At 45.5% G+C, this 72,089-nt stretch overlaps 1 protein-coding gene across 2 annotated transcripts; it reads right to left on the bottom strand.

Moving 5' to 3' along the window:
* Positions 1 to 14,066: 14,066 nt before the first annotated feature.
* NFRKB (nuclear factor related to kappaB binding protein) lies at positions 14,067 to 69,540 on the bottom strand. 2 transcript variants are annotated; one of them, XM_073603326.1, is made up of 26 exons: positions 69,397 to 69,540; positions 64,906 to 65,050; positions 61,969 to 62,173; positions 54,372 to 54,499; positions 52,550 to 52,724; positions 52,354 to 52,455; positions 50,653 to 50,726; positions 47,593 to 47,677; positions 44,123 to 44,300; positions 40,873 to 40,981; positions 37,006 to 37,132; positions 33,933 to 33,998; positions 33,749 to 33,831; positions 32,505 to 32,548; positions 31,278 to 31,335; positions 30,987 to 31,161; positions 29,677 to 29,783; positions 29,445 to 29,568; positions 29,280 to 29,359; positions 27,655 to 27,866; positions 27,307 to 27,574; positions 27,024 to 27,221; positions 25,815 to 26,468; positions 18,709 to 18,815; positions 15,385 to 15,520; positions 14,067 to 14,575 (listed from the first exon to the last, which is right to left on the bottom strand). In XM_073603326.1, exons 2-26 carry the CDS (start codon positions 65,038 to 65,040, stop codon positions 14,426 to 14,428), a joined length of 3,780 nt encoding a protein of 1,259 aa, XP_073459427.1. In that variant the 5' UTR covers positions 65,041 to 65,050; positions 69,397 to 69,540; the 3' UTR covers positions 14,067 to 14,425. The 2 variants fall into 2 exon arrangements, with proteins under 2 accessions (XP_073459427.1, XP_073459425.1); XM_073603324.1 differs by having other exon boundaries at positions 14,068 to 14,575; positions 31,278 to 31,338.
* Positions 69,541 to 72,089: the final 2,549 nt, after the last annotated feature.

Below are 72,089 nucleotides of genomic sequence, written 5' to 3'. Positions count from 1 at the left end.
ATAATCGCAAGCAAATCCAGTAGGCTTTTCATCTATTCATCCTTTGTTACCCAAGTGCCTTTCAGCTGTTGTGACTTGAACTTTGAAAAAATTAAATACATTTTAAATAGTTTCTTTCATCTGTCTGGAAAGGGAAAAAAATATTTTTTAAAGATGTCTGTCCAGAGGGGGCGTGGCCTAGTGCATGAAGAAGACAGACATGTGCTCCTGGAGCTTCCGCACACACCGGACTATCCACAGCTCTCAGCGCTCCTCGGAACCGCAACAAAGGTCAGTAATGGGAAGGAGAGGTTGGAGAGAGGGCCACCAGACCCCCGACCCGCACAAGGAAGGGTAAATCGGCCGTTTTTTCACCTGATTAGGGCCGAATCAGCACGGCCTCCCCTCATCCAAGATGTCGCCATCCCGATCCTCAGGCACACAAGCGGCCTCACAGGGAGCTGCTTCACAGCACTCCACACCACATATGAGAACCAGACAGCACGCCAGGTCCCCTGCAGACTCTGAAAACGGCTCTGTTTTGCCTGTCATTCCCCTGAATCACACCGGTCCTTTAGTAGCTGGGACATGGAGGCTTAGATTAAGGCCTTGCCAACCAGACATGATTTTGAAGCCTGTGTGCAGAGACTTGAACACTCATACAATCAAGAGATGTCAGAGCTGTGCAGAGATGTCACAAACAGGCTGGAAGAAGTGGAACACAGTGTAGAGGAAACTGTCTCCACATTACAATCACATGAAACCATTTTACATGAGCACACCCCTGCAGATTCAACAAATAACGTACCACCAAGATGACCAAGAAAATAGAGCCAGACGCAACAATATACAGATCCGCGGCCTCCCAGAGTCTGTGGAGACCAAAGACCTGGCCCCTGCAGTCATCGCCATGTTTAATGAACTGCTCCAAAAAGCCAAAAGATGCCCCTCTGGAACTCGATCATGTTCACAGGGCCCTAGGCCCTAAAAATCCAAACCTGGAGCACCCCAGAGACGTGATATGCAGAGTGCACTTCTATGTGATTAAGGCTGACATAATGTAAGCAGCACGGACACAAGAGGCCATATATTTCAATGGCGCCCAGGTTTCCCTTCTTCCAGATCTTTCCAAGCTGACCCTGGATATGCGTCATGCTCTGAAACCACTTACAGGAGCCCTGCAAGCAAAACAAATTAAATATCGTTGGGGTTTCCCGTTTAACCTTTTTCCATCTCACGATGGTTAGTCGGCGACATTCCGCACACTGGGTGATCTCCCAAACTTCCTCGGTACTTTTGAGCTTCCACAAATCCCTATACCTGATTGGCCACTGCATACAGCCACTCCTGGACTCCCTGTCGCCACAGGCTGGCAAAAGAAATCCAAGAAGAACAAATGTTCCAGATCCTCCAAGTCGACAGCCAGATGAACTTCCACTGCCTGCACTTTGACTAACTAATTTTCTCTTCACAGGCATCAAACCCGTGAAGCTGTCCCCGATTTCAGTTTTGTTGGGACATTACATTTCTAACTTACTTTTTATCTCCCACATACAGGTTTTGACTTTCTACTTTGTGGTTTTGACTTTGACTTTGTGAACTTCTCATAAATGAGACCTACCCTCCCCCCCCCACCTCATTATAATGTACTGTTATATCTAGAGCCAGTAAAAGGACCCTGTATGCTATCAGGTTTACACTGTATCCTCCTAGGACTTGTCCTCCAAGATACTTACTTACTGCTATAAAAAATGAACACAGCAATACAGGGCCATGAGCTGTTATGTTTACAAAAAAAAAAAGTTTAATGTTGTTGCCCGGTGTGTGTGGGCCCCTCTATGCACTGACCACGACCCCCCACTTAGGGTTTTCAGTGCTCATAGCAGTCTTAGCTGACATGTTGATTACAATGCTATTAGTGTGGCCGTTGAGGCCTTGGTTTTCTATCTTTCTATCTCTTTTTCTCTCCTTACTACTTCTCATACTTACCTTCTACCTGTTCACCACTAGATGCCGCTCTATCCCCACCTACCCCCTTCCCTGAGACAGCGAGCCTTACCTACACCAATATACACCTACTCCCCAAGCTATTCCCCCCATGGCAACACAAGCTTCCTTGAAAGTCTCCTCTCTAAATTGTAGAGGCCTCAATACTCCAGAGAAGAGAAGGCAAATATTTTATAATTTCCATAAACTGCGCACCCAAATCCTCCTCCTTCAGGAATTTCACTTGAGATCTGGCACGATTCCACACCTCCTCCTTATGCAGTACCTCACCTGGTTCCACAAAACCAACCCCTCTGCAAAATCCAAAGGGGTCTCCATTGCCTTCCACGTCTCATTCACACCAGATGTCCTTGATACCTATATCGATCCATAAGGGAGATATGTTTTTCTTAAATTGTCATATATGAATACTATCTATACAGTAATTAATGTATAGTCTCCAAATCAGGATCAACTGCAGTTCCTCTCCTCAATGACCTCTCACCTGAAACGATTTTGCACAACCAACATGATCCTGGGAGGTGACCTCAATGACACCTTGATACCAGTAGAGGAGTCTAGACGAGGTAAGTCCTCAATCTCCCCAGCCTCTCTGACCAAAATCCGATCAATCCTCTCTGACTTATCACTAGTGGACGTGTGGAGAATACTACATCCTACGACTAAAGACTACACTTACTACTCCCCTGCACGCTCCTCTTACGTTAGGCTAGACTACATTTTCATCTCTCAATCCTTATTGGATTACTCCCCCACCACCTCCATAAGCCTCACCCTCTGGTCTGACCATGCCCCCATACACATGATTTTAGGAAGTATCCCCACACATAAGAGATCCTCTTGGAGGTTGAATGACAACCTTTTACATGACTCAGTCTGCACTCAAGACATCATACAGACCATCAGAAACTTTGTAACAGACCATACACATGACGACACCGAACCGCTTACAAAATAGGAAGCACTTAAAATGTGTTCTCAGGGGTAAATTCATCCAACACGGCTCCTGACTTAAACGTGTACACCCGGCAGATATATCACACCCTCTTACCACTATAGCCTCTACTGGAAGAGTCGCATAACCGAACCCATGATCCCACTGTACAACTAGAACTGACCAACGCCAGGAGAGACCTCCTGCGAATCTTTGCAGAACGCTTTATGATGGCGAGAGATAAAGGGCGATTTGCCCACTATTCTCAAGCCAATAAGTGTGGCAAACACCTCGCAAACATAATCCAACCCCAACAAGCACGGAAACCTATCAGGTTTACCTAATCAGGTAAAGGTAAAATACTAACCAACGCGACTATAGCCAAAGAATTCCGCCAATACTATTCCACCCTATACAACCTCACCCCCCAGACACCACCGTCCTTGCCCCAAAACAAGTAAACCGACACAAGACTTGCTTTCATACATCCAGGAAACAGCACTTCCAACCATCCCCGCTTCTGACATGGCCGACTTAGAATCCACCCTGTTCGAAAGGGAATTTCAACTTGCCACAAAAAGTCTTAAAACCGGTAAGAGCCCTGGTCCAGACAAGTTCTCCTTATGCTTTTACAAAACGTTTGCACTCATACTAGCACCCCTCCTAGCAAAAGCATTTAATGCCATAGATGAGACCCTCACCCCCTCTCCAACACTACTCCAAGTCCAAATAGTAGTTATCCCAAAATCTGGTAAGGACCCCTCTTTATGCTCCAACTATAGACTGATATCCCTCCTAAACAGATTTAAAGCTATTCGCCAAAATATTAACAAATCGCCTTTCACCCTTATTACCTGAAACAATACATAGAGACCAGGTGGGTTTTGTCCCTGGATGCAAAGCCAGGGACAACACCACCAAGACCATACACCTTATAGCTTATGCCCAGCGCAATTACATATCGACCTGCCTTCTCTCCTGTGATGCAGAGAAGGCCTTTGACAGGGTAAGCTGGCCCTTTCTCCAAACCACCCTCTCCCAGATAGGATTAGGCCCAAACATGCTCTTGCGCATTATGTCCCTATACTCCAAACCCTCTGCCACAATTTTAGTAAACGGAACCCAATCAGAAAAGCTTAAGATCGCCAACGGCACCAGGCAGGGCTGCCCCCTCTCCTCACTCCTGTTCACCCTAGTAATTGAACACCTAGCCAAAGCCATCAGAGCAAACCCAAACATACCTGGTATACAACCCCCTCCTCTCAATGCAAACTCTCCCTCTCTATACGTGGATGACCTTCTCCTTTATGTGACTTAACCCCACATCAGCATTCCATCCATAATCGCAGAGATCCACCGGTTCGGCCGTTTCAGCAACTATAAGCTTAACATCTCCAAAACGGAAGCACTGAACCTCTCCTTAAAGTGGAGTTCCACCCAAAAATGGAACTCCCACTTTTTGGATTCCTCCCCCCCTCCGGTGTCACATTTGGCACCTTTCAGGGGGGAGGAGGGAGCAGATACCTGTCTAATAAAGGTATTTGCTCCCACTTCCTGGCATAGATCACCGCGGCTCTTGCGGTGACCTACGCCACTTCCGGCGCCTACACTGTCCTCCCCCGCTGTTTTCTGAGAGACACAGAACACAGCAGGAACCAGAGAGGGTGCGCAGCGCAACTCGAACATGCGCAGTAGGGAACCAGGAAGTGAATCCGCATGGCTTCACTTCCTTATTCCCTTACCGAGGATGGCAGCGGCAGCAGCTGAGAACTGACGGACAGATCGGCTTCGGCTGCCGACATTGCGGGCTTCCTGGACAGGCAAGTGTCCATATATTAAAAGTCAGCAGCTGCAGTATTTGTAGCTGCGGGCTTTTAATATTTTTTTTTCAGCGGACCTCTGCTTTAACACAACCTACCCTCTCCTCCCTTAAGGCCAATTTCTCCTTTTCAATGGCAAACAAAATCCACATCATACCTAGGGACAGCCATTCCAAAACGCACATCAGATATATATGCTCTAAACTTTAGCCCACTACTCACAAAACTCAGACGTCTCACTGAAGGCAGATTGGACCTACCAGTGTCATGGTTTGGTCGCATGAACACACTAAAAATGGACATACTCCCCAAACTACTGTATCTATTTCAAGCCCTACCGATTGCTCTCCCATCCGCTTTCTTCCGTACCCTTCGCTCCATGGCCATTCGATTTGTATGGAGGGGTAACCATCCAAGACTGAAACATAAGCTCTTATGCTCTCCCACCTCTAAAGGCGGGACAGGCCTACCAGATTTCAAGTTCTATCACACGTCAGCAGTGGTCTCCCGAGTCCTGGAGTGGTTCCCCCGTCCTCTGATAAAAGCCTCCACTCTGGTAGAACAAGACTTGTCGTCAGTTGACCTCCAAGCACATCTCTGGGGTCATGATCGGTCTTACAAATCTCTTCCAACACTGTCCCCTCTCACCAGAGATGCCTTGGTAATCTGGTACCGAAGAAAAGGAGAGATACTTGCTATCCACTGAACCAAGCCCACTCACTCCCCTATTTGATAACCCAGCCCTCCCAGAAGGCAGGTCAACCCAAACCATATATAATTACAACAGAACCTCCTGGCCCACAGCACAACAATTTGTCCACGACACCCAGGGTACCTTTGTGCGAACCACAGCACTACAGCCTCCAATATACTTACTCATCTACATATGTCCTCTTATTGTAAGAAACTTCACGACTCCAAACAGATCCATAGACCCCTGACCCATGACACACGAAAGCCTGGTCGGAGGCGCTTGGGAGAGACATATCAGAGGCAGAATGGAATAAAGCCTCTTTACCCATAAATCATCTCGAGCTACACTCAGGAAAAAAAGTACAAGCTGGTATCCAGGTGGTATCGTGTGCCAACCAAGCTCAAGATCATGTTCCCATCAGTCACCGACATCTGCTGGAGATGTAACTCGGTGAAAGGTACGTACAACCACATCTGGTGGGAATGCGATAAAATCCGCCCATTTTGAAATATATGACAAACCACTCACACCCTCTCCTTCCATCGCCCTCCTTTCCATACTACCTGGTACTTTTAAATCTCAAAAGCACAGCCTCCTAAAATTTTTCGTCAGTGCAGGTCGGCAACTAATTCCTAGACACTGGAAAAATACCTCCTCCCCATCCCTTCTAGAATGGGTGAGCGAGATAAACGACATTATGCTTATGGAGGAGATGCAAACCAAATCCCTAGATAAATATGCAAAATTCTCCTTTATCTGGAGTAATTACTCTACTTCAGATAAACTGAAGCGCAGACTCAACGGCGAGTACTCCTTGAGAGATTAACCAACCTCAAAATTATGATCACACGCCCTGGACTGGCCTCCTCAGTAGAATGAGGCTCGCTGTCTCCCCCCCCCCCTTCTACCCCTACAACCCTCCATTTCCTCAACTAGTTTTCCCCCTTTATCGCTTCTACCTCTCCCTAACATGTCTATTTCTGGCTATGTATAGCCATGCTACGAAATCATGTGTACTCTGGTTCCAATATGAACACTTAAATCATTTATGGGACTTGAATGTACACCTACACTTCTGTACAGATAAACCCCCAATGTTCAGTTCAGACACATTGATTTCCTCGGCTTCTGGGTGCAGCAGATTCCCACAGGGGCGCCCAGGCCGAAAGAAATTGCACTTATACGAATGTCAGTACAATGTTTGAAACCTTACCTCAATGATTCATCCTTAGGTTACCTATATAAATGACATAGAATGCACTATATTTTTTGTACAATTCAAATTTGTTATACCAGAACGCCTTTTGTCGGGCACCTGGTCCTGTTCTTGTTTCTGTCTGTTTAAACTTGTGTAGAAAACAATAAAAACTTATTGAACCTAACCTAAAGATGTCTGTCCAAACAGGACTTGCAAGCTATGGTGCTCATCTGTTAATATGTACCTAGAATTAGTCTTGGGAAAAGGTTTCCTATTTATAGCTGCAATCAACCTGCTCTCTCCCTCAGAAAAAACACCCCGTTCAAAAAGGATTACAAGCTTAACAATTAATCTGTCAAATTTTTCTGTGTAAAGCAGTGGTTCTCAACCCTGTCCTCAAGTTGCCCCACCAGGCCAGGTCTTCCTTTATCTTGCACAGGTGCATTAAATCAAAGTCAATGGCTTGGTATTTTGGACAGCCATTTTATCTAAGAGAAATTCCCAAAACATGGACTGTTAGTGGTACTTGAGGACTGGGTTGAGCACCACTGGTGTAAAGGTAGCCAAGTTTTGCTTGCGGGTGCTATTTGCAGAAATAAAAGCATGGTGTATTCATTTTTTTTTGTTTACATTTTTAATGGTTACTCAAGAACAACTTACTTGTTTGTTCCAGATGTAATAAAGCACACTCTTCACTCAGAAATTGTGGCCTGACCATAAATATATTTATATGGGTTTATATGTGTGGTGCAAACCTGTAACCTTTTTGCATCTTTAGTCCCTGAAATTGCACATAGAATTGAGAAAAAATAGTGTAATGTGCTTACTCTGTCCCTCAGAAATTATGGCCCACCCAATAAAGGATTCAAAATTTAATTCAAATCTGTGCAACATTTTCTTTTTTAAAGACACATAGTTTTTTTTGGTTTTATATGCATGTACCTGTTCTATCCCTAATTAAATGTGGCCTGCACATAAAGGCTTTGCAGCTGTGGTACAAAATGGTACCAACCCAATTCCAATAAAGTTGGGACGCTGTGTAAACAATACATAACAGAATGCAATGGATTTGCAAATCCTATAAACTCATATTTTATTACAATAGAAAACATATCAAATGTTTAAGCGCTTGCCTACTGGGCACTTTCACCCCCTTCCTACCCAGGTCAATTTTAAGATTTCATCACCGTCACACTTTGAATGGCAATTGCTCGGTCATGCAACACTGTACCCAAACAAAATTTTTATCATTTTTTTGATACTGAGAGATTTCTTTCGGTGGTATTCAATCACCACTGTTTTTTTTATTTTTTGCTAAACAAACAAAAAAAAAAAAGAAAATTTTGAGGAAAAAAAAAAAACACGTTTTAGTTTTGGATTATAAGACTGATGATCAGTGGCCAGATTATCAATGTAGATGTCACCTATGTGGATTTGCCGGTTATCGGCTCTCCTCAAGCACTGTCAGCATGAGGGGAGGATTGCCGATAACCAGTAAATCCGGTTTACACTATGACCAGCTGTAATTGGACACAGCTGGTCACATGCTAAACAGCCCCTGTGATTGGCTCTTTACCCCAATCAGCTGTGTCCAAAGGACACAGCGACCACAGATCCCTGCCGATGCACGCCGCAGGGGGCACTCGGGAAGGGCGATCACAGGACGAAATCCATAGACGCCCTCCCAGCAATGTCAGCCAGCGCTGTAGCCATCTTTCAGCTATAGCGAAAGGTTGAACTGAGAAAATGTACCATTTTAAGAACAAAAAAAAAAAAAAAAGGTAAACTTCGAAATTGATGGCAGCAACACGTCTCTAAAAAGTTGCCATGTTTACCACAGTGTAGAATCCCTTCTTTTAACAATACTCTGGAAATGTCTGGGAACTGAGGAAGACCAGTTTCTGGAGTTTTGGGAGAGGAATTTTGTCCCATTCTTGCCTGATATAGGATTCCAAGTGCTCAAAAGCCTTGGGTCTTCTTTGCTGTATCGTTTGTTTTAAAATGCGCCAAATATTTTCAGCTGGTGAAAGGTCTGGATTGCAAACAGGCCAGTTAAGCACCCAGACTCTTCTACTACGAAACCATGCTTTTGTCATAGATGCAATACGTGGTTTAGCATTGTCATGCTGAAATATGCAAGGCCTTCCCCGAAAAAGACGTAGTCTGGATGGGAGCATATGCTGCTCCAAAACCTGGAAATATCTTTCTGAGCGCTGATAACAAGCTAGAAGGCACCTCTCATCTTTAGTCCAGAGGACGCAGCAACCATGACTGCCAAAAAAAAAAAAAAAAAAATCAAATTTTGATTTGTCTGACCACAGAACAGTTTTCTACTTTGCAACAGACCATTTTAAATATGCTTTGGCCCAGATATGGCGTTTTCTTTGCATGGAGCTTTACCTTGCATTTTTGGATAGCACCGCGAACTGTGTTCACAGACAGTGATTTTTGGAAGTATTCCTGAGCCCATGCAGTGATGACCTAATTTTTTTTTTTAATGGTACATTTTCACATTTTAAACATTAAGTTTTCTGTTGTGAATAAAATATAGGTTTATGAGAATTGCAAATCATTGCATTCTGGGTTTTATGTAGATTTTACACAGCATCCCAACTTTTTTGGAACTTTTAAATAACTGGGTAATTTGGGTCATATAGTTTTGCATGACCAAAATGAAAAGCCTCAGCTGAAAAGATAAGGGAACCCAGTCAAACCTGAAATCCAAAACAAACTGATGAGGGAAAATACGCCAAAATCAGAGGTTAGCATGATTCCAGGCTACAAATATCACAACTATTTGGGCAGGCTACAAGCGGCCCCTAACACACTAGTAGAGAGTGTGCCAACGTCTCACTGCTCAGCATGGTTCTACACCTCAGAATCAGACATGTTGCGACCGCAGTGGGATAAGTTACTTACAAGGTCAAAACAAGAAGCAAAGCCTTGGGTACTCGTGGCAGGTGAAGTTTCACAACTGTAGGTTCGGGCAGACAAAGATGACTGAGAAAGAGAAATCGGCAGCACACCACCACAGAACTGATGCAAAATATTTCCTTAAATGTCTTTGCAGTCAGGAAAGCAAGACAGAACCAACTGTTGACGCGTTTCACTCTTAGATCACATGCTTAATCATAACCAATTTCACTTTATCTGTGATGTCTGCTGTGGCAGGGCAGGCACCCACACTAAACTGTAATCAAGCACTCACCTGAGCAGTATACACAGCTACTTGGAGACAAACATGACTAAAGTAGGTGGGCAGCACGTGGCTCTGTGCAGCAGGAAAATTTTTCCTCATTGCTGTACATCGGGAAAGAGCACAGAGTGCACCCATCACTCCCCTCAGTGGAATGCCATCAGTGCTTTAGCCCACAGCGTTAACCTATTTCACAGCAAAGCCAGTGGGAAATGGGGAATCATGGTGTCCAAAAACAAAAGCGAGGCAGTTGTGGGTGCCCAACAGAACAGAGCAAATGCAGAGGCAACGCCAGTGGCTTTGGACCTGGAGAGTTCTCTGTAGAGCCCAGTGACGCCACATTTGTCCAATCCACCTGCGTACGGTCCAAAGGCCAGACTGAGGACAACCACATAGGATAGGTGTGAGTCACTAGATAAAACCACCATCAGCAATGGATGAAGATAAATCTTGAATAAAAAAAAAAAAAAAAAAAGTAGCTACAAAAACCAAAAATAAAAGATTTTTACAACAAGCAGAACTGAAGAAAAACACATCTATCCTCCTAGGAGACTTGTAACACTGAGGAATGTTGGTAATAGTAGGAGCGTATATCCTGGGCTTCCGTAGTTTTTTTTATTGTTTGCCAGTATCCAATACTCTTGTAGGAGGCAGTGTAACTCTAAGGTTTAAGATTTCCAATATATTTCCATGGACAAGAAAGAAATACCCTTTTGTCATTAGTGAAACTGCTGCTTCCTGCACTCATCCTCCAGTGCTCCATGCAGGCATACAGTTGTGCTCATAAGTTTACATACCCTGGCAGAATTTATGATTTCTTGGCCATTTTTTCAGAGACTATGAATAACACAAAAACTTTTCTTTCACTCATGGTTTGTGTTTGGCTGAAGCCATTTATTATCAATCAACTGTGTTTACTCTTTAAATCATAATTACAACAGAAACTACCCAAATGACCCTGATCAAAAGTTTACATACCGCAGTTCTAAATACCGTGTATTGCCCGCTTTAACATCAATGACAGCTTGAAGTCTTTTGTGGTATTTGTGGATGAGGCTCTTTATCTTCTCAAATGGTAAAGCTGCCCATTCCTCTTGGCAAAAAACCTCCAGTTCCTGTAAATTCTTTGGCTGTCTTGCATGAACTGCACGTTTGAGATCTCCCCAGAGTGGCTCAATGATATTGAGGTCAGGAGACTGAGATGGCCACTCCAGAACCCTCACTTTATTCTGCTGTAGCCAATGACAGGTCCACTTGGCCTTGTGTTTTGGATCATTGTCATGTTGGAATGTCCAAGTACACCCCATGTGCAGCTTCCTGGCTGATTAATGCAAATGTTCCTCCAGTATTTTTTGATAACATACTGCATTCATCTCGCCATCAATTTTGACCAAATTTCCTGTGCCTTTGTAGCGCACACATCCCCAAAACATCAGTGATCCACCTCCATGTTTCACGGTAGGAATGGTGTACCTTTCATCATAGGCCTTGTTGACTCCTCTCCATAGTTACATAGTTAGGTTGAAAAAAGACACAAGTCCATCCAGCTCAACCATAAAAAAAAAAAAAAAAAAAAAAAAATCGTACAATCCAATATACCCAATACTATACCCACAGTTGATCCAGAGGAAGGCAAAAAACCCCAGCAGAGCATGCTCCAATTTGCTACAGCAGGGGAAAAAATTCCTTCCTGATCCCAGAGAGGCAATCAGATTTTCCCTGGATCAACTTTACCTATAAATGTCAGTACCCAGTTATATTATGTACATTTAGGAAAGTATCCAGGCCTTTCTTAAAGCAATCTACTGAGCTGACCAGAACCACCTCTGGAAGGAGTCTATTCCACATTTTCACAGCTCTTACTGTGAAGAAACCTTTCCGTATTTGGAGATTAAATCTCTTTTCCTCCAGTCGTAAAGAGTGCCCCCTTGTCCTCTGTGTTGACCGTAAAGTGAATAACTCAACACCAAGTTCACTATATGGACCCCTTATATATTTGAACATGTTGATCATATCCCCCCTTATTCTCCTCTTCTCAAGAGTGAACGAATTCAGTTCCTCTAATCTTTCCTCATAGCTGAGCTCCCCCATGCCTCTTATCAGTTTGGTTGCCCTTCTCTGCACTTTCTCCAGTTCCCCGATATCCTTTTTGAGAACTGGTGCCCAAAACTGAACTGCATATTCCAGATGAGGTCTTACTAATGATTTGAACAGGGGCAAAATGATATCTCTCTCTCTGGAGTCCATACCTCTCTTAATACAAGAAAGGACTTTGCTCGCTTTGGAAACTGCAGCTTGGCATTGCATGCTATTATTGAGCTTATGATCTACCAAAACCCCCAGATCCTTCTCCACTATGGATTCCCCCAGTTGTACTCCCCCTAGTATGTATGATGCATGCATATTCTTAGCCCCCAAGTGCATAACTTTACATTTCTCAACATTAAACCTCATCTGTCACATAGTCGCCCAATTAGACAGTGCATTGAGGTCGTCTTGTAAATTGGAGACATCCTGTAAGGACGTTATTCCACTGCATAGCTTGGTGTCATCTGCAAAGACAGAAATTTGTAACGCTTATGGTTGTGGCCAAAAAGCTCAATTTTGGTCTCATCACTCCAAATGACTTTGTGCCAGAAGGTTTGAGGCTGGTCTCTGTGCTGTTTGGTATATTGTAAGTGGGATACTTTGTAGCATTTACGTAGTAATGGCTTTCTTCTGGCGACTCGACCATGCAGCCCATCTTTCTGCCTCCTTATTGTGCATCTTGAAACAGCCACAACACATGTTTTCAGAGAGTCCTGTATTTCATCCGAAGTCATTTGTGGGTTTTTCTTTGCATCCTGAACAATTTTCCTGGCAGTTGTGGCTGAAATCTTAGTCTACCTGACCGTGGTTTGGTTTGAACAGAACCCCTAATTTTCCACTTCTTGATTAGAATTTGAACACTGCTGATTGGCATTCTCAATTCCTTGGATATCTTTTTATATCCCTTTCGTGTTTTGTACAGTTCAACTACCTTTTCCTGCAGATCCTTTGACAATTCTTTTGCTTTCCCCATGACTCAGAATCCAGAAACGTCAGTGCAGCACTGGATGAAAGATGCAAGGGTCTGTCAGGAGTCCAGAAACTCATTGACCTTTTATACACACACACTAATTACAAGCAAACAGATCACAGGTCAGGATGGTTACCTTTAAAAGCCATTCAAAACCCTTTGTGTCAACTTGTGTGCAGGTTAAAATCACCAGGGTATGTAAACTTTTGATCAGGGTCATTTGGGTAGTTTCTGTTGTGATTATGATTTAAAAAGAGTAAAACACAGTTGATTGATAATAAATGGCTTCAGCCAAACACTAACCATGAGTGAAAGAAAAGTTTGTGTTATCATTCATATTCTCTGTTAAATGGCCAAGAAATCATACATGCTGCCAGGGTATGTAAACTTATGAGCACAACTGCATATAGGAAGAGAGGAATGTGGCTGACCTGGTCTGTGAGGTTACAGAGACTACAGAGCAGTGTGGTCAGTCTATTGCCTATTGGACTGCAAAGCAAATTTAGAAACTGCTGTAAAAAGGAAAGTGGGGTCATGGATAGGTTTGCCTCGTGTTTGAATCACTGATGAGGGATTCACATACAAAAGAGCTTGAACAGCTGTTTATAATCTTTTACCAGTGGGGGCTGATGCTCAATTTTCTTAAGGGGGCGGCCCGCGGCCCCTACCCTAGTCGTTCGCTGCTTCCCCCACACTTACCCAATCCAGGGCGTGGCTTCGGCGGCTCACCCCCCGCGTCTCCTCCCGGCCAATCGGGTCTCAGAACTCGCTTCCTGGTTGGCCGGGCGGAGAAAACAGGAAGACATCAGGTATTATTAATTTGCAAATGACACAACTGGGTGGGCTTGGGGCACAGTGCTCTGTACCCAGAGCCCACCCTTTTTGAAGCCAATTAGAGCCTCAGGCTCTAATCATGGGCTTAAAAAAAAAAAAAAAAAACACATCGAAATCCATGCGTCCGGCGCCCTGCATGGAGATTAAGGACCAGGCGAATAGATTAGGGGGTCAACGCCCCTGCGACTCGTATGAGCGCCCACCATTGTCTTACAGCTGTTCAATTGGCAATACAGGGAAAATTAGGCCTGTTACAAGGAGTACAGACAGTTCTCCTTTCTATACCAAAGTTCCAAGAAGATATCATGCAATGCAGGTCTAATATCTACAATGAAACAGAAATGCAGCACTTTTTTTCTCAGTCTTAAATATATTTAACATTCAGAAGCAAAAGGCAAATACATATATATTAATTACTTTATCATTTGCCTTATCAGCATAAAAAATATTAAGGATCAGAACGCAAATTGTGTCCGTCTTCGAGAAATCAGTTGTGCGCATTAGCAACCATTTATAGACACTAGACAACATGTCAACTGGTGCACAACAAAAAGTACTGCTCCTCACTTCCATAGTTGCTTTGGCCAGCTTGGAAATCGTTCCCAGGATCGCCATTGGCTGGCATAGATGTGTCATAATTAACAGTTACTTGCAGAGGAAGTCCTTACAAGGAGCCCAAAATCTCACTTCATCACAATTAAAAACTTAGGAGTTCAAAGGTCGCTGAGGGTCCATTGCTGGTTTACTGGGAGGATTTGTTGTAACTACAACTGTGGACATGGTCTTGGAGGTTGCCGGGGAGGTGGAGGCTGTCGCAGCGTGTAAGTGGGAGGCTGGGACCGTCTGTATTCGCACCTGGTAAGGATAAAGGAAGTTTTTAATTACACTGATATAAAATACAGCAACCTGTGTCTTATACTGCTGGGACAGCCGACATCCCTAATAATCTGCTGGTCTTATCAATAGAAGCCACATCCTCCTTATCAACTGATGATGCCATTGGAAGTTAGGAGGTTGGCAGCTAGAAGGTTGTAACGGTGTACAATGCAATCCTGTGGCCTTGTGTAACTAAAGGGCAGGTTTCATCCACCCACCGGATTGTATACAATTTTGGGGCAATTTTTAGGTATTTTGCCAAAACACCCCTAAAGGAACCTCAAGGCACCCTGGTTGATAAATAAATGAAGCCCTAAACCTTTGTGCTAATATTGTGTAACATAAAAAAATTGTAACTACCAATATTTTATTCTCTAGGGTGTCTGCTTTCGGAAAATATTAAGGCTTTAGGGGTTTTATGCAATCTTCAGGGCTAAAATTATTTTCGAAATGTGCCCAAAAAAATGCAAAAACAGCTCTGGATGCAAAAGGGTAAAGTATTCCTGAAATGCTCCAGGTATCACAAAACCTGGTGACTACAAGACTGCTTAGCTATACTGTTCATTGCCTTGGAAGATCCAAATTGCAACTTGCACGGATATGCAAATTTCTACCAGTGCTGCTGACCAATAGCCTGGCCTCGTCCATTCTTGAGCTTACTATTTGCTGTAGTGATGGAAGCCGACAATCTTTGGACTGGCTGGTTGCCTGTGACCTGGCTCAGGAGCCCTCATCCTTTGTGAGTGACTCCTGACAGTAACCTGTCCTGTAGGCTCCTCCCCTCATACCTGTGTGGCCTGGCCCTGCTGCTGGAGCTGCTGCAGTTGCTGTGCGGTCAGGAAGCTGACGGGTTTGTTTCCTGCGATGAGTTTGGTCCCTGCTGGCACTGTTGTCAGAATAATATTACGTCCCAAACCGCTTATACTGAAAAGAGAGAAAGAGCCGTGTCAAGAAAAAACATTTCAGGGTTCTGTGGCACCATCCATGGGGTAGAATTATACATATTAGAATAGAAGTGAAACCATTCCCACACAACCAAACTGCTTGCTCAAAGTAAATCTAAAACCAACATTTTTCTTTGGATAGAATATAGAAGAGTTAAAAGTCCTGTAATGTATGTCTTTGCAGTTTGTGCCTCTGTAGGGAGATTTCCCTTCACTTCCTGTCCCTCAGAAACACAACAGGATAGAAGAGGACATTTTAGTTCTCACCAAAACAGATGCCCCAATGGAAGATTTTCCCCCACCAACTGCGAAAGTTTTGGATATTCCCATCATTTTCTCAGTGACAAAGGTGACCAGGATAAACAGAGGGTGAATTTCCCTGCCAGGGGACACCAACACAGTAAAAGGCTGGGTGTGCAAGGAAAAAAAGTGTAAGAATCAGAATGTAAAGTCCAGAATGACATTGTATTCCGACTCTTGTATCATAAAAAGTCAATGTGTTTCTGGGGTTCAATGCCCCCCCCCCCCCCTTAATCAGGGCTTGATGCTGTCAAATGAAGTGTATACTTGACTGATAATATTAGGGGGGGGATCTTGAGGGGTAATTAGTAAGATCACTCCAGATGCCAGTAAACCCTCTTAATATAAATAGAGCTGCAGACCCCAGCACTTACTATGTGTGCTTTCCAACTCTGCTTTAGCTAAAACACATAGATAGGTCCAAAACTCAGGACATTAAAAGGGGTTGTAAAGTCAGAAGGTTATCTTAAAGCATTCTATTCATTAATTTAAAAAGTCTTCTGTGTGCAACAGCCCCTCTCAGCCTCCCTAATACTTACCAGAGCCCCATCTCTGTCCAGCGATGTCTACAAGTGTCTCGGCTGTCCAAGACTCTCCCTCTTGATCGGCTGAGACACAGCAGCGGTGCCATTGGCTCCCGCTGCTGTCAAAGTCAGTCAGCCAATCAGGGGAGATAGAGGGGACGCAGCCCCATGTCTAAGTGGACACAGGGAGCTTTGACTCAGCTTGGATGCCCCCATAGCAAGCTGCTTGCTGTGGGGGCACTCAACAGGAGGGAGGGGCCAAGAGCACCAAAGAGGGACCCGAGAAGAGGATCTGGGCTGCTCTGTGCAAATCCATTACACAGAGGAGGAAAGTATAACATGTTTGTTATTTTTATAGAAAAAAAACATAAGACTTTACAATAACTTTAAGCCACTCCTACACTCCTCCCTCAACACAGTTGATTAGAGTCTTGGAAGCCGCTGTCAGTCACTATAAAGGACAGGGCCACATGTCTGTGCATTGTTTAAATGGCTCTAGGAAGGATAGGACATGTAATGCAGAAAGTCATGTGACCTGTGAGGCACTTACTTGTTCTCCAATCAGAAGTTTGAGGGAGCAGCAAAGTGATCCAGGAGGAGCAAGTTTTCATTGTACAAAATAAAACTGCTTGGTTTCAAAAGGGAATAAAATATATTGGGTAAAATTTCCTTTCTGGATTTGACTATAGTAAATCAAAAAAGTGGAAAGTTTAATACTACTTTAAGGCTGAATGCTGAGCAGACATCTAGAGCATTCACTCTCATTATTCCTAAGGATCCCTTTTATTTAATCAGTCCATAACACACTTGTTCAGCAGTACCAAATCCTGATGAAGGGACCATTTGAACCGCTAAAACAAGTTGAATTTTTTTAATAAAATGAAAACGATCTTTATACACATTTCGCTTGACACTTTCCTCCTTTCACACCCAGTCCGTACTTGAGCAAAGAGCTGATCTTGATTCACCTCTTCCGGAGAAGAATAATCCAAGAAGACAAAATGTGTGTAAAAACAGGACAGAGAGACTGTCTACCTCTATATAGGTACATTTTGGGGTTGTAAACAAGTACATAAATCATTTTAGCAGAAAAGGCATATTAGTCATGTTATTGGTTTTGGGTGTTTTTATAAAGGTAATTTTTTATTTTTAAACAACAAACATGTCTATACTTACCTGCTCCGTGCAATGGAGTTGCACAGAGCCGCCTGAACCTCCTCTTCTCAGCTCCCCTGCCAGCACTCCTAGCCCATTCTCTCTGTCCAGCGCCCCCCATGAGAAGTCAGTTCCCATGGGGGCACATGTGCGTACTCTCTCCCAAGCTCCACTGCTGCGTCCATTGACACAGACAGCGGGACTCAGCCCTGACCCCTCTTCACTGGCTTTGATTGAGAGCAGTGGGAGCCAATGGCTCCCAATGCACCAGCAAAGCCAGTGAGACCCAGAACTGAGAGGAGAGAAGAGCTGCAGATGTGCACAGCGCTGGATCAAATCAAGGGCTCAGATGAGGAAAAGGAGGGGGGGGGGGGGTTGAGGGAGGATGCTGATGCTCAAACATATTTAATCTTAATGCAAGGAATGCATTTTCGGACATTAGAGGGGGGGGGGGGGATATGTAAAAATCTACACAGAAAAAGCAGTATTCACATACATCTGAACACAAGAGGCAATTTCTGTGCAGTTGCCACTGATGTCTAGGTAAAAAGAAAAAACGCACCACAGTAAACTAGCACAGAACCCTTTATGTTACCGCATTGCATTCGCAGGGCATAGATGAGAACAACCGTCATTGAACACAATGGGGTTTATTTGCTAAAGGCAAATCCACTTTGCACTACAAGTGCAGAGGGACATGCAAGAAAAATAAAAAAAAAAAAACCTGCATTTTTTGCTTGTACATGATTGGATAATAGAAATCAGCAGAGCTTCCCCTCAGATCTACAGCGACTGTACTTCCAAGTGCACTTGCAGTGCAAAGTGGCTTTGCCTTTAGTAAATCAACCTCAATGTGTTTTTGGATGACATGCGAATCTAGGCTTTTTGTTTCGCATTAGTGTGAACCAGCACTCGCATACAATTTTTTAGGATAAGCTTTCGAGGGGGGGGAGCAGTACTGCTGGGACCTTGATGAAGGGGACACACCCCCAAAAGTTTATCCTGAAAAATTGTATGTTAGTGCAAATAAAAAAATAGTAGTATGTACAGTACACAATTGTTTGTCGCAAGTGCACTAATATGGCTACAATCACCTCAGGCAGGGGATGAGAGGATTTTGGTGGAATTCTAATTTAAGGACCACAGAGTTCAGAGTGGCTCCCAAAGAGGTAAAGGTGAAGGCACTTACTTGGCTCCCAGGTTTCCTTTGATGATGGGAGTCGCCATAACGCTCTTCCCCTTCACCTGCTGACCGAGGACTGACAGTGGCACGGTGATTCGAGCCGGAACTTTGCCCTGTGAAGGAGAAGTAGAGGAGTAAGGGCGGGCGGGAAGTGGTTAAAAAGGTTACAGAACATACTCCAACCCCCACTGAATTACTACTCCCATCATTGGCTACAGCTTAAAAAAAAAAAAAAAACACACAGGGATTATGTTTTTAGATTCCATAACAGAATTCTTTCCTGGTCCGGGCTAGACAGTTATGCAACTAAAATGTAATTAGAGATCTTGAGTTGCCCCCTTGCCTGTGATTGGACAGTGTAAAGGAAAAGCAGCATATTAGCTCCTCTCCTCTTAACAGGATGTTCCATGGTCACACAGGAATGCTGCAGCACAACTTATTGGTTCCTTGTGCAGCTTCCTCCACTTCCAATTTGAGCTCTGCTGTACAGGGACTGCAAGAAGCTGATAACCAAAACTCTAATTTGACTAGTTACAATGCTTGTATTTAAAAAAAAATACATTTATTGATGTATTAATGATTTCAGAGCTGTATTGATTTGTACATTTATGGGTTATCGTGTATATTTTATGGGTTATATGACATACTTTTTTTAAAAATGCTAATATAAGTGCATGAATATCACTTATTACCTCTGGTAATCTCATGTACAGTAGAACAAGTGTGTGTGTGTGTGTGGTTGGGGGGGGGATTAGTACCAAGTGCCAATCTGGCTCTGCTGCATGCCAACAAGGAAAATGCCAAATGGAGGAGAGAGCAGAGAAACTGCATAAATCTCGTACAACTGCCTCACAGGCTGGGGAAAGGTGACCAAGCTGTTCCACAAAACAGAAAGGAAAAAGTCAGTTCACAGAACAGTGACTACTATGCTGTTTTGCAGGCTGTGTATATCTCAGAGTTGGACAAAGTCAAATAGAAATCCTTTGCCATATTAAATAGTTACTGTATATTTTTATTTAGCAGTTTGCCTTGTGTTCAGCTTTAATGTATATCATTTGCTTTGATGAGGACAATAAAATGATCTAAGGAAGTCACCAGAATCTCCAGACCTTATTTATGATATTATCAGCTCCGGGCCCCATCAGAGGTCTCTGTTCATACACAAATACAGCTCCAGACACCATCAGAGGTCTCGGTTCATACAGCTCCAGGCCCCATCAGAGGTCTCGGTTCATACAGCTCCGGGCCCCATCAGAGGTCTCGGTTCATACAGCTCCGGGCCCCATCAGAGGTCTCGGTTCATACACATACAGCTCCGGGCCCCATCAGAGGTCTCGGTTCATACAGCTCCGGGCCCCATCAGAGGTCTCGGTTCATACATATACAGCTCCGGGCCCCATCAGAGGTCTCGGTTCATACAGCTCCGGGCCCCATCAGAGGTCTCGGTTCATACACACATACAGCTCCAGGCCCCATCAGAGGTCTCGGTTCATACAGCTCCGGGCCCCATCAGAGGTCTCGGTTCATACAGCTCCGGGCATCATCAGAGGTCTCGGTTCATACACATACAGCTCCGGGCCCCATCAGAGGTCTCTGTTCATACAGCTCCGGGCCCCATCAGAGGTCTCGGTTCATACAGGTCCGGGCCCCATCAGAGGTCTCGGTTCATACAGGTCCGGGCCCCATCAGAGATGGCGGTTCATACAGCTCCAGGCCCCATCAGAGGTCTCGGTTCATACAGCACCGGGCATCATCAGAGGTCTCGGTTCATACACATACAGCTCCGGGCCCCATCAGAGGTCTCCGTTCACACAGCTCCGGGCCCCATCAGAGGTCTCGGTTCATAGACACATACAGCTCCGGGTCCCATTAGAGGTCTCTGTTCATACACACATACAGGTTCGGGACCCATCAGAGGTCTCGGTTCATACAGGTCCGGGCCCCATCAGAGATGGCGGTTCATACAGCTCCAGGCCCCATCAGAGGTCTCCGTTCATACACACATACAGCTCCGGGCCCCATCAGAGGTCTCGGTTCATAGACACATACAGCTCCGGGTCCCATTAGAGGTCTCTGTTCATACACACATACAGGTCCGGGCCCCATCAGAGGTCTCGGTTCATACAGGTCCGGGCCCCATCAGAGATGGCGGTTCATACAGCTCCAGGCCCCATCAGAGGTCTCGGTTCATACAGCACCGGGCTCCATCAGAGGTCTCAGTTCATACACACATACAGCTCCAGGCCCCATCAGAGGTCTCGGTTCATACACACATACAGCTCCAGGCCCCATCAGAGGTCTCAGTTCATACACACATACAGCTCCAGGCCCCATCAGAGGTCTCAGTTCATACACACATACAGCTCCAGGCCCCATCAGAGGTCTCGGTTCATACAGCTCCGGGCCCCATCAGAGGTCTCGGTTCATACAGCTCCGGGCCCCATCAGAGGTCTCGGTTCATACACATACAGCTCCGGGGCCCCATCAGAGGTCTCCGTTCATACAGCTCCGGGCCCCTTCAGAGGTCTCGGTTCATACAGCTCCGGGCCCCATCAGAGGTCTCGGTTCATACACACATACAGCTCCAGACACCATCAGAGGTCTCGGTTCATACAGCTCCGGGCCCCATCAGAGGTCTCGGTTCATACACACATACAGCTCCAGGCCCCATCAGAGGTCTCGGTTCATACAGCTCCGGGCCCCATCAGAGGTCTCGGTTCATACAGCTCCGGGCCCCATCAGAGATGGCGGTTCATACAGCTCCAGGCCCCATCAGAGGTCTCGGTTCATACAGCACCGGGCTCCATCAGAGGTCTCAGTTCATACACACATACAGCTCCGGGCCCCATCAGAGGTCTCGGTTCATACAGCACCGGGCTCCATCAGAGGTCTCGGTTCATACACACATACAGCTCCAGGCCCCATCAGAGGTCTCGGTTCATACAGCTCCGGGCCCCATCAGAGGTCTCGGTTCACACAGCTCCGGGCATCATCAGAGGTCTCGGTTCATACACATACAGTTCCGGGCCCCATCAGAGGTCTCCGTTCATACAGCTCCGGGCCCCATCAGAGGTCTCCGTTCATACACACATACAGCTCCGGGCCCCATCAGAGGTCTCGGTTCATAGACACATACAGCTCCGGGTCCCATTAGAGGTCTCTGTTCATACACACATACAGGTCCGGGCCCCATCAGAGGTCTCGGTTCATACAGGTCCGGGCCCCATCAGAGGTCTCGGTTCATACAGGTCCGGGCCCCATCAGAGATGGCGGTTCATACAGCTCCGGGCCCCATCAGAGGTCTCGGTTCATACACATACAGCTCCGGGGCCCCATCAGAGGTCTCCGTTCATACAGCTCCGGGCCCCATCAGAGGTCTCGGTTCATACAGCTCCGGGCCCCATCAGAGGTCTCGGTTCATACACACATACAGCTCCGGGCCCCATTAGAGGTCTCGGTTCATAGACACATACAGCTCCGGGTCCCATTAGAGGTCTCTGTTCATACACAAATACAGCTCCAGACACCATCAGAGGTCTCGGTTCATACAGCTCCGGGCCCCATCAGAGGTCTCGGTTCATACACACATACAGCTCCAGGCCCCATCAGAGGTCTCGGTTCATACAGCTCCGGGCCCAATCAGAGGTCTCGGTTCATACAGCTCCGGGCCCCATCAGAGATGGCGGTTCATACAGCTCCAGGCCCCATCAGAGGTCTCGGTTCATACAGCACCGGGCTCCATCAGAGGTCTCAGTTCATACACACATACAGCTCCGGGCCCCATCAGAGGTCTCGGTTCATACAGCTCCGGGCCCCATCAGAGGTCTCGGTTCATACACACATACAGCTCCAGGCCCCATCAGAGGTCTCGTTTCATACAGCTCCGGGCCCCATCAGAGGTCTCGGTTCACACAGCTCCGGGCATCATCAGAGGTCTCGGTTCATACACATACAGTTCCGGGCCCCATCAGAGGTCTCCGTTCATACAGCTCCGGGCCCCATCAGAGGTCTCGGTTCATAGACACATACAGCTCCGGGTCCCATTAGAGGTCTCTGTTCATACACACATACAGGTCCGGGCCCCATCAGAGGTCTCGGTTCATACAGGTCCGGGCCCCATCAGAGGTCTCGGTTCATACAGGTCCGGGCCCCATCAGAGGTCTCGGTTCATACAGGTCCGGGCCCCATCAGAGATGGCGGTTCATACAGCTCCAGGCCCCATCAGAGGTCTCGGTTCATACAGCACCGGCCTCCATCAGAGGTCTCAGTTCATACACACATACAGCTCCAGGCCCCATCAGAGGTCTCGGTTCATACAGCTCCGGGCCCCATCAGAGGTCTCGGTTCATACACATACAGCTCCGGGCCCCATCAGAGGTCTCGGTTCATACACACATACAGCTCCAGGCCCCATCAGAGGTCTTGGTTCATACAGCTCCGGGCCCCATCAGAAGTCTCGGTTCATACAGCTCCGGGCATCATCAGAGGTCTCGGTTCATACACATACAGCTCCGGGTCCCATTAGAGGTCTCTGTTAATACACACATACAGGTCCGGGCCCCATCAGAGGTCTCGGTTCATACAGGTCCGGGCCCCATCAGAGGTCTCGGTTCATACAGGTCCGGGCCCCATCAGAGGTCTCGGTTCATACAGGTCCGGGCCCCATCAGAGATGGCGGTTCATACAGCTCCAGGCCCCATCAGAGGTCTCGGTTCATACAGCACCGGGCATCATCAGAGGTCTCGGTTCATACACATACAGCTCCGGGCCCCATCAGAGGTCTCCGTTCACACAGCTCCGGGCCCCATCAGAGGTCTCGGTTCATACACACATACAGCTCCAGGCCCCATCAGAGGTCTCGGTTCATACAGCTCCGGGCCCCATCAGAGGTCTCGGTTCATACAGTTCCGGGCCCCATCAGAGGTCTCGGTTCATACAGTTCCGGGCATCATCAGAGGTCTCGGTTCATACACATACAGCTCCGGGCCCCATCAGAGGTCTCTGTTCACACAGCTCCGGGCCCCATCAGAGGTCTCGGTTCATACACACATACAGCTCCGGGCCCCATCAGAGGTCTCGGTTCATAGACACATACAGCTCCTGGTCCCATTAGAGGTCTCTGTTCATACACACATACAGGTCCGGGCCCCATCAGAGGTCTCGGTTCGTACAGGTCCAGGCCCCATCAGAGATGGCGGTTCATACAGCTCCAGGCCCCATCAGAGGTCTCGGTTCATACAGCATCGGGCTCCATCAGAGGTCTCAGTTCATACACACATACAGCTCCGGGCCCCAACAGAGGTCTCTGTTCATACAGCTTCGGGCCCCATCAGAGGTCTCGGTTCATACACACATACAGCTCCGGGCCCCATCAGAGGTCTCGGTTCATACACACATACAGCTCCAGGCCCCATCAGAGGTCTCGGTTCATACAGCTCCGGGCCCCATCAGAGGTCTCGGTTCATACACATACAGCTCCGGGGCCCCATCAGAGGTCTCCATTCATACAGCTCCGGGCCCCATCAGAGGTCTCGGTTCATACACACATACAGCTCCAGGCCCCATCAGAGGTCTCGGTTCATAGACACATACAGCTCCAGGTCCCATTAGAGGTCTCTGTTCATACACACATACAGGTCCGGGCCCCATCAGAGGTCTCGGTTCATACAGGTCCGGGCCCCATCAGAGGTCTCGGTTCATACTGCTCCGGGCCCCATCAGAGGTCTCGGTTCATACAGCACCGGGCTCCATCAGAGGTCTCAGTTCATACACACATACAGCTCCGGGCCCCATCAGAGGTCTCGGTTCATACAGCTCCGGGCCCCATCAGAGGTCTCGGTTCATACACACATACAGCTCCGGGCCCCATCAGAGGTCTCGGTTCATACAGTTCTGGGCATCATCAGAGGTCTCGGTTCATACACATACAGCTCTGGGCCCCATCAGAGGTCTCCGTTCACACAGCTCCGGGCCCCATCAGAGGTCTCGTTTCATACACACATATAGCTCCAGGCCCCATCAGAGGTCTCGGTTCATACAGTTCCAGGCCCCATCAGAGATGGCGGTTCATACAGCTCCAGGCCCCATCAGAGGTCTCGGTACATACTGCTCCGGGCCCCATCAGAGGTCTCGGTTCATACAGCTCCGGGCCCCATCAGAGGTCTCGGTTCATACAGCTCCGGGCCCCATCAGAGGTCTCGGTTCATACAGCTCCGGGCCCCATCAGAGGTCTCGGTTCATACAGCTCCGGGCCCCATCAGAGGTCTCGGTTCATACAGCTCCGGGCCCCATCAGAGGGCTCGGGTCATACACACATACAGCTCCGGGCCCCTTCAGAGGTCTCGGTTCATACAGCTCCGGGCCCCATCAGAGGTCTCGGTTCATACAGCTCCGGGCCCCATCAGAGGTCTCGTTTCATACACACATATAGCTCCAGGCCCCATCAGAGGTCTCGGTTCATACAGTTCCAGGCCCCATCAGAGATGGCGGTTCATACAGCTCCAGGCCCCATCAGAGGTCTCGGTTCATACAGCACCGGGCTCCATCAGAGGTCTCAGTTCATACACACATACAGCTCCGGGCCCCATCAGAGGTCTCGGTTCATACAGCTCCGGGCCCCATCAGAGGTCTCGGTTCATACACACATACAGCTCCAGGCCCCATCAGAGGTCTCGGTTCATACAGCTCCGGGCCCCATCAGAGGTCTCGGTTCATACAGTTCTGGGCATCATCAGAGGTCTCGGTTCATACACATACAGCTCCGGGCCCCATCAGAGGTCTCCGTTCACACAGCTCCGGGCCCCATCAGAGGTCTCGTTTCATACACACATATAGCTCCAGGCCCCATCAGAGGTCTCGGTTCATACAGTTCCAGGCACCATCAGAGATGGCGGTTCATACAGCTCCAGGCCCCATCAGAGGTCTCGGTTCATACAGCACCGGGCTCCATCAGAGGTCTCGATTCATACACACATACACCTCAGGGCCCCATCAGAGGTCTTGGTTCATACACGCGGCTGTAGGCCCCATCGGAGAGGTCTGCTCATGGAATACTCACAACTCCAGGCCCCATTAGAGGTCTCTGTGCGTACACACACACACAAACATCTCACCTGCTGAGCTGCTGTCACTGGAATCTGCCGTACAGTGGCTGTTGCTGCTCCTACTGGTTTTGTGCCAGTGTTGGTGACGGGTGAAAGGCTGATGGTTGAGGCCGCATGAACAGGGCTGACCAGGGCAGAAGATGCCATGGCTACAGGTTTGGCAGTCACTGTAATACTCTGTGTAGTTGCCACCTTAGGCGGCACAACGCCCAATCCCTGCACAATCCGTATAGTTGTGGCTGGCTTTGTCTCTGCAGTAGTTGTGGTTTTCATTTTAGAGTCAGCTACAGAAACACCCAGAGCGGGCATCAGTCTAAACCCAGGACCCCCATGCTCTGCAGTCTTCACTTCAGGTGCCACCTTGATGGCTGTAGGTATCGGAGGAGAAGGGGACGACGGGTTGGACGTCACGTGTAAAAGTCCTTTGCTCGAGCTGCTGGGCGGTGCAGCCGAGAAAAGTTCCTGGGAGAGCTTCACAGCTGTGACCTGGGATTTGGCCAACGTTGCCATCATGTCAGGTGTGATGCGCAGTATAGTCTGACCCTTAGAATCTGTGGTGATGGAAGAAGGAGGAAGCCGCAGAACGTCCTTGCCCTGTATGCGCAGATTGGTGGTTGGAAGTGCAGGCTGGGCCTTAACACCAAGCTGTCCAGATATTGCAACCTGGCAGAGAGAAGAGAAAGACTGGTAAGATAGATCAGAAACACAGGAGATCCAAAGCTGAAGGACCAACAGCAGTCAAAACGTATTTGTTACTGTGAATAGATTGGAGGGTATAAAATGAATGAAAATGCCAAAAGATTAGTTTAAGTCTAATAAGCCTTGTTGCACATAGAAGAAAAAAAACCTAACCTTGTATCATTTTCTAATGTCTGAAAAAGACGAGACGATGCAAATAAAGCAACCCCAAGATTCTGAAGAATTGTAAATATATTGTTAGTCAGATGTGTATCTACAGTTGGTGGCACAGAGACCCCGCACCCCCTCAACATAGCACAGCGTCCTCACAGGCCGCCGCCGCCCCCCCCCCCACATCATACAGGGTCTCTGCAGGCCCCCCGTCATCATACTGTAACCCCCCATCCCCTGGCATCACATCCCATCCTCAAAATCCCTGACATTACCCAGTGTCCCCTGACGGCACACCGTATTCCTGTACCCCATGACATCACAGAGACAATACAAATCATTATAGAATAGATTTGTACCATAAATCACCTGTTTGATGATGTTCTGTCCTGTGATGCTCTGCAGTATTGTGGGTGTTGAACTTGAGAGGGTACTGACCACTGGTTTGGAAGTGACCACTGTAGGTGCAGTCAGAGCGGTCACAGAAATGGTTCCAGGAGCAGTTACCGTGATGGCTGGGCGCGGGATGCTGGCAGCTGCCTGCGTCTTCACTGGCATTGTCACCACCTGGGGAGAGAAAAACAATTATAAATCAAGCTGGGATAGCTAACCCGCTCCATTATTTTAAGCCAGCTGGGCATTGTGCTCCTACCTGGGTTATTCCTTTAGAAGTGGTCGTTGTGGCAGGCATCCTGATGTGCGTTACAATGGGAGAAAGAGACTGGGTAACAATGGCGGGCGAAGCAGCGGATGGAATAGCAGCAGAAGCAGTCACAATTCGCACTTGTGGGATCGAAGGGGTGGAGGGGAGAGTAGTGTTCCTGACAGGAGGCGCGGTCACAGTAGTCACTTGACTTGTCACAGATGGAGCCAGCAGAGTGCTGAGCTGGGGCATGGTGGGCGGGGACACCAAAAGGACACTGCAGACCGAAACACACACCATTAAATTCAGTTTTTCCATTGGATAAGGTATAAGGGACTCTGACTGTGGGCTTCTTACCTCGGACTGGATTTTGGGGACTCAGGAACACTGCTGGGAAGAATCTTACTGACTGCAGCAGATGTGGGGGACATTGGCATTGCTGGAAGCGCTGGTGTAGTCGGTGTGCTGGGTGTCCCGGGTGTTGGTGGCATACTGCACTCATTGAAGTTCAGCTGAGCTGGTTCAGGAGTGCTGCTACCCTTCACCCCAAACTCCTTGTTGCCGGATTTCTGCACATAAACCAGAATTAAAAAGGAAATCTGAACTGCCAGAAATATAGAGTATGCCTTTGCTGTTCTCCAAATATCACCTGCCTGGCTGTCTCTTGCTTCAGTGCCACCTGACTCACAATATAGGTGACCCATACAATACATGACCATGCCATACATTACCCATACCATACAAGTTTCCAGTGAAGTCCAATCCACTGATCTGCACACTACTTCTGAATCAGTAACTTAAACCTCAACTCCACGAAGAACAATCATTCCACTAATCCATAAGTAATGCCTGCCATTACCCAAATTGGCAGAAGAGCTCTCAAAGCCAACCCCAAAGTTTTGTGCATTCCACCCTGGGCAGTGATTTTGGTTTTTAGCGACAGGTCGTTGCCTTTACCGTTCATTGAACAGGGGGTAATTCATATAACGGTCACTTCTGCAGTTATCTTTCAGCACTAAAGTTGTGCTTGTGAGGCAGGTCTGCACATCTGACCACTCATAATGAGCAGGTTATTCCAAAGAGAAGGAAAATTGCAGATCTGGGGACAGAGGGAAAAATAATTTTCCTGTCACTGCCCACAGAAACACCAATACACATCACTACATGCCCAAAGATTCAGAAGACATGTCGTTCTAATTACTGCACATATAATCATCATTCTTAACATAAGGCACCTCTCGTGTGACCCTCCTCCCTGCTCCAGGACAGTTCAGGGATGTCGACTGCAGCTGATGACATCAGAAGTATTAAAAATATAGCTTTCTGGTGACTGGTTCATTTAAAATAACAGTAAAAATGGTTATGAACTAAGCCTAAACAGGTGAAAGATTGGGTGCAATAGTGGCATTAATAAGTTGAGATTTAAAGTATTGCACCTCAAGAGGTAATATACCAGGACAGTGACCCCACGCCTTCAGTATGTACCAAAGAGGCCAAACCACATACAAAAGAGGAGCAGACAGCCTCAGCCACACTATTAAAATAGAAAACTCAAATCCTCAGCTCTTCCTAATTATGATGGATTAACTACACTAAAATATCTAAATGTCCAACATTTTTTTTTTAGCTTTGGATTAGGTGAGGAAGGATTAGAACCTCTGTCTGGTTTCTGTTGAGGTCTTTGTGACCATTGTCATCAGGACTGAAATGGTCACTTAAAACAGAAGAAATATTCCAGCGGATATTCCAGCGGGGACACTTGTTTTGGTGGCTGTATAAGAGGGAATTCCCTTACTTTGGAGAGATTTCCTCTAACTTCCTTTTCTATTTCAAGAGCATTGAGTGAGCCATCCATCTCCATAAACATGGCTCTGACATTTACCAGTGTGCTGATATAAGTGAATATGGAAAAGATGAGCTGTAGGAAGAAAACAAATATAGGGAGACAGGAATGGGGGAGAGGGCAGAAACCAGGAACGTACGATTTTTGAGGGCGTTTTTGGCTTTTGTTGCAGAGCTTTCTTGGCTTTGGCTGCCGCTGCCTGTGCCTGGTGAATCCTCTCTGCAGAAGAATAGGAGAACAAAAAGGATAAGACTCTTTGCAGGAAATGAACATCAAAAGCAGAGTTTATGGACAGGGAACTTACCAAACTCCTCCTCACTGCGGTCTCGATGGAGGTAGATCCACAGCTTACGTCCAATGTCATATTTCACACATGGATCTTTTTCATAGTGCAGCCGGTCCAGCGCACCGCTCACCACCGTGTTAACCTAACATTAGATGACCACACGGACAGTGTGAGCTTGGGTAGTACATTAACACTGAAGCCCTCAAGGAACCCCAAACTGCCAGCCCAATATCAATAAACCATGACTTACCTGAGCGCTGGTAACATCAGGTGCCAGAAACTGGGAATCCTTCAGCAGCTCACAGATTTCAGCACGTGTACCCTCACCGTTTGGCAAACGGGCTGCTGCATCACGAACTGAGAATGAAAAGTTTATGTGAATAATCTATAAAGAGGACACTTCATAGTTATCACATACAATTCAGATTATAGGGTTCCTATTACATCTGAAGAACACATTTTGATTTGTTCTTTTTGTGAAAATGTATTGTAGGTAAAATTAAGGTTCTTTTTGGTGTGTTTTGTAAAGCTGAACTTTAAAAAATACCCTTGAAGCTGGGCTCCTCTTCATTATAAAGGGTAAATGTTCATTAAGGCTAGGGTTAGAGAAATAAGGCATGAAACTTACCTTATACCTTGCTCCCACCCTCTACTATGCTGCATTGTATGTGATGGCGTCAAAGTGAAAATGCTGGCTGCTGGCCAGAACATCAAAGAGCAGAGGCTTCAGGGGGAACAGTCCCACAGCCTGTGGGCTTGCCAGGTCAGTATTACTGTCTATTTATCTACCCCTAAACCTATTAAAGTATAAGTTCACTGTTACAGAAAATCTGTAAGGTGAACTTACATTGGACTCCATCGCCCCAGTCCTGCTATCCCGTAGTTCCGCGATCTCCCACTGTGAGACATCGGGTCGCCAAATTACTGGTGCTGGGATTTGAAACCCCAGCGGCTTTCTCTCCTCTTCTCCTGCGCTGACAGGCTAGGCAGATTCAGGTTGGTCAGCGCCGTTCAAGGGACGTTGAGAGGTACGTCCCATACACGCTGAGAGGTACGTTTAGGAGATTAAGCCGAAGGAATTTCAAATTCCCGGACTGGTGAGGCGGGGACCTGTCTCACAGCAGGTGATTGCGGGACTCCGGTATAGCTGAACCCTGGGGGGTGGATGGGAAAGGGGGTCCAGTGTAAGTTCATCTTACAAATTTTCTGTAAAGGTGAGCTTACCCTTTAATACACTGCAAGGGTAGCTTTTATGGTGTAATGGGCTTTAAATAGCATGTAAAGTAATGGAAGCTCCTTTCAACTTTCCTCAATCTGTACGAAAAATATTGCCCCTGGTTAGTCTCTTTTAATTCTTTCACAGAGAGGAAAAAAAAAATATATATATATATATATATATATATATATATATATATATATATATATATATATATATATATATATATATATATATATATAAAACGTTTGTGTAAAAAGATGAAGTATAGTGTTTGTTACCATGTCACAAATGGTTAGCTGCCCAAGCCCGCCCACCCAGAGCTGACACAGGAGGAAAATTACCAAGAGACAAGATGGTGACGTAAGCTGGCCTATCAGATCGCAGCAGTGAGTGTTCACGAGCTTTGTTCAGTGACGTCTCCTTGTCAAATACACCTTTCACTGGGCCCACCACAGACTCAAATCCATGCATGCGGAAAGTGAAGGCCTTGTGTGGCTGGAGGTAGCGGTGTCGTTCCTAGGTAGAGCAAAGGCAGAAATTACAGCTGGAAGTCATGGAACAAAATTACCTTTCGTTATCAGTGAAAAATAGGCTATTACTAATTAAGTGACACAGTAAAAATGGAAACCAACCTGTTCCTGGAAAATCCGCTTCTCATCTCCAGAACTCGGCCGCACAATGTAATCCGTTCTTCTGAAACATAATTTAATGGTTAGCTTTCCAGACAAATTCATGCAAGTCTGCTGTTAATATTAGACAGCCTTCACTCTTTTCTGAATTGCCTTAAGAACCAATCGCAGGTTTCTTCTACCATTATGTCATGTTCAAAACAAATCTTCAATCACCTAGCTGTAGAATGACTATGTACAATGATCTGGAGCTTTACCCAGCAACTTAATTTATCTGCTGCCCTCCTCAGTTGCACATAAGTACATTCCCTTCATTTCAGCTGCTGGAAGCAAAAATAAAGATATGCCCTGTTCTTCCAGGTAAGGGGGAACATGCGACTTACTCCCCTTCCTTAAACGTGACAGTGCTAGTAACTGGCGATTGACCACTCAGGCAAGCAGTGCTCTCATTAGGGGGCTGGAAGAGTCATCAGCACTGTCTAAATTCTAAGGCACAAAATGTAAAGAAGGAGTCTCACCAGGCACATCCTCAGTTCCCCACAGTATCCCAGAAAACAAAGTACAGGCAGCACTTCATTCTATTTTCACAGGTGCTGTAACTTCAAAGTTGACACTCAATAATGCTGCTCAGTGGGAGACAATTAGGTACTTAGATGTGATCAACATTACTTGTTCCCAAGTGGCCAGAACATGCCCAAGACCACAGTCATCACTACTAATGCAGGGGAGAGAATGGATGTCATGCATGAAGATAGAAACAGAGGGTAATATTTGTTATATCCGAGTGTAAAATTGCTATAATGAGCTCAGTACCCAACATGCAGGGTCTTAATGGAGGGGGCTATAGTAGCTATACTCAACTTGAGCGCCGCAATAGGTACACCCAAAAATTGAGCTTCATGAAAGGGCAATAAAAGCTTAGAGAACATTGGGTTTTTATGGAGAATCATTTAGAATTTCTGAACTAAATCACAAAAAATGTATGGATGAATCAAGTGACCAGCAGGTATTCTTTTATACCCAATAAGACAATTACTTTTTTAAAGCATATATAGGGTTAACTTTCCATTTCCACTCTTTTGTAATGAAATAAGCAGACATTTAATATGGAGCAACAATAGAAACCCACATACAAGAGACAGTAAAAAGCCTGAACTGATGGATCGGGAAGCTTGTTTCTTGTACAGGACAACTAAACTACATTCCATATGATGTGATGGCCAGACTTACACTCTGGGAATGGGGGTACTTGAGTCTGGGCTCTCCTCCTCCTCCTACAAGGAAAGGAGAATGCATTTCTTTAGCAAAAAAATATATGTTAATTGATCTCTGTACATTTTATGTTTAAATAAAAAAATTAAAAAAAGGAAACATCACTGAAAATCAGTAGTCACCTATCACTATATAAAACAAGGAACAGAGGGCACACCAGCCTTGTGCATTACCTTTGTGATAACTTTATAATATTATTTAAAACAGCAGCAATAAGGCACATCACAGTCCACAATGTACTTGAAGCGACCTGGTCACCCAAGCAAATCCCAGACACGAGAAGATTAGACAAGGTGGAGAGCAAGGCAAAGCATTCTCTGAATGATGCTCATGCCGAGCGGACAACCTGTTTTCAGAATGCAACAGGGCAGCCGCTTGGCATGGGTCCCAAAAGCTAGTGGAAATCACTGAAGCAGGCAGTGTCTACCAGAGTGATTTCAAGCTACTAGAGGGATACCACAGGTATGGTACCTGCATGGGTAATTTGGTCCAAGCTGTAACAAATGCCATACTTGGAATTCTTCTTTAAAACTAGCTCAACTCCAGGGTTAGAGCAGTTCCTTTGCCTCAAATAGACACACCATCATTCCCCAGTTCTGATGGCTTTCTACAGCCATGTCACCACCTCTCTCTCTCCTCCTGGTCATTCATAAAATGTAGTCTGGGGATGTGTGCATTATTCCTGACATGTAAATGAGCAGATTTGCATAATAAGAAAAAAAGCCTGCATGCTTTTGCACTAAATAAATGTTTAACCCTGATGAGTTTATTTGCGCCCAGAGTTGGGCTTTAAATCAAATTGAAGGAAAAAGTGCACTCTCCACAGCTGCCAAGCAGATTCCTCCCCTCTACCAAAAGCATGTAGAAGAAGATAGGAATGTTTAGGATAGAGTAGCTAATCTTAGGTAAACTAGCTCTCACTGTGGAAAATGGTGGAATGCAGTGGCTTTGAATAGGTTGATTGCCATGTGAAGAAGCCCTAAAAAAAAATAAAATAAATAAAAAGTCTCAACTGGGATGTAAGTGATCAGATAGTAAAGACCTTTAGAGATCCTGTATATTTGGTCTGCAATCACATGCACTAAAAAAAATAAAGCTGGAATCTGACCAGTTGATATAGTTAGCACAGACACCCTTTTTTCTGATGGGTTCAAAGAAGAATGCTTAAGTTCTGTGCATACGAGACAGATGTGCACCCTCACCTTGGTGGTGAATATGTGATCCTTCGTCTCAAGCCAAAGATGGAAGAGAGCAACGAGATCCTTCTCATTATCAGCAGGGGGCACTATGGGGGGTGGGGGAAGAAAATGGGATTTTAATATTAAATTTTTTATTTTGAAAGTTTTAGTTCTGGAAGGAATGACAGAGGGTGGTCTGGGTACTCACCAAGACACTTCCACTGCTGCGTCTTCTCCCTGAACTCAACATAGGGAGTTAAGCCAGATAGAGCACCTGCAAATAATGAATAAAGAGTAAGAGAAACTACAGACCTGTGGTGTTGTGGAAACTATTTTCAGACATGCAAGATTGGAAACAGGATAATACTAAGTAATATGAATGTGCAGCTCTAGCTGAAGCACCCAATATTGTTTCCAGTGAAGAGAGAACAAATTTAATAGGAGGAAAACACAACAGAGAATATTCAATAAACATCACAACTTTAGATGAGCATACTCTACAACAAAAGGATGCAGGGACCTCAAAAGAACTGATACTGCCATGGCAAATCTCTTAATACCACACTACTGTAAAAAACCATGTTAAAAGGGGTGCTGGGATTTAAAAAGCATTTGTGTAGTAGTCAAATGTCAAACAATCTTTATCGCTCTGGTAAAGCAGCTCTAACACAGCTTCCTCCAATGGATACCAGGCAGTAGCTTAAAGTGGCTCTTTAGTAATTTTTTTCAACTTTCCATCAATTATATCTTCTGCCCTTGTTGTTTTAACTTTGGATAGTAAAACATTTTTTTTCTGCCAGTAAATACTGTACCTTTTACAGCCCACTTCCTGTTTCTTGTCTGGTAATTAGCCTAGGCCAGGGGTATTGAATTAAAATTCACAGAGGTCCGGTCAGTAAAACTTTCTTCGAGAAGAGGTTCGAATATCATGGCGGTACCCATGGTGCATTTTGGCTTGTGCCAAACTGCATGTTGCTGCAGCACCATGCGGCTTGGGGCGGCACAATTTTGGAAAAAAAAAAAAAGGTCAAGGACTTTTCTCCACGTTTCTTGTGGGTAGTGCTGCCTATTAAATTAGTCTGACCTACCCACATGTGCACCTAATGCACAGATCTGAACCCATTCTTACATCAGCGTCCTCAGTCCCCACTGCACATCACAGTTCCTTTCCCATCAAGATCTCCTCCTGATAAGAGTCCTCATCTCCCCTTTACATCACTCCCCTCTTCCCCTTTTAAAGTAGTGTTCCCACACTTACTTGACATCAACCCCCCAATAGCACTGTCCTCTGCCCCTATTTACATTATCCCCCACTTTACAGTCCTCAGCATCCCCCACTTTAATGTCCTCAGGCTGCACACCCCCCCCCCCCCCCCACACACACATTACAGTCTTCGGCTCCCCCCAAAGTGTTGGCGGTATATAAATCCTGTATAGTATTAATAATAATATTAATAGCAGGGCACTCTGATTCCTCTTGTTTTGAATTGTATTGCAACTATACGTTATGCATGCAACTATGTTATAAAGCGCATCATAAACTTTTGGCGCTATATATAGTGGGGACGGAAAGTATTCAGACCCCCTTAAATTTTTCAATCTTTGTTATTTTGCAGCCATTTGCTAAAATCATTTAAGTTCATTTTTTTCCTTAATAATGTACACACAGCACCCCATATTGACAGAAAAACACTAAATTGTTGACATTTTTGCAGATTTATTAAAAAAGAAAAACTGAAATATCACATGGTCCTAAGTATTCAGACCCTTTGCTGTGACACTCATATTTAACTCTGTCCATTTCTTCTGATCATCCTTGAGATGGTTCTACACCTTCATTTGAGTCCAGCTGTGTTTGATTATACTGATTGGACTTGATTAGGAAAGCCACACACCTGTCTATATAAGACCTTACAGCTCACAGTGCATGTCAGAGCAAATGAGAATCATGAGGTCAAAGGAACTGCCTGAAGAGCTCAGAGACAGAATTGTGGCAAGCCACAGATCTGACCAAGGTTACAAAAAAATTTCTGCTGCACTTAAGGTTCCTAAGAGTACAGTGGCCTCCATAATCCTTAAATGGAAGACGTTTAGGATGACCAGAACCCTTCCTAGAGCTGGCCATCCGGCCAAACTGAGCTATCGGGGGAGAAGAGCCTTGGTGAGAGAGGTAAAGAAGAACCCAAAGATCACTGTGGCTGAGCTCCAGAGATGCAGTCGGGAGATGGGAGAAAGTTGTAGAAAGTCAACCATCACTGCAGCCCTCCACCAGTCAGGGCTTTATGGCAGAGTGGCCCAACGGAAGCCTCTCCTCAGTGCAAGACACATGAAAGCCCGCATGGAGTTTGCTAAAAAAAAAGACACCTGAAGGACTCCAAGATGGTGAGAAATAAGATTCTCTGGTCTGATGAGACCAAGACAGAACTTTTTGGCCTTAATTCTAAGCGGTATGTGTTGAGAAAAACCAGGCACTGCTCATCACCTGTCCAATACAGTCCCAACAGTAAAGCATGGTGGTGGCAGCATCATGCTGTGGGGGTGTTTTTCAGCTGCAGGGACATGAGGACTGGTTGCAATCAAGGGAAAGATGAATGCGGCCAAGTATAGGGACATCCTAGATGAAAACCTTCTCCAGAGTGCTCAGGACCTCAGACTGGGCCGAAGGTTTACCTTCCAACAAGACAATGACCCTAAGCACACAGCTAAAATAACAAAGGAGTGGCTTCACAACTCAGTGACTGTTCTTGAATGGCCCAGCCAGAGCCCTGACTTAAACCCAATTGAGCATCTCTGGAGAGACTTAAAATTGGCTGTCCACCAACGTTTACCATCCAACCTGACAGAACTGGAGAGGATCTGCAAGGAGGAATGGCAGAGGATCCCCTAATCCAGGTGTGAAAAACTTGTTGCATCTTTCCCAAAAAGACTCATGGCTGTATTAGATCAAAAGGGTGCTTCTACTAAATACTGAGCAAAGGGTCTGAATACTTAGGACCATGTCATATTTCAGTTTTTCTTTTTTAATAAATCTGCAAAAATGTCAACAATTCTGTGTTTTTCTGTTGATATGGGGTGCTGTGTGTACATTAAAAATTTGAGTGAAAAATTTAAGGGGGTCTGAATACTATCCGTCCCCACTGTAAATCCTGTATAACAATACAAAGAAAGTCCAAATAGAAAGAAGCATAGTTCAGATGAGATTATATTATTATATTAATTTCCTCTATAGTAGTTGAGGAGGAATTTACTAGTTCATTATGGACAACAGAGTCTACACTCACCTTTGCTGTCTCCACCAAGATATAGGAGGGCAGAGTGAACCAGGTCACACCAGTTAGAGGCAGCGGAGTACCAGCAGTTCAGCGTGCTGGCGGGCGAGGCCTGCCAAAGTGACACCTTCTCCTCCAGCTGTAATACCAGAGGGAGAGCATATGGTCAAAAATCACAAAATACAAGAAAACATTTTAAAGCTAAAATTTAAACTGCTTCTACTTTGACTTCCATGGTTTCCCCCTCATCAACACGCTAGTTGCATTTTTTAACAAAACTTTTCAGCTTTCAATATGTAGCTCATTTTAGGCCCAGTCTTCATGATTCTCTATGCAATGCCAGCAGATCATGGCTGGTGGGCAGGAAGATGGCAGGGTGCAGTACATAGATTCCTGGAAACTTTACAGCACCCTACCTCAGTACTCCTCTCAAAACCCTTAGCACTAAGGAAAGTAATAGGCTGGCTCTTAGGAGGAGTTATGCAAATATCAAAATGCCTTGATGGGTGTATGTCTGTCCGGAGAAGTGCATGTTCCTAAGCAGACTGAATTTGCATGCATATGAGCCCGATCCATTCCCACACATGAAGCCGAGCCTCCGTGAAAGGAATAACTGCAATCTAACAAATTTATGGGCTGTGCCAGGAACAGTGAGCTAGGGAAGGGGTGGGTGGGGGGTTGGGGAGCTTCATCATACACGCTGCAGATTCCAATGCACATTGTGAGAAGCTCACAGTGTGCAGTGAAATCAGTGTAAGTAATTTAAGTACAGGAGAGGAGCCTGTACAGCTGTGCAAGACTGAAGTTTAGATTTAACAGGTACAGCTAAACAAAAAAATACAGCGTCAAGCTTGTTGAATGTTAAACCAGGCACAACTACAAAGAACAGACGGTAGACGCAATTAACCTTTACAAAGTCCCTACAAAACATAACCTCACCAGCAACCCTCCAAACTTTCTAAACAAAGGGCCATTTTACTGTCCTTCAGACTTTAGGAGGGCCGGATTGTGGCCATTGGGAGTAGAAAATGTCCTGGCAACAGTGGGAGTACATAATGCCCCATCTTTGATGCGATTGCAAGGACAAGTGTCATATCATTGGCGTCATTACTCCCAATGACAGCAACAAAAGAGCACAATTCCTTCCTTTGACACCAACGATGGGGCCCTATCCTTTCTGCCCTATCAGTGTCAGTGGGTGGAACAGTACCCCATTGTTGGTGTTAAAGGAATTACGTCCTATTTCTGGTGTCCATGGATGGAATAGTACCCCAAGGGCTTATTAAAAGGCAAGCAAAGAGCTGTATCAGGCCCCCGAGCCGCAGTTTGGAGGCAACTGCTCCAAACAGACCTATAGATACCCCATGTTCCATTCAACCCTTCAACAAAAAATCCCCAATTGCCCAATTGAAATGGCCCATCTTTTTATGTTAAAATCTGTGATGGACTTGGTTAGAAAATTACCTAAATTCTGAATTCCAGGCAGAAGAACTTTCATTTAAATTAATTCCTCAAATCCACAATGGATACAAATCCACTTTGTGTGCACTAAATGCATTTGCAAATACGGATATTAAAGTGTTTGTAAAGTCACTAAAGCAACTTTACATGTATCCCATGTAGATATGCATTAATGAAAGTGTGTTGGTTAGAAATGAACAAGGGGAATACCTTTTCTGACACTGCAGCTGTGCGGTCACATGATCCCCCTGTGCTGGCCAGCCTCAATCTTTGCAGAGAAGTGGGAGGGGCAGAGATTCCGCTCTGCTGGCTGGCTGATGTTGCAGGGTAATCTCCGCCCCTCCATAGAGCGAGGCTGGCCAGCACAGGGGAATCATGTGATCGCATGGCTGCAGTGCCAGAAAAGGTATTTCCCCTATTAATTTCTAACAAACACTTAAACTTCCATTAACGGCAGCAAATCTGTATGGGACTCCTTTCCTATGTGCTGCATTATGCAGCTGAATAGAGGCGGGAAGGAAATCGATCTCATGATGACAGGGAGGGAGAGGGGAGAGACTTAAGAAGAGAGAACAGGGCTGCAGATGACAAAGGCACAAACTGAACACGGTAGTCTGGGCTCAGCAGCCAAGATTATCATGGTCAGCAGAGGCAGGGGGACTCAGGAACTGGCAGGATCAACCAGGTTTATTACCAGTTAGGAAGGGAAGAATTGCACAGCACAAGCACTGTGCTGTTATTCATGCCTTAAAAAAAACAGGACCTTAGTTTGTTTTTTATTAGGTTCACAAACACTTCAACTTGTAAAAGTAGCAGTGATATCACTCTGCTGTAGCCTGTGCAGAGAGCAGAGCTGTGGGAGGGGCCCAGCAGCCTCCACTGTAGTTTTACAAAGCTCCCTACAGAAAACTAAAGGAAGGGGCAGAGACAAGACCAGTCATCTTGCACAAGGTGAGAGAGCAGCAGTGACCGGTCTTCATTACAGGAAGCTCCTGCACAAAGGTAAAGGGGTTGACTTACTAAAACTGGAGTGTGCAAAATCTTGTGCAGCTCTAAATAGAAACAAATCAGTTTCCAGTTTTTTTTGTCTAAGCTTAATTGAACAAGCCAAAGTTAGAAGCTGATTGGCTACCAAGCAGAGCTGCACCAGATTTTGCACTCTCCAGCTTTAGTAAACCAACCCCAAAGTCTCACACTGGATTACTGCACAGATCTGGGAAAAAATAAGTAAGAATACACAAGGCTCTTGTATTTAGATATTTGCTTTTTCTGGCGTTCAGCTTTAAAGCATATTTTTTCCCCTTAAAATGTAAAATGCTGCTTACAGTTCTCTCCTTCAAGTGCTCTGTGTGCCCCCCTCTCCAGTTACCAGTTCTGTTAATGAGAGCGCTGGGTCTATCTTTGATGCCTATTAGACTGTATGGTCAATTTTAAACTTCCAGCACAGCTTCCGTACCAAAAAAAAAAAAATGTACAGAACACTATGATAATGGAGGCTGTTAGCACAATGTCTATCTGACTGCATATTTGTTTCTATGATTTCATCTGGGCTTTTCAATTTAAACTACAAGTACAACCAGAGTAAAATCAAGTAAATGCCTAATTGCAGGGTTTTTCTTTCCATAAATTATTTTTTCACTTGCAATAGGTCTCTGAACTTGCGAAAAAATTTGACTACTCCAGGAAGAGCCATTTCCCTTACACAGCCCCTTCCTCTTCTTGAATGTCACAAACTTCTCTTCTGGAAGTGTAGAAATATTAGAACATACACTATATATGTAAAATACTGCGTAAATTGTTGGCCCTATATAAATACCAAATATAAATAAATAAGGATGTTAAATGCACATATATTCCTATGGGTAAGTTTTTTAATGAATGGTCTGGTGATGGTCACTAAGGGTCCTTTCACACGGGCGGTCCGATCAGGTCCACCTGTCAGTTTTTCAGGCGGACCTGATCGGACCCTCCATTTACACCTATGGAGCAGCGGATGTCAGCTGACATCCCCTGCTATCCGTTCCACCAAATCCAGGAGGATGGTGACCTTATTTTCCATCTGTCTGGAGGATTGGATCCGACAGGCAGTCCGTTTTAACCCTTTTTCCCCATGGGGAGAGCAGGAATCTGTCCGTCTCCGCTCTGCATAGGGCAGGGGAGGGGAGACAAGCCTGTCATCTGGCTGCCGGAGCGATCCCCCGCTGAGCAAAGCGGAGTCCACCAAGCTGTGTGAAAGGATCCTAAAAAAACAGGTAGATGCTAAGAATATTTCAGATATCAAATATAAAAATAAACTACAGTCAATACATTTTTGCATAGTTCCCATAAATAAAAATTGAAGAAGTCCTACACCTATCACACTGTAGAAAAACAATGTACATAATATAAATGCCCTGTCACACAGTGTCCTTTTCTCACCAGAATGAAACTGGAGGGCCCCTCTGCCATCAGGATATCCAGCAGGAGACTGAAGAAACTGGCTGAGATCTCATTGAAAGGCAAAGGTGGCTTCACATCCTCCATGGGCCTGCAGGAGAAAAGATGCAACATCTGAAAATCAACAGAACAGTGACAGCACAAAAAAAAAAAAAAAAAAAAACCAAGCAGCCAATCAAGTCGGCTCGCCACTTTTTTTTTTGCTTTTTAGCTGCTGGAAGTCCAAGAATATTCTACTCTTTCAGTAAAATACTTTCTAAGATTACTTTTGAACATTCCTCCTGCTAATTTCAGGTTATGTTCCTGTGCTCTTGATATTTACTTCTTATTGGACAATACTGCTCTCCTGAACCCTATTCACACCCTCATGTATTTAAACCTTTCACTGAGAGACATTTTTTCCTTTTTGCTACACATTAAAATGCACAATGTAGGTCTTGGTGATTACCTAAAACCCCCAAACTTTATACATTTTGTAAAAGCAAAGACCCTATAGAATAGAATGCTAGCTGAAATTTCTATTAGAATCCTAATGTCACTCTTGTACCCGGTTGATCAGCTTCTTTCCTGGTCACAGCAGAGCGGGAATACCAGTCAAGTATAGTAGTAGTACTGTAGTAGTAGTAGTAGTGACAAAAAGCTTGTCACTTTCGGCTTCATTCAGTGCAGAGATGATCAGTGAATGGGCGTTTACTGATCGCCCTCTGCTTTTCCTGCCAGAACCCACCATGGCCATCCTGGGTGCCCAAAAAGGGCAAAGCAAAGCACAGGATACATTGGAGTGGGGGGGATCAGACAAGGAAAGATGGCACCAGTGGAAGTGATCACACAAATTACCAAATCACTTCCACAAAAATGCTGACAGTTGAAAAAGGATTGTGTGTGTAAATGCCACAGTTGATGGAATTGTTAGATTGGTGGCAGCAGAAGGGTTAAAGGTTCAGTCTTGTTCCCTCTCCCCTTTTCCTTCCTTCAGACTGTACATATTAGCTTCCTGCAGTCTCTCTACATATTGTTTTATCCCTCAAACTGTTCACAATTCTTCTCCCCCCAACTTTGGACACGTTCTATCTTGTCAAGGTCTTTTTTTTTTTCTTTAAATGTGAGGTCTCCAGATCTGGAAATAGTATTCTAAAAGCGGTCTAACTAAAGCCCTATATAGGGGAATCAGAATCTCCTTCCTACTGCTAGTGATCCCTCTAGTAATACTTAAAGTGGAACTTTAATCAGAACATTAAGTCCTGCTAGATCAATTCAGGCTGGCCCCTTTAGCAGGTATAGCTATACTGTTTAAAAGCCAGTAATACACTGTCTCACCATGCTCTGCACATGCTCAGTTGCTCTCCATTTTTAGACACTGCAGAGTTTGTAGAGGCCGATCTGCTGACAGCCTTAAAGTGACATTAAACCCTCCTATTCTTTACAGCCAAGTAAGCTGCTTCGGTTTGATCTTCAACTGTTATGGTGCTGCACATGTGATCAGTTATGACACCAGCCATTTGATGGTTTTATAGTTTGGTTGAGGACACAAGCTAATGTGACAGTTAGCAATCCCAGCATTCCAGGAATGTAAGGTTTTTTTTGAAACTATTAAAATCGATTGAATTAGTTCCGCTTTTTGCTTTATTGCTGGGGCTCTCGGCTTCAGCAAAATGGCAGCCTCCAGCAAGAAGAAACAGGAGCAATGTTGGAGGAAAATTACAGCATTTACAGTATGTTCCTTGCTAAAGAACATTCTTTTTTTATCAAGTTGTTATGGGTAAAGTTCCACTTTAAGAACTATATAGAGGAATGAGCATAATGATAATTCCTCTAGTGATACCTAAAGATGGAAATTTGGAAAAAAGGACCTTACACAGTATAAAATACTCCAATTAACACAATTATGGAAATTTATCAAAACTGGGAGTAGTCAGAATATGGAGCAGCTGTGCATGACCTCTTAAATTTTCAAAGCCCAACTGAACAAGCTAAAAATAGAAGCTATATAAAATCGGTGCAGCGCTTAATATTAACCGCTTGCCGACCGCCGCACGAACATTTATGTCAGCAGAATGGCACGGACAGGCAAATGGGCATACAGGAACGTCCCTTTAAAATTTGCCGTCGTGTGGTCTTGTGTGCGGCGGTGCGCGACCTTGCCGCGAGGTCCGTGAGAGTGATCGCGGGTCCCGTGGACTCGATGTCCGCGGGGATACCCGCGATCGTCTCACGGAGAGCAAGAACGGGGAAATGCTGATGTAAACAAGCATTTCCCCGTTCTGCCCACTGACACTGATCACCGCTCCCTGTGATCGGGAGCGGTGATCAGTGTCATGTCACATGTAGCCCCCCCCCCAGTTAGAATCACTCCCTAGGACACACTTAACCCCTGCAGCACCCCCTCCTGGTTAACCCCTTCACTGCCAGTCACATTTACACAGTGATCAATGCATTTTTAATCGCACTGATCGCTGTATAAATGTGAATGGTCCCAAAAAAAATGCCAGAAGTGTCTGATCTGTCCACCATAACGTCGCAGTCATGATAAAAATCGCTGATCGCCGCCATTACTAGTAAAAAAAAAAAAAAAAAATTAATACAAATGCCATAAAACTATCCCCTATTTTGTAGACGCTATAACTTTTGCGCAAACCAATTAATAAACGCTTATTGCAATTTTTTTTACCAAAAACATGTAGAAGAATACATATCGGCCTAAACTGAGGAAAAAAATGTTTTTTATATATTTTTGCGGATATTTATTATAGCAAAAAAAGTAAAAAATAATGCGTTTTTTTTCAAAATTGTCGCTTTTTTTTGTTTATAGCACAAAAAATAAAAACCGCAGAGGCGATCAAATACCACCAAAAGAAAGCTCTATTTGTGGGGAAAAAAAGGACGTCAATTTTGTTTGGGAGCCACATCGCACGACCGCGCAAATGTCAGTTAAAGCGATGCAGTGCTGAATTGCAAAAAGTGCTCTGGTCTTTGGCCAGCCAAATGGTCCAGGGCTTAAGTGGTTAAGCTCTGCACCAATTTTATATAATTTCTGTGTTGTTCATCAATATTGTGCTAGTTGCTTTTTATTCAATTCCGATGTGGATATAAGCGCAATAGTTACCTATTTTTATATTTGAAAATAGAAGCTGATTGGTTGCCATGCAAAGCTGCTCCAAATTCTGGCTGCTAAAATTTTGATAACTTCCCCTCAATGTAGAGAGAATGAATTGTACATTGCGGTTGGACTTACTCTTCTTTCACAGAGGTCAGGTTGAGCGAGTCAGAAGGAAGGAGAGCTGGCATTATATCCGCTTCTTCAGGTGCATCTGGGAAATCCTCCGGCTCCGTTTTTATTGGCTTCATCTTCTTTCTCTTCCGCTCGTCCCGCTCCTTCATCCGTCTCTTCATTGTGGCCAAGTCATAAAGTGCTAAAAGATACCAATGACAGCTTATAACAGAGTGCAAGATGGTGAAGGGGTGCACTGCCAACCACACTAGCTCAGCATTGGCATCAAAACAGGACAAAGTACTGCGTGCAATTTGTTCCCTGAGGAACAGAGGATGCAAGGAGTATGGCGAGAGGACTTCTTACCACTATCATTAATGACCCTCCAGCAGAAAACTGGAAATCACTAACACTTTTCTGAGGGATATTATCATGATTAAAAGTTTCAATTCTACCGCCAGCTGGAACAGGAATCCCACTGTTATTTTTCCAGCCTTACATAATCAGCATGCAATCATGCAATATTACTGTGGCGTATAGAGACAGTTATGAGAAATACTTGGGCTGCCATCATTGATCTCTCCTGTAAAATTCAGGCTGCTTGGCCATTATGCTAACTGGCTTTAGTGTTTTAAGTCACTGACCCAGAGCAAATATGCAGGGGGTCAACCTTAATATTTCTGTTAAGATAGGTTTCCTTTAAGCCTTTCAGATAAAAAATACAGCTCAGATTGCTATACTGTAGCAGGATTCAGGTTAACTATGGTAACAATGAGCATGGAGCAGAAAACTTCACTGTGTAAAATAACTATCCAATCACAATTCACCTGTTTGCTGTATAATCTGTTCATGCTGATAAACTTAGAACTCAAACTTCTGACAGACTTTCATTTCCTTCACCTCACTGCTCAGCTACTTAAATCCCTGTCATTGCCAGTATTCCAGTTTTCAGCATGTGCCTATGACAACATGCCAAAGTATTCCTGGGTACCAGCTCCACCCCCTCTGGGAACCTAATTCAGAGCCACCCACCAGTGCCTGCCCAAGGTCCTCTGGCACCAAAGACAAGGATGCAAAGGTGCAGGTGTCCCTAAGGTGGGTAGAGGGTGTTAGGCTCTACTTTCTCTCTCTGCTGGTTCCGATTGTTTCAACCTGCTTCCAACACCAGCCTCGGGAGTGACTCAGGTATTAACCCTTTCCTGACACCTCACTCCTAGGCAGACAGCCACAAATAGGTTAAAGGAGAAGTCCAGCCACAGCTCATTTGGCTGGGCTTCTCCTCTGGGTCACAGGTGTGCAATTCGTTTTGCACTCCTGTGACCCGTTTTCATCAGAGAGCGGGCTGAAGTCTGCTCTCTGCTGAAGTCACAGAAATCAGTCCAGGCACCGCGTCATCACGACAATAAAGTCTGGATCCGCCAGGTGCCTGGACTGATACCCATCTCAGCCTTTCAGCAAGCCGATGAGAGCCCGAGACGGGCACTTCCCACCCCTCCACTCCAGTGAGCACGAGGGGGCAGAGCGGAGGGCTGCGAGAACCGAGCCATCGGCGATGTTCGATGGCTCAGTTCTCAGTGTAGAGGCGCCGGGGACCGATGCTGCATCCACCTAGGCAAGTATGATTCAGGAACTTTGAAAGCAACACTTTAGCCAGCTCTGATTCGGTCCGATTAGTCTACAGCTGGCACTGCTAATCAAGCTAGAGGCACAAAGTCTGCTTTGATCTACTAGCCAATGGCATGACCTTCCCAGTGGGTGCAGAATCTGGGCAGTAGTGCTGTCATTCAAAATTCTGTTCCCTCCATGCGAGTGTGGAATATGGGCAGCGACGCTGTCAGAAAGAAGTTTCATACCATCTCTGTGGGTGGACAATCTGGAGTAGCGACAGGGTCTTTAAAAATATGTGTTGCTGATTGGTTGGCAATGCAGTCAGTGTGGCACTACTACGGTGCAATATTTTTAATCCATTCATAGCATGCCGTTGGGGGGGGGGGGGGGTGGGGGGGTGGGGGGGGGGGGTGGACAGGGGGGGGTGCCTCTTTAGCCTATAGATGGGTCTGGCTCTGCCGCCTTCTCATAGACACACTGGGGGACAAAAAAAAAGTGAGCAGCACAGGATTATGTGACAATTGGATTTCCTCATATTAGGGGCTCATTTACACTTGGTGGATCTGGCCAGCTCAGTAGATTGCTTTAAAAGAGGCCTGGATTCTTTCCTAAATGTAAATGTACAGAATATAACTGGGTATTGACATTTATAGGTAAATTTGATCCAGGGAATATCCGATTGCCTCTCGGGGATCAGGAAGGAATTTTTTTCCACCTGCTGTAGCAAATTGGATCATGCTTTGCTGAGATTTTTCGCCTTCCTCTGGATCAAGTGTGGGTGAAGAATTGTGTATATGGGATTGTATTTTTTTTTGGTTGAACTAGATGGACTTGTGTCTTTTTTCAACCTATGTAACTTGCTTCAGCTTCAACACACATTAAAGCGCCTACCGCTTACATGCTTTTGATGATGCTTCGAGTGAGCTTTTCTTTGGAGGCTTCGAAGATGCTTTGAAGCACCACTAAAGCGACAGGAGGTATGTTTTAAGCAAAGCAAAAGCAAGGTGTAAACCAGACTGTAAGTTAACCATTTTATTTAGTGACAGGGGCTTTGACTGGCGGTTGCAGAGCTTTAAAAAAGCGTGTCTGAGGCAATGTTATGAAGCAATGATGTACTAGCCCTAAAACAACTTCAGTGTTTTTGGGATGGTGTTGGCAGCTTGCTGAATGGTCTTTCTGTTCCCTGGAGTTTCTATTTAAGGCGATTCTGTCATGAAAGAAAGAAGCCAGGCAAACAGTATTTTCAAAAGAGGCCCAGCAATGGCAGCCCCTTTAACTTGCTCATTACGTTATTGTAACGCAATGGGAAAATGACCCACAGTGTTTGTTTCTATTGAAAGTCATCTTTCCAAAACGTTGTGGACTTGTCCGATGAATCTTTGGGTAAGCTCTAAATGGTTTGGACAGAGTGAATATTTAGCCAATCATACTAATGGTTTGGTATATAAGAATCTCAGTAAACATTCTCTTGATTTTATATATAGGACTTTGTTTTCTACCATAGTCCTGTGAAAACTGGTGATCTGTAAATCCCCTGAAGAAGCCAATCCTGGTGAAACATGTTGGAATCAAACACCACGTTGTGACCATCTAATTTCTGGACACCAATGCTCGATGAAAGGATATGTATACATACAAAATGTATTTTTATTGAACCCATTTTTTTAAATTTTAGATGAATAAACGTTATATGTTTTATTCACAACAGTGGCTATTTATGATTTATGGCATCGTTATAATCCCACTTTATACCCTGTTGCTCCACATATCATCTTCCCATTAGCAGAACAAGCGTGTATTGCAGGAAGATTTTGGCCAGTTTAGGTGACAGAGCCATTTCAGAATAGTGAAAACAAGGAGCCATAGATGAAGCAAGCGTCAATTACCTGCTAGAGATCCCTTGCGTCCAGCATTGACCCGAGTCATTATGTCATTCATGGAGATCTCTTCCGTCATCAGATCAGGGTGATCCTACAGGAGAATGACGACAAAATTCTATATGATCTAGGACCGCATATCTCAGAGAAACAGAGTGTACAGAGATAACCAACGAAATTGCTTCTTCCTAAAAAGCATTCAAGAGTGACAGCTGCACCGTGATTGGTTGGATCTAAACTAGGGGTCGGCCGATATTCAATTTTTTTGAAGCATTGGTATCCGTCACAAAACCGATATTGCTTTAAGGGGTTGTACCGGCTACTGTGCTTTAGATCGAAAGGTCAGCTTCCTTGAAACCACCACCGATGCGGCTCAGCAGCCGCTCGGCTATTATTACAAGCAGCGGGAAGGGACATTCCCTCCCGCTCGCCCGGGCTCTCCTGTCCCAACGGGAGACCCGAGCCACCAGCCGGCACATCTGCCGGCTGGCCGAAGACCCGAACAAAGCATCAGCTTTGTTCGGGTCTCTGATCTAGTAACCCGGAAGCAAATGTCATGACATCACTTCTGGATTACTAACATCCTAAAGGCGCCAGTTTTAAAAAATAGAAAGTATTCAAAAAGGCTGATCTTGACGTTTTGAATACTTTCAAGAGCAGAGAAGGAGTTTGGAGTCTTATAGACCCCAGATCCCTTCATAAAGAGTACCTGTCACTGCCTATTACTGTCACAAGGGATGTTTACATTACTTGTGACAGCAATAAAAGTGATTAAAAATAAAAAAAAAAAAGTTTAAATCTACAGAATATTGGCACGTGATATTGGTTATGGGCCTGAAAGGCAGCTGAAAAAAAAAAAAAAAAATCGGTATAGGCCCTGAAAAAACAATATTGGTCGATCCCTAATCTAAACAGCTATATTTGATATTTACTTTTACTTATGTAGATGTTCAGGGCAGCTCTTTCATCGTTAGCTGCTTTTGTAAGATGCTTCTTATTGGTATTTGGCAATTACAAAACAAAGAAAAAAAATTTCTCCCAATTATAACAAACTCGCCATACATTGTAAATTGTGCTCATTAGAAGAAGGTGGTTCTATGGTGGATCCCGTTACGCTGAGGGAAGAAGTACACATTATCCTTGTATATAATGAACTCTGATACTAATCACAATCCGGATCACCAGGGTTCTAGGGGGGAAATGTAATAAAGGATCTGGGCCACATTTTGTCTGTTGTGGTTTGTACCTAAATAGGTCAATTTATGGAGAGGGAGATTGGCATTAAATAGCCTTTTCCATTCTAACAGGCATGTCAGGATAGAAAAAAAAAGGTAGAAAAATAAAATTTAGTATATATAAAAGGGGTTGTACACATTTAAAGAACACAGGTTTTGAGGGTTGTGTATATATGGGGTAGTCCTAATGTTAGCGCTATAAAGGAATTTACCCAATCTCTAGAACGGCTGAATATAGCAACAAGAATGGAGGAAGTAAAAATCGGCTTCTTCACCGCAGACACTGAAACAAAGGCAAGTGGGACATAACTCCAGTTTATGTATCTTTACCAAAGTGTAACAGATTTGGTGAAAAAGTTGAAATTGGATAACTATTTGGATTGATGACTGTAGTTATTTATGAATGTTCCAATTCTAACCAATCTTAGTCTTTGGCCTGCATTACCCGCTTAAGGTATACCTGATCTGCACCAGATCAGGTATACATACCTGATCCGGCTCTTACGGGTGCCCCAAGCATGTAATCACACACATCTATGTCCGCCGCCATCTAAATGATCATCGAGCAGAGGCGCAGAATGGCGGTCTGCCTAGGTAAACAAGGCAGACCACCATTGTGACCGGAGGGAAGGCATGGATCATGTGTGTCTGCAAAGCAGGGACTGGGATCCATGTCTTCCCCTAGTAAAAGCACCTCCCACAGCGTAGTACTGGTTAGGCACACAGTTAACCCTTTGATTGTCCCTGATGGTAACCCCTTCCCACCCAGTGTCATTCGTACAGTGCATATTTTTTAGCACTGATCACTGTATTAGTGTCACTGGTTCCCAATGTCAGCCGCAATAATCGCAGTATTATTTTTTTAATAAATATATATTATTTTTTCAGATGCAATAAATCGCTGTATTAGTCACCATTAATAGTAAAAAAATAATTACATTTTTTATATAAAATATTATTATATAAAATATATATATATATATATTTTTTTTTTTTTTCAAGTGGTTATTAACTGGTTGCACCATTTCTCCTTGGCCTTGATGCCAAATAGTACTTGGAGTCAAGCTTAGCGTGGTAAGAGTCATATCTTTAGCTTCCTAGTGGCAATATTCAGCACTGTCTCCTGACTGATCTCCCCTTTCTAAATGATTGCCTATACGCCCTGGGTTCCTTTGTTGTATGGTGCATATTATATAAGTTGTTTTTTTTTGGTACATCTTTTCTTTTTATTCCACTCTCTGCGTCCCGTACACATTTTTAAGGTTTGTTTTAACTTTTTTTTTTAATTTTTTTTATTCTTTTGAGTTTGTAGCTCCATTCTCCTATAAAAACTGCAACATTATGCTTATAGTGTGTTTTATTGTACAAGGGGATAGAAAGCAAATTTAAGAAACTGGATTTATAAGTCCAAAATGGATAATATAAACTATTTGTAGACCTGGAATTTTGTATCTATCTCAGCAGGGTATGGAGGACTCCTCCCTTCACTACTCTACACCTTCAAAGGTAACACAGGAGGAGGAGCCTGATCCAATGGGAAGAAGGGAGAGCTGGCAGAGAAGAGGCCTTAGGGAAAAACCAAAAAGGTGATAAAGAGGGCCCACAACTAGGACACTAAAAAATAAATAAATAAAATAATCCTAGACAGGAAAGCCCAGATATGCAAACGCTTCAGATCCACTGTCCATGAAATCATAGGGGGGAGCATATACTGGGAGGCCCCTGCAACAAGCATGATTACAGTATTTATGGTCCTTTTAGCCTGGAAGAAACCCAAATAACTTTGGTAATTACGCTCTTTTTTAATTGATTGTGGATGATAATGCACACTCACCGGCTGAAGCTTCTGTTTCTCTCGATGTTTCCGGAGCATCATCTTCAAGTCCCTTTCTGTCAAATCGACTTTATCTGCATTAAACAGATGTCACATCGTTACAGATGTCCCACTTTTCTGCACTAAAAAAGTATTTTCAGCCAATGAGGAGGGAGAGTCCCGAACAGCCGAGGCTCTCGTGCAACATCGCTTAATCGAGATGGGGCTCAGGTAAGTATTAGGGGGGCTGCTGCACCCATAAGTTTTTTTTTTTTATCTTCATGCATATAATGCATGAAGATAAAAAACCTTCTGCCTTTAGAACCCCTTTAAATGGTCTCAGTTGATCAATATTTCTTTGCACACGTTTTACAAGCTTTATAGCAAAAGCATTGTTCATTTGTGTCTTCAGTTGCTATTGGAGACTGGAAGTTAAAGTGAACATAAACGTTAAAAAAAAAAAAAAAAAAAAGGTGAAGATTTGCTATTTTATAGGGAACGTCTAGAAATGTTCATTTTGCCTAAATCAACCCTTTGTCTTTAACTGCTCCTGAAAAATAGCAGTGCACTTCTTGTGCCTAAGCACTCCTGTGCCGTATCCTAATAGCTGAATGTCTGCAGTGTAATGCCCCGTACACACGATCGGACTTTCCAACAAAACTGTGAATTTTTGTTTAGGACGGATGTTGGCTCAAACTTGTCTTGCATGGATACGGTCACACAAATGTTGTCGGACATTCCAAACGTCAAGAACACGGTGACATACAAGACGTACGAGGAGCCGAGAAAAATTAAGTTCAATAGCCAGTGCGGCTCTTCTGCTTGATTCCGAGCGTCGGACTTGTGTACACATGCTCGGAATTTCCAACAAGTTTTGTTGTCAGAAAATTTGAGAACCTGCTCTCAAACATTTGTTGGTGGAAAGTCCGACAGCAAATGTTCTATGGAGCATACACAAGGTCGGACTTTCCGACAACAAGCTCACATCCAACATTTGCTGTCGGAAAGTCCGATCGCGTGTACGGGGCATAAGGTTGTCTAAGGCACTGCTGCTTCTGACTTCCAATCTCACCCAACTGGGCGTGAGATTTGGTCTTGTCACAACTGTACTGCTTGCTGGAGAGGAGTCTGTATTGTGCGAATCTCCCTGCTTCATTCATTGTGTGAATCTGTGTTTATTCTGCCTCTAACTACTTCTTAATCATTACTTCACCAGGCACTAGATCACCAATCATCAGAGGGGTAGCTATGACATGAGGATATCCCTGTTCCTCTTCCAAAATGGGCACCTCAACAAAGAAACACAATGCAAAACAAGTTTACAATAGAGGTGCCACATTACTGCATTGCTTTAGAAGAAGCTGTACCTGAGGGCCTAGAGTGCAAGGATCTCTCTGCTTCACCCATTCTGTGGATCTGTGCTTCCTCCACCTCTCCTGCTGCTTTTTTATGATCAACCACACTAGTCACCAGATCAACAGTCATCAGTGGGGTCACTTTGACACTAGCCAGCAAAGCCCTGCCTCTACCAAGATGGCGGCATCCACACAGGTAAAAAAGTCATAGTAGGTAATAGGAAAAGATCAGCTGCAGTGAGACCACAAGTACGTACTTATGACTAGTTCTTTGCCCTCTACATGCCTTTTCTAGGCACAGTTTCCACAAGAGGAGTCCCGTTTAAGAGGGCATTAAACAATGACAAAAGTTTATGGCAGGACCTACCTGCAGTTTTCATGTCCTGTGTAGACAGAGTGGGGACAGAGCGGAGTGGTACACTAGTACCTGGAGAATTGGTAGGCGACCCCGGGAGCCAAGAGGTTAAATCTAAAGACAAAATAAAATTACTTAAGAAACAAAAACTGCACATGTACAACAGGGAACTTCCTGATAAGGCATACTTTCTGAGCCAGATTCTTACCTTCCTCCTCTGAGGACAGTGTACCATCCCCACACTCCTCTTTCACCTCTCGCAAGATCTTCAGGTACCGCCGCTGTGCCCGCCTCTCTCTCTCCTCCGGTGTGTTCCGTGGAGAAGTGGCTTTCCGTTTCATCACCAGGTCTGGACCATTCTTTCTGGCAAGGTCCAAAAGCTCCTGCAAGCCAGGGTAAACATAGAATCAGGGAAGGAGAGAGACACCGAAACTGACAATTAAATGTTAGCCCCGATATCGTAGAAGTTTGATATAAAAGCAGTATAGCATGTAAAAAAATGGGGCATCAGTTTCAAAGCATTCATGCATTTTTGAGTATAAATTAGGTTTAACACTTTAATGTGCTCAAAAACGGCAAAGCCTTCACTTTGTCCATTTCCTGCACATCACTCAGAGGAGGAGGAGCCCTGCTAGAACTAGCTCTCAAAAAGGTGTTTTATAGGGGTTCTAAAATTGGCCGAGTTTGCACTGAATCAGTCAAGCAGCAGGTAAGAACACCTACTTGGTTCCTAAGAGAAAGAAAACTATGCTTATAAAATCATGAAATCAAAACACTAAAACAAAACAAAAAGTAAAACGATACGTTACAAAAATTATGCAAATTGCAACTCTGCTATGCGCTATAGGCATAGTCAAAAAACACTCGAAAATAAAGAATTGCGCTAGAGATTAGCTAATGTCAGTGTAAAAACATAAATATAAACACGTGTTACAAATGAATTCAAGTTTAGCGTACAAATGAATAACACAAGAGTTGTTAAGAGAATAGGTGGAAGAACACCTACTTATTCGTTGATTTTTGTTGTTATACTTTTTTTTTGTTTCTTCAAGCCTGATTAAGGGGACAGGGGATAGCTCACAAAATGTGTTTTTTTTTGTGTGTTTCGTAAATAACTTGACTTTGGAAAAAGTAAGTACCGGTACATTTAGGATTCAAATATATTACATTCCGGCACTCAAATACTTGACTCATCACAATCCAAGGTGATCGCTGAAGCTGCCAACCCAACACCCAGATTCTCCATAATCCTACCCCCATCATACCATTAGATAACAATACAAAATTAACATAAATACAATCTACCGCTCCATCCCTTTAATCCCCCTTTCGTTAGAATGCACCAAGATTGAGCAGACACTGCCATGTACAAAAACCTGCATAAGGATAGCCAATGCGAATTATTCTCTTCTTACGCTGAACCCAACTTAGCCCACACTCAACTTCTGAGTGGCCAGGAGGCCCCACTCATGCATCTTCCATCCATGATCACAATTACCTTTTGTGAGGCCCCCCCTCTTGCATCTCCCATCTGAGTTCAAACTCACTTTCCAGAAGGACAGGACGCCCCTTTCATGCTTCTCCCATCTGAGCATACACATCTTCCAGGAGTTCCCTCTCATGCATCTCCATTCTGAGTTCGCAATTCCCCCTCCAGGAGGACAGGAAACCCCTCTCTTGCTTCTTCTATCTGAGTTCACTCTCACCTTCCAGGAAGCCAGGTGACCCCCTCTTATGTACCTCCCATCTGAACACACACTTATTTCCCAGCAGGCCCCTCTCATGCATGTCCCATCTGATCTCACACTCACCATCCGGGAGGCCAGGGGTCTTCTGTGTGTCTCCCATCTAAGCACACACTCACCTTTCAGGAAGCTAGGTGACCCCTTTTGTGTTTCTCCCTACTGTGCTCGCACTCACCTTCAGGGAGGCCAGAGGACCCCTTTTGTGTATTTCTCATCTGAGCTCGCCCTCGCCTTCCAGGAGGCCAGGGGACCCCTCATGTATCTCCCATTTGAGCTCACACTCACCTTCCGAGAGGCCAGGATCTGTTTAAGCAGGGTGTGGAAATATTGCTGTTGTGAGCTGACATAACGTTTGTACTGGGACTTCAGACAGAGCTGGCGGTACTTCACCACTTCTGGGTTCAAGTGGCCATCTAACACAAAGAAAGAGTATGTTACAAAAAGATCTAAAGCAAAAACTCTACTCACTTGAATTAAAATCAAAAAGAAAAAAATATCACTATTCCCCGTTGCTCTCAAATCCTCTATTGTGAATCACTTCCTTGGCTGGCCGAGTGAAAATGCCAAGTAGGGGGCTCTTCCTTTCACACTGTAAAGTCCAATGCTTGTAAAACTTTATTTTTTCAGGACAACTGCAAGAAGCCACACCTTGGACCACCCCCTCCACAGACTCCCTTTTCCCGCACTGTACTTAATCTGCGAACCATCGGGGAGGTAGCACCTTGACAAAGGAGGAAATACTCCAAAATGCTTTATCATAGCAACCAGCAACACTACCCAGCCTTCTGGCTAGACAAGCAGAGCTCTCTGGATTCCCCACTCAGCATGCATACTGAAGACAGCCGCCTTGCCACTCTGTTAAACAACCCGCCTCCAGGCTTTCCACATAGCATAACAGGCTCCCTGGAACAGATCTGCCAGTGTTGACATGACAATTGCCATTTACAAAAGCTGACATGGATCTGTAAGTTCAAAATTAACCAAATACCTCTTACAGGATTTTGAAGGCAACCAAATGGTAGTAAAAAAAATAAATATAAAAAGTATAACTTTTATTACAAATGTTAAAATTCATCAAATAGTAAAGAGTGTTTCAAATCAACATATCACCGTATACAATGCTTAAAAGTCCAGAACCATCAAAATATACACAACGTGGTACACCCAGTCTCCTTTGTGCTGTTGTAGTTATCTTTATTTTACAGCTCCTCCCTATTGCTGGATTGGTAAGTTCTTGGTTTTATGTCTGGCTCTATGGTTAACTAAGCTAAGTTATAAAGCAGTTCATTGTCTTCTTAGTAGTAGCTTTAGAAGTGCTTGTGCGGTAGTGCCTAACATTGTAACACTTCCACTACCCTATATAATCCTTTCTGTTTGAGTAATTAAAAACATAAAATGAGGTTCTACCCTCCTGGTATCAAACCTGTGGTGCGAGGTCTACATGTTGCTCTTTGGTACCCACTGTGCAGCCCTTGGGCTTTACCAGGCAGTAGTCTGTGTGTCCCTTGCCTGGGTGCTCACTCAGGGACAATATAGAAAAATACATACTAAACTGGATTCTACCATCCACTTAATTTATTAAATCCAATCAATTTCCAAAAGGGATGTAGGGAGCGCTGACTGTAAAAGCAGTAATCTCTAGCAATGTTATATTACACGCACCCAGTCTCCAAGCACACCTGTAGCATGCCCCTAAGCCTCTGGCTGTCTACTTAACCACTTCAGCCCCGGAAGGATTTACCCCCTTCCTGACCAGAGCACTTTTTACAATTTGGCACTGCGTCGCTTTAACTGCTAATTGCGCGGTCATGCAATGCTGTAACCAAACGAAATTTGCGTCCTTTTCTTCCCACAAATAGAGCTTTCTTTTGATGGTATTTGATCACCTCTGCCGTTTTTATTTTTTGCGCTATACACGGAAAAAGACCGAAAATTTTGAAAAAAAATGATATTTTCTACTTTTTGTTCTAAAAAAAATCCAATAAACTCAATTTTAGTCATACATTTAGGCCAAAATGTATTTGGCCACATGTCTTTGGTAAAAAAAATGTCAATAAGTGTATATTTATTGGTTTGCGCAAAAGTTATAGCGCCTACAAACTAGGGTACATTTTCTGGAATTTACACAGTCTTTAATTTATGACTGCCTATGTCATTTCTTGAGGTGCTAAAATGACAGGGCAGTACAAAACCCCCACAAATGACCCCATTTTGGAAAGTAGACACCCCAAGGAAATTGCTGAGAGGCATGTTGAGCCCATTGAATATTCATTTTTTTTGTCCCAAGTGATTGAATAATGAAAAAAAAAAAAAAAAAAAAACAAAATTACAAAAAGTTGTCACTAAATGATATATTGCTCACACAGGCCATGGGCATATGTGGAATTGCACCCCAAAATACATTTAGCTGCTTCTCCTGAGTATGGGGACACCACATGTGTGGGACTTTTTGGGAGCCTAGCCGCATACGGGGCCCCGAAAACCAATCACTGCCTTCAGGATTTCTAAGGGCGTACATTTTTGATTTTACTCCTCACTACCTATCACAGTTTTGAAGGCCATAAAATGCCCAGATGGCACAAACCCCCCCCAAATGACCCCATTTTGGAAAGTAGACACCCCAAGCTATTTGCTGAGAGGCATGTTGAGTCCATGGAATATTTTATATTTTGACACAAGTTGCGGGAAAGTGACAATTTATTTATTTTTTTTTTTTTTTTTTGCACAAAGTTGTCACTAAATGATATATTGCTCACACAGGTCATGGGCATATGTGGAATTGCACCCCAAAATACATTTAGCTGCTTCTCCTGAGTATGGGGATACCACATGTGTGGGACTTTTTGGGAGCCTAGCCGCGTACGGGACCCCGAAAACCAATCACCGCCTTCAGGATTTCTAAGGGTGTACATTTTTGATTTCACTCTTCACTGCCTATCACAGTTTCGGAGGCCATGGAATGCCCAGGTGGCACAAAACCCCCCCAAATGACCCCATTTTGGAAAGTAGACACCCCAAGCTATTTGCTGAGAGGCATGGTGAGTATTTTGCAGCTCTCATTTGTTTTTGAAAATGAAGAAAGACAAAAAAAAAAATTTTTTTTTTCTTTTTTTAATTTTCAAAACTTTGTGACAAAAAGTGAGGTCTGCAAAATACTCACTATACCTCTCAGCAAATAGCTTGGGGTGTCTACTTTCCAAAATGGGGTCATTTGGGGGGGGGTTTGTGCCACCTGGGCATTCCATGGCCTCCGAGACTGTGATAGGCAGTGAAGAGTGAAATCAAAAATTTACGCCCTTAGAAAGCCTGAAGGCGGTGCTTGGTTTTCGGGGTCCCATACGTGGCTAGGCTCCCAAAAAGTCTCACACATGTGGTATCCCCGTACTCAGGAGAAGCAACAGAATGTATTTTGGGGTGTAATTTCACATATTCCCATGGCATGTTTGAGCAATATATCATTTAGTGACAACTTTGTGCAAAAAAAAAAAAAAATAATAATAATTTGTCTCTTTCCCGCAACTTGTGTCACAATATAAAATATTCCATGGACTCGACATGCCTCTCAGCAAATAGCTTGGGGTGTCTACTTTCCAAAATGGGGTCATTTGGGGGGGTTTGAACTGTCCTGGCATTTTATGCACAACATTTAGAAGCTTATGTCACACATCACCCACTCTTCTAACCACTTGAAGACAAAGCCCTTTCTGACACTTTTTGATTACATGAAAAAATTATTTTTTTTTGCAAGAAAATTACTTTGAACCCCCACACATTATATATTTTTTTAAAGCAAATGCCCTACAGATTAAAATGGTGGGTGTTTAATTTTTTTTTTTCACACAGTATTTGCGCAGCGATTTTTCAAACGCATTTTTTGGGGAAAAAACACACTTTTTTACATTTTAATGCACTAAAACACACTATATTGCCCAAATGTTTGATGAAATAAAAAAGATGATCTTAGGCCGAGTACATGGATACCAAACATGACATGCTTTACAACTGTGCACAAACGTGCAGTGACAACAAAATAAATACATTTTTAAAAGCCTTTAAAAGCCTTTACAGGTTACCACTTTAGATTTACAGAGGAGGTCTACTGCTAAAATTACTGCCCTCGATCTGACCGTCGCGGTGATACCTCACATGCATGGTGCAATTGCTGTTTACATTTGACGCCAGACCGACGCTTGCGTTCGCCTTAGCGCAAGAGCAGGGGGGACAGGGGTGCTTTTTTTTTTTTTTTTTTTTTTTCTTTATTATTTTTTTGCTTTTTTATCTTATTTTAAAACTGTTCCTTTCATTTTTTTTTTTTTTTAATCATTTTTATTGTTATCTCAGGGAATGTAAATATCCCCTATGATAGCAATAGGTAGTGACAGGTACTCTTTTTTGAAAAAATTGGGGTCTATTAGACCCTAGATTTCTCCTCTGCCCTCAAAGCATCTGACCACACCAAGATCGGTGTGATAAAATGCTTCCCCAATTTCCCAATGGCGCTATTTACATCCGGCGAAATCTAAGTCATAAAATGCTCGTAGCTTCCGGTTTCTTAGGCCATAGAGATGTTTGGAGCCACTCTGGTCTCTGATCAGGTCTATGGTCAGCTGGCTGAATCACCGGCTGCATTCTCAGGTTCCCTGTTGAGACAGGAGAGCCAGAGAAAAACACGGAAGACGGTGGGGGGGGGGGGGGCATTCTCTCCCACTGCTTGTAAAAGCAGTCTAGAGGCTAATTAGCCGCTAGGATTGCTTCTACATGAAAGCCGACCGCTGGCTGAAAAGAATGATACCAAGATGATACCTAAACCTGCAAGCATCATTCTGGTATAACCACTCAAAGTCGTGAATGCTGTACTCAGACAAAAATATGGTTAACAATAAAGCACAGTAAACGGTAAAGTATAAAAAATTGCAGACCTGAAAAGCAAACATGATAAAACATAATAACAATAAAACATTGCAGAATAGAATACAGTAAAAAAGAGCAGAACAATAGAGAGAATAGAGAGAGAGAGAATAGAGAGAGAACAATAAAACGACAACTATTATTTTTTATTTTATATTTTTGTTTGTGTTTTTTTTTTTTTTTTTTTTCACTTTTTTTGTAACTGTAACTTTTATAACTGTAACCGGTTCCAGGTTCGGGTCTCTCAAAATGCGATGGCATCTTGGGAGACCCTGTGAAAGTGTGTCCTAGTCTGTGCAATGCTGTACCCTACGCTAATACTCAACTAGTGAATGGTAGCGTTCAAAACATTCACCAATGCAAAGACCAGGATTGTCAGGACAGGAGGGACAATAATAGCGGGTGTCACGCCTATATCCGCGCTTGCTGCAGACACAACATCTTTTTTGGGGGGGTTCGCTGGGTAGGGGTACTCGGGAGGACATAAAAATGCCTCTCATGCAGCCGACTGCATTTGGTTGGGGATGTGAATGGGGGAAGTACGGGCGCTGCAGAAGCTGTAGGTTCCCAATTAGGATTGGCGAATGCAGCAGGAAGGGCACTATGGGCACGACGGGCCTGTGTTTGTCTTTTTGGTGGCAGCGGGACACTACTTGTGCTTGCCACCTCACCAGCTTGAACTGCACTTATGGGACTCGCCACGTCACCAAGTGTTACTGCAGTGCTGGTTTGACTACGACCAGGGTGTACTAGGCCGCTGGCGCTTGCCAGTTCACCAAAACGCTACCAAAAAAACTGTTAACGATCGCAGGGATCAGGCCTGACTCTGCGAACGCTGCAGTTATGCATTTAGTGTTTTGTAAGTGACAGTGATCGATCGATACTGCACTTGGGTGGGCTGGGCTGGGCCGGGCGGAGGGGCAAAACGCAGGTGCTAGCAGGTATCTGGGCTGATCCCGCTAACACTGCGTTTTTGGGAACCCTAAACTGCTGGGGACGCCAGTATAGATCTGATCGGATCAGATATTGATCAGTTCAGATACTATACCACTAAGGGAGGTGTACAGTGCGTGCGTGGGTGTTAGCGCTACTGGCACTAACCTGACGCTGCCTGGGGCTGGTGCTTGCCAGTTCACCAAAACGCTACAAAAAAAACTGTTAGCGATCGCAGGGATCAGGCCTGACTCTGCGAACGCTGCAGTTATGCGTTTAGTGTTTTGTAAGTGACAGTGATCGATCGATACTGCACTTGGGTGGGCTGGGCTGGGCCGGGCGGAGGGGTAAAACGCAGTTGCTAGCAGGTATCTGGGCTGATCCCGCTAACACTGCGTTTGTGGGAACCCTAAACTGCTGGGGACGCTAGTATAGATCTGATCGGATCAGATATTGATGCGTTCAGATACTATACCACTAAGGGAGGTGTACGGTGCGTGGGTGTTAGCGGTACTGGCACTAACCTGACGCTGCCTGGGGCTGGTGCTTGCCATTTCACCAAAATGCTACCAAAAAAACTGTTAGCGATCGCAGGGATCAGGCCTGACTCAGCGAACGCTGCAGTTATGCGTTTAGTGTTTTGTAAGTGACAGTGATCGATCGATACTGCACTTGGGTGGGCTGGGCCGAGCTGGGCGGAGGGGCAAAACGTAGGTGCTAGCAGGTATCTGGGCTGATCCCGCTAACACTGTGTTTTTGGGAACCCTAAACTGCTGGGGACGCTAGTATAGATCTGATCGGATCAGATATTGATGCGATCAGATACTATACCACTAAGGGAGGCGTATGCTGCGTGCGTGGGTGTTAGCGGTACTGGCGCTAATCTGACCCTGCCTGGGGCGACGCATATCACCGCCGGGCGATCAGGGGGCTAAATCTTTATTCGGTAATAAACGGCGGGTTCCCTGACACTATAAAAAATAAACAAACTAACCAGCGTCACCCGTAACGGTTATACAGTGATCAGTGGTGAAAGGGTTAACTAGGGGGCAATCAAGGGGTTAAAACATTTATTAGATAGTATATGGGGGTCCCTGTCGCTATAAAACTCTGACGGCGAACCTAAATATTTACGTCCCTAACTAGCATCACCAGCGACACTAATACAGCGATCAGAAAAATGATCGCTTAGCGACACTGGTGACAGGGGGTGATCAAGGGGTTAAAACTTTATTAGGGGGGGTTAGGGGGGTACCCTAGACCTACAGGGGGCCTAACACTCACTGCCCTGACACTGTAACTGTCACAAACTGACACCAATACAGTAATCAGAAAAAAAAAAAAAAAAAAAAAAAACTGCTGGTGTCAGTTTGTGACAGGGGGGGGGGGATCGGGGTGTTTAGTGTGCCTGGCATGTTCTACTGTGTGTGTAGTGTTGGTGCACTTACATTGCAGTCTTCTCTCCTCGGCCCGGAACGGAAAATACCGAGCCGAGGAGAGATGACATCATTTCCTCTGCCTCTGTGTACAATACAGAGGCAGGGAAATGATCCCATTGGCTGAGAGCGATCGCGAGGGGGGGGCCACGAATGGATGGCCTCCCCCTCACCTCCGATCGCCGGGGGACATTTGCCGACCGCCGCAGGCACCGGGGGGGGGTCCGATCGGACCCCCCACCCGCGGGCAGGCAAGGACGTACATATACGTCCTTTTGCCTGCCCGTGCCGCTCTGTCGACGTATATAGTCGTGCGGCGGTCGGCAAGTGGTTAAGTGCGCACCCACCAGTGTCTTCATTACATACAGTGTACATTATGTGGGGCCCTTTGATGACGCTATGAGCTGCAGTTGAGGCCCCTATATCAAACAGGTCAACAGCCACTGTTCTAGACCTTCACCACTCAAAAATGTAAAAAAAAAAAAAAAAAAAAAAAAAGGAAGTGGAGACTTGGCTTTCGATACAGTTTCAAACAACGGATCAAGGCTGATGATAATTGTGAGTTTCAATGAAGAAATGTGGCCAACGTAAAAAGGAGGCCCTACCTCGGAAGAGCTTCTGCGCAGTTTGCAGTGGGTTGCCGAAGCGAAAATTGTCTCCCCGGAACAGAGCTTGGATGATGTCGTCCTGCTGCTGGCGGGTGTTGTCCTCCGGGAAGGATGGTAGGAACTGCCTGAGATGTTCCCGCTGAGAGTCAGACAAGACATTCTTCCATGTATCCAAACTGACCACATCGAAGAACAGCTCGGGCTGGGGGGGGGCAAGAAGGACAAAGTTATAATATATAAAGGGTGGAGAAGTGGACAAATAACAAAAATCCCAACCATAAGCTCCACAAAAAGTCTACAACTGCACTGGTTTCTTTTTCAAGAGCATTTTTTACTTTTAGGAGGTGGTTAGTGTAGGCAAGGATAAAACCTCCATTTTTTTTTTTTTTTTTGCTGTCTGTGTCAATTAGGGAGACTTTCCTTCACTTCCTACCACTGAGACACAAAAGAAAGTGGGAGGAAATCTCCCCAAGGTGGAAGAAAATCCCCTCTTAGACAGTTCCCGGAACAGGGGACAAATTGAGAGAGCATATCACCCCAGTGGGGACACAGACAGCAATAAAAACCTGACAAGGGGTCTAACCCTTTCCACTCCATCTATGATGGAGCTTTACATACACTTTAACCACTTAAGGACCGGGCCTGTTTTTCAGACTCTGTTTACAAGTGAAAATCATTTTTTTTTGCTAGTAAATTACTTAGAACCCCCAAACATTATATATATATATATATATATATATATTTTTTTTTTTTTTATTATTTTGAACACCCTAGAGAATAAAATGGCAGTCGTTGCAATACTTTGTCACACCGTATTTGCGCAGCGGTCTTACAAATGCACTTTTCTTTAAAAAAATACACTTTTTTGAAATAAAGAAATAAGACAACAGTAAAGTTAGCCAAATTTTGTTTTATATTGTGAAAGATAATGTTACGCCAAGTAAATTGATACCCAACAGGTCATGCTTCAAAATTGCGCCCGCTCATGGAATGGCGACAAACATTTACCCTTAAAAATCTCCATGGGCGAGGTTTAAAAATTTCTACAGGTTACCAGTTTTGCGTTACAGGAGGTCTAGGGCTAGAATTATTGCTCTCGCTCTAACGATCGTGGCGATACCTCACATGTGTGGTTTGAACTGAGTTTTCATACTCAGGTACTCAGAAGTCAATGCTACTCAGGTATGCGTTGACTTCTGAGTGCGAGCTCGTCAGGGCGGGCTGCTTTAAAAAAAAAAAAAAATTTTCATTTATTTTACTTTTTATTTTGACACTGTCCTTTAAAAAAAAAAAAAAAAAAAAAAACACATTGGGTCACTTTTATTCCTATTACCATAAATGTAAACATCCCTTGTAATAGAAAAAAAGCATGACAGGACCTCTTAAATATGAGATCTGGGGTCAAAAAGACCTCAGATCTCATATTTACACTAAGATGCAAATGAAAAAAAAAAAAAAGACCGTTGGAAAAAAAAAAAAAAGAAAATGTCTCCTTTAAGAGTGACGTTTGGCCATCTTCCCCTCACTCGGCAGCCAGCCAAACGGGAGAGGAACATGATTGTCTCCGCCGCTGCTGATCTGCTGCCAACCTACAGAATTAAACCCTCCTTTTTTTACAGCCAAGGAAGCTGCTTCTGTCTGATCCTGCACATGTGATCAGTTAGGACACCAGCTGTTTGATGGTTTGACAGTTTGGTTGACAGCACAAGCAAATGTGACAGTTCGCTTTCCCGGCATTCCAGGAATGTAACATTTATTAAACTGTTAAAGTGAAACTTTAGGCAGAAAATTAAGCCCTGTTAGATCACTTCAGGCTGGCCCTTTTAGCAGGTATAGCGATGTAAAACATTAAAAATAAGTACCTATACTGTTTAAAATCAAGTAATAGACTGTCTCACCCTGCTCTGCACATGCTCAGTTGCTCTTCATTTTTAGACACTGTTGAGTTTGTAGAGGCCGATCTGCTGACAGCCTTAAAGCAGAATTAAACCCTCCTATTCTTTACAGCCATGGAAGCTGCTTCTATTTGAACTGCAACTACCATGGTGCTACACGTGATCAGTCATGTCACCAGCAATTTGATGGTTTGACAGTTTGGTTGAGGACACAAGCAAATGTGACAGTTTGCACTTCCAGCGTTCCAGGAATGTAACTATTTGAACCTGGTAAATTGTGGGTTTAGTTCCGCTTTATGATTTACTTCTAGGACTTTGGGCTTCAGCAAAATGGCAGCCTTTGGCAAGAAGTAACAGTAGCAATGCTGGAGCCAATTTACAGCACACACTAATTTCCAGTAACATTATTATTAATGTAGAATGTATGTTCCTTTCTAAATAACATTATTTTTTTGATCAAGTTGGTATGGGTAAAGTTCCACTTTAAATCAATGGGTTTATTTCCGCTTTAGGCTCGGTTCACACTAGACCCGATTGCGGATCGCACAGGAACGCGGAGACTGGGAACACTGTGCGTCCCCAGTCTCTGGTTCAGGGACGAATCTCTGCCTGAATTCGGCCCTGAAACGGAGCTAAGGACGCACAGCGTTTCAGTGCAGTGCGCTTCGCAGGCGCCCCGGAGATGTGTGAACCGGCTCCATGGAGAGCTGGTCACATTCTCCTGCTATCTGAATTGGATGCGGAGGAAATTCGCTTAGGTGTGAACCCAGCCTGAAGATTTATTGCTGTTCAGGGCTTCAGCAAAATGGCAGCCTCCAGCTAGAAGAAACAGGAGCAATGTTGGAGGCAATTTAAAGCACACACTAATTTTGGTAGCATAATTATTAATGTGGAATGTATGTTCCTTGTTAAAGAACATTATTTCTTATCAAGATGTTTTTTGGGTAAAGTTCCACTTTAATGAGCTGCATTCGTTTCAGACTGTCAGTATCTCGGGGGGGTCGGGGGAAAAAAAACACACACAAATATGGCCACTCACATCCTCCAGCAGGTCTTCAGGAAGGTTGACTCTGGTTCCTCCCAGTAAACATTCCTCCATGATGGGGGCCCTATGGTTGTCCACACCCGACCCCAGATCCAGGGGGTCATTCAGCATTGTGTCCAGAGGATCCATGACTGATTATCTGGAGGAGGAGACAAAGGATGAGGAAATACTGTAAAAAAAAAATAATAATAATAATAATAATAATAATAATATGGGCGGGGGGGGGGGCCTGGGAAATAAATCTGCCACTTTCTACTGATAGTCTGGTAGAGACCTTTCTGATCTTTAACTCTTCTGCCACCTATGGAGCACAGACAGCAAGAAATCACAGAGCACAGAGAAAACACAGAGCAGACGCAGCAAAGAGCACATAGACTATACCCAACACAATTATGGATTAAAGTGATTGTAAAGGCTGGATTTTTTTAAAATTAAAATAATAAACATGTTATACTTACCTGCCCTGTGTAATGGTTTTGCACACAGCGGCCCCCCAAACATCCTTTTCCAGGGTCCCCCGATGGTGCTCCAGGCTCTTCCTCTTCTCTGTGCACCTCCATAGCAAACTGCTAGTCTGACACACAGCATGGCCCCGCCTGCTCCCCAAAGCATTTGATTGACAACAATAGGAGCCAATGGCTTCTGCTGCTGCCCAACTCCCTGTGAGAGGAGAAAGAGAGGAGGGAGAAGATAGAAATCAGGCACAGAGCTGGATCACTGACAGGCTCAGGTAAAAAATTTAGAAAGGGGAGGAGGGGAAATAGCGGGGTGTTTTTTTACCCTAAAAGCGGAGCTCCAGGCTCCTTCAGAAAAAAAAAAAATCTAAAGTCAGCAGCTACAAATATTGTAGCTGCTGACTTAACATTAGGACACTTACTTGTCCAGGGATCTAGCTGTGCCTTCACCCCAGCCGGTTTTTCAATCGGCTCTCGGATGCTACCACCATAATCTCAGCTAAGGGAAACCAACAACCGAGTCCCTACTGCGCATGCACGAAGCGCGCTGCACTTTGTGAATGGCCAAGCGGTGGGAAGGAGAAGGGGGGCCGAACTTCCGGCTGAATTCAGCATGCCGGGGGAGGCAAACAAGCGGCGCTTTCCCTTTTGGGTGGAACTCCACTTTAATGCAGGGAATGCAAACACTCAGGCTTTATAACCACTTTAGGTTTTCTTTGACTGATTGCTGTAATTATCATTCTCTCTCATCTCAGGGAAATAGAAAGCATTTCATTTTAATAAACAATCTTTGCTGCACGGATTCAAAGTTATGCTGAGAGTTATAGTCCCACGATCTCTATGGCAGGACGAACTGGAAGTTATAGATCTCTGATAAAGGGCATGCCGAGAGTCGTAGTCCCCCCGTGTGCAGGGCATGCCGAGAGTCGTAGTCCCCCCGTGTGCAGGGCATGCCGAGAGTCGTAGTCCCCCCGTGTGCAGGGCATGCCGAGAGTCGTAGTCCCCCCGTGTGCAGGACATGCCGAGAGTCGTAGTCCCCCCGTGTGCAGGACATGCCGAGAGTCGTAGTCCCCCCGTGTGCAGGACATGCCGAGAGTCGTAGTCCCCCCGTGTGCAGGACATGCCGAGAGTCGTAGTCCCCCCGTGTGCAGGACATGCCGAGAGTCGTAGTCCCCCCGTGTGCAGGACATGCCGAGAGTCGTAGTCCCCCCCGTGTGCAGGACATGCCGAGAGTCGTAGTCCCCCCCGTGTGCAGGACATGCCGAGAGTCGTAGTCCCCCCCCGTGTGCAGGACATGCCGAGAGTCGTAGTCCCCCCCGTGTGCAGGACATGCCGAGAGTCGTAGTCCCCCCCGTGTGCAGGACATGCCGAGAGTCGTAGTCCCCCCCGTGTGCAGGACATGCCGAGAGTCGTAGTCCCCCCCGTGTGCAGGACATGCCGAGAGTCGTAGTCCCCCCCGTGTGCAGGACATGCCGAGAGTCGTAGTCCCCCCCGTGTGCAGGACATGCCGAGAGTCGTAGTCCCCCCCGTGTGCAGGACATGCCGAGAGTCGTAGTCCCCCCCGTGTGCAGGACATGCCGAGAGTCGTAGTCCCCCCCGTGTGCAGGACATGCCGAGAGTCGTAGTCCCCCCCGTGTGCAGGACATGCCGAGAGTCGTAGTCCCCCCCGTGTGCAGGACATGCCGAGAGTCGTAGTCCCCCCCGTGTGCAGGACATGCCGAGAGTCGTAGTCCCCCCCGTGTGCAGGACATGCCGAGAGTCGTAGTCCCCCCCGTGTGCAGGACATGCCGAGAGTCGTAGTCCCCCCCGTGTGCAGGACATGCCGAGAGTCGTAGTCCCCCCCGTGTGCAGGACATGCCGAGAGTCGTAGTCCCCCCCGTGTGCAGGACATGCCGAGAGTCGTAGTCCCCCCCGTGTGCAGGACATGCCGAGAGTCGTAGTCCCCCCCGTGTGCAGGACATGCCGAGAGTCGTAGTCCCCCCCGTGTGCAGGACATGCCGAGAGTCGTAGTCCCCCCCGTGTGCAGGACATGCCGAGAGTCGTAGTCCCCCCCGTGTGCAGGACATGCCGAGAGTCGTAGTCCCCCCCGTGTGCAGGACATGCCGAGAGTCGTAGTCCCCCCCGTGTGCAGGACATGCCGAGAGTCGTAGTCCCCCCCGTGTGCAGGACATGCCGAGAGTCGTAGTCCCCCCGTGTGCAGGACATGCCGAGAGTCGTAGTCCCCCCCGTGTGCAGGACATGCCGAGAGTCGTAGTCCCCCCCGTGTGCAGGACATGCCGAGAGTCGTAGTCCCCCCCGTGTGCAGGACATGCCGAGAGTCGTAGTCCCCCCGTGTGCAGGACATGCCGAGAGTCGTAGTCCCCCCGTGTGCAGGACATGCCGAGAGTCGTAGTCCCCCCGTGTGCAGGACATGCCGAGAGTCGTAGTCCCCCCGTGTGCAGGACATGCCGAGAGTCGTAGTCCCCCCGTGTGCAGGACATGCCGAGAGTCGTAGTCCCCCCGTGTGCAGGACATGCCGAGAGTCGTAGTCCCCCCGTGTGCAGGACATGCCGAGAGTCGTAGTCCCCCCGTGTGCAGGACATGCCGAGAGTCGTAGTCCCCCCGTGTGCAGGACATGCCGAGAGTCGTAGTCCCCCCGTGTGCAGGACATGCCGAGAGTCGTAGTCCCCCCGTGTGCAGGACATGCCGAGAGTCGTAGTCCCCCCGTGTGCAGGACATGCCGAGAGTCGTAGTCCCCCCGTGTGCAGGACATGCCGAGAGTCGTAGTCCCCCCGTGTGCAGGACATGCCGAGAGCCGTAGTCCCCCCGTGTGCAGGACATGCCGAGAGCCGTAGTCCCCCCGTGTGCAGGACATGCCGAGAGCCGTAGTCCCCCCGTGTGCAGGACATGCCGAGAGCCGTAGTCCCCCCGTGTGCAGGACATGCCGAGAGCCGTAGTCCCCCCGTGTGCAGGACATGCCGAGAGCCGTAGTCCCCCCGTGTGCAGGACATGCCGAGAGCCGTAGTCCCCCCGTGTGCAGGACATGCCGAGAGCCGTAGTCCCCCCGTGTGCAGGACATGCCGAGAGCCGTAGTCCCCCCGTGTGCAGGACATGCCGAGAGCCGTAGTCCCCCCGTGTGCAGGACATGCCGAGAGCCGTAGTCCCCCCGTGTGCAGGACATGCCGAGAGCCGTAGTCTCCCCGTGTGCAGGACATGCCGAGAGCCGTAGTCCCCCCGTGTGCAGGACATGCCGAGAGTCGTAGTCCCCCCGTGTGCAGGACATGCCGAGAGTCGTAGTCCCCCCGTGTGCAGGACATGCCGAGAGTCGTAGTCCCCACGTGTGAGGACATGCCGAGAGTCGTAGTCCCCCCGTGTACAGGACATGCCGAGAGTCGTAGTCCCCCCGTGTACAGGACATGCCGAGAGTCGTAGTCCACCCGTGTGAGGACATGCTGAGAGTCGTAGTCCCCCCGTGTGAGGACATGCTGAGAGTCAGCCCCCCGTGTGCAGGACATGCTGAGAGTCGTAGTCCCCCTGTGTACAGGACATGCTGAGAGTCGTAGTCCCCCTGTGTACAGGACATGCTGAGAGTCGTAGTGCCCCTGTGTGAGGACATGCTGAGAGTCATAGTCCCCCTGTGTGAGGACATGCTGAGAGTCATAGTCCCCCTGTGTGAGGACATGCTGAGAGTCATAGTCCCCCTGTGTGAGGACATGCTGAGAGTCGTAGTTCCCCTGTGTGAGGACATGCTGAGAGTCGTAGTTCCCATGTGTACAGGACATGCTGAGAGTCATAGTCCCTCTATGTGAGGACATGCTGAGAGTCATAGTCCCCCTGTGTGAGGACATGCTGAGAGTCGTAGTTCCCCTGTGTACAGGACATGCTGAGAGTCGTAGTTCCCCTGTGTACAGGACATGCTGAGAGTCGTAGTCCCCCTGTGTGAGGACATGCTGAGAGTCGTAGTCCCCCTGTGTACAGGACATGCTGGGAGTTGTAGTCCCCCCAGCTTTCTCTGTTCAGGACATGCTGGGAGTTCTAGTCCTTATCTTACCTCCTCCCCTCTTCGGTGCTCCGTCCTCTCCTTCGTCGCTTCATTCTTCCCGGTACCGGCTTCCGCTCAGCCTGCCGGAAGTGGCGCTCCGGAAACAAACAATTCACACGATGGAAACACTTCCGGATCCCGGCATGCTGCGGGAGGGGGAGGGATCTGTGTGACAACTCTCCCCTCCTCCCAGGGACTTCCCCGGGGAGGAGCTGAGCCGTATAAGCTCCGCCCACCACGATGTGTGAACACGCAGAGCACGTGTAATCCAGAAATATACACTTTGCGTTCTATATTATCTATGAATACCAGCCATGTGATCAGAGCACACCTAGACAGCCGGCCATGTGATCAGAGCACAGAGTCAGCTGTGACAATGAAGTGAATAGTACTTCTGCCTTGCAGCACTGGGGTCCCTAATATAAATCCCAACCAGGACACTGGTCCAAAAAAAGAGAAAATATCCAGTGAGCGGGAGTTGTGCAGAGGAAAATTCTTTGTTGATGTCAGAGGAGAATGGGCAGACTGGTTCCAGATGATAGAAAGGCAACAATAACTCAAATAACCACTCGTTGCATCCAAGTTATGCAGAATAAATTATCTCTGAACACACAACACATCCAACCTTCAAGCAGATGGGCTACAGCAGCTTTAGACCACACCGGGTGTCGCTCCTGTCAGCTAAGAAAAGGAAATTGAGTCTACAATTTGCACAGGATCACCAAAATTGGACAATAGAAGATTGGAAAAACGTTCCCATAGTTGCCAACAGTCCCGAATTTCCCGGGACAATCCCGATTTTGGGACCCTCGTCCCGGTCGGAGGCTGTCCCGAATCGGGATTTGCCCAGGGAAAATCGGGAACGTTTGCAATTTGCATTTTTGGGAACAGGCTTCAGTAAAATGGCGGCCGGTCCCGCTGCCTCCCCCTTGTGTTCAGTAGAGCGGGGAAGGGGGCTCGATCCGTGCAGCCAATGAATCGGCCCCTCCCCTCTCCACTGAACACACGGCGCCAGACGCTGTACCGGCGGCCGCTCTATCTATGTGCTCACTGAATGGGTGACGATATTCCGCGCTTAGGAGAATAGGAACAAGGAAGGACTGCTGCCCCCCTAAAAATGAAAATCACCTAGGTGAAATCCAGTGTACAGAAATTGCTATAAACAGGGGAATTGGCGCTGTCCGGCTATATGTGCATTAAATAATGATTCCTACAAGTGTAAGAAAAAAGGAGGCATACATGTAGAAAAAATAATAAAATAAAAAATAATAAAACAATTAATATGCGTGTGACCAATGTGTTGTGGGAGCTATTAAAGTGCAAACAACACTCCCAACAGGTGTTAGAATAATAAAGTGCAACTTGCTCCTGAGATAAATATATATGTGCCAATTTCTCAATAAGAACCAACTGCCTATATATGTATAGAAATGTGCCCAAAAGTAAAAACAAGAACTCAGAAATAAACACTTATGGCAATAAAACAGTATTGGCAGTAAAGAACAATTATGACAGTAAAAAATCCCCAGCATGTGTGCATAAAAAAGTCCAACAAAGCAATGTGTGAAAGGTAAAGAAAATATATATGTGAAAAACAACAAAAATGTATAAAGCAGTAAGTGTCCAAAATCAAGGTCCTAAAGTGTATCCTTTTGATGAAAAAAAACGTGATTTCAGCATTGACTGGTGTTGTCCCCGTCCTTCACTGCACCCCCACTCGTGCTTACACTCACCGGACTGCCTAACCCCTGCAGGGGAAAAAAGGCATATGTGGAAAATCCTGCGATGGCAAAGTCCAGGAAGCGGTCCTCCGTCCAGGGGTGTTTATCCTTCTCTGATGTTTTTGTATCCCCAAATGTTAAACATCACTTAGACAGAGTTCCAGCAGTTGGGGCCTGGGGGGCATTATGGGAGGGGAGGGTCTGCTGAGGGCGTCTGCACTGATGGAGGGGATTCTGCTGGGGACACCTGATGCAAGGACGGACTCTGCTGGTGGCACCTGATGCAAGGATGGACTCTGATGGTGGCAGGCGACGTGGCAGGTGACACGCACAGAGATCCCACCGATTCTGCATTATGGTGAGTTGAATGATTTATTTTTATATTACAATGTAATAATAGAAATAATGCGCTTCAATCATCCTGACACCATAACAATCATGGTGCCGGGATGATTGAAGAGCTAACACCAGGTGTTTGGAGTAACTTTATCTGCTGATTGTTAAACTTTCTAGAAAACACATATTTCTATTGTTGTGTAGGATCTGGGGCTGCTGTCCTTTCATTCCTCTCTCTCCCCCTTTCCCTCTCCATCCCTTATTCATCTCATACTCTAACCACACCCCCTTTGAGCCATGCCCATTTAAGCCACACCCACTATTTCACGTAAACCACGCCCATTCTTCGCCGCAACACGCTTCGCAGCTTTATTTTTATTGCTAAGCCACGCCCACAAATGCATGCCCCACCCCCTAATTATTATACAGCTCCGCCTACAGCCAAAAAAGTGTCCCACTTTTTTTTTTTTTTGCAATGTTGGCAACTATGCGTTCCCTGGTCTGATGAGTCTCGATTTCAGCTGTGACATTCAGATGGGAGGGTCAGGATTTGGTGTAAACAACATAAAATCATGGATCCATCCTGCATTATATCAACGGTTCAGACTGGTGGTGGTGTAATGGTGTGGAGGATATTTTCTTGGC

This window comes from Aquarana catesbeiana, linkage group LG10 (genome assembly GCF_042186555.1).
Source record: "Aquarana catesbeiana isolate 2022-GZ linkage group LG10, ASM4218655v1, whole genome shotgun sequence".
Lineage (NCBI taxonomy): Eukaryota > Metazoa > Chordata > Amphibia > Anura > Ranidae > Aquarana > Aquarana catesbeiana.
The sequence above is the reverse complement of the archived record's forward strand: the minus strand, read 5'-3'. Positions and strand labels throughout refer to the sequence as shown.

What these genes read in the sequence shown, in the direction of transcription:
- NFRKB (XM_073603324.1), bottom strand. Translation starts at nt 65,040, where the DNA reads ATGGATCCTCTGGACACAATGCTGAATGACCCCCTGGATCTGGGGTCG. An exon ending in AGATCCTGGCCTCTCGGAAG is followed by an intron (nt 52,725 to 54,371) that starts GTGAGTGTGAGC and finishes CCTGGCTTGCAG; the next exon opens with GAGCTTTTGGACCTTGCCAG. An exon ending in GCAGCAGTGGAAGTGTCTTG is followed by an intron (nt 33,832 to 33,932) that starts GTGAGTACCCAG and finishes CACCCCCCATAG; the next exon opens with TGCCCCCTGCTGATAATGAG.